Source organism: Protopterus annectens, chromosome 8.part0 (genome assembly GCF_019279795.1).
Source record: "Protopterus annectens isolate FY-2018-M chromosome 8.part0, PAN1.0, whole genome shotgun sequence".
Taxonomy (NCBI): domain Eukaryota; kingdom Metazoa; phylum Chordata; order Ceratodontiformes; family Protopteridae; genus Protopterus; species Protopterus annectens.
The window spans coordinates 1,038,169,092-1,038,241,180 of NC_056741.1; positions in this window are offsets into that span (position 1 = coordinate 1,038,169,092).

Here is a 72,089-nt window from a genome sequence, read left to right on the forward strand (position 1 = left end):
AAAATATGAATTTGTATATGGACTTGTTTTTATAGTGATAAAAGTTCACAAAAATTCATCTAGGAATAGTACCTTCTTACATGGCTAGCATGAAAAATCTGTTTTCTATGGATTAATTTTCAACCAAGAAGCAATGCTGTCCTCTAGCAATTGTGGAGACTTGTTGTTTTACAGTGCAAATTGCAAAATCTGACCATGTTCATTACCGTAAAGCTTCTGTGCACACTCAGATTTTTTTTTATTTCATTAAAAATCTCTGTATTGTAAATCAAGAACATAACTTTTTATTTAGTTGGAACTATATTTAGATTTCCATTCATTTCTTAGAACTGAACAAACCGCTCCAAATTAAGGTCAATATATCACTACAATAATGAATGTACCTCCCATCTGACTTGCACGAAGATAAACGCATTGGGCAGATCTGCATGGATCAACAAACACACCTAACTTTGTAAGCCTGGGGTGAGCAGCAGAACGCTGTTATTCTGGGGTCAGTCAGTAGACCCTGAATGTTGTGGTCTCCTCTGACTATTCTGAAAATGGTAAAAAGTTTATTTGGACTTTGGATATCATACAGTTCATTAAGTTGTTACTGGGTATTCATACAGTTCATTATGGCATTATTAACAAACATTTTTATTGATGTTCAGAACTAGCACTTAACCTTGAATGACAACATGTATAATATTTTTTTTTTCATGACTGAAACCAACCGTTTGTCACCTTCTTCAGTTACCCGAATAACAGAGAAATAAGTACCAAATATTATAGCGGAATACAAAAGGTCTTTGACTCCATGGAGAAGGAAAAACATGTTTTTTTTCAGAGACAATTTCTGCAGCCACTGATATCAGTCATGCTAATAGAAATATAACTGTCACTTGTCTTCACATACTGAGTGTATTTGCTACTGTGTCAGTGTAATAAAATGTGCTTCTTTATATCAATAATGAGATATTCAACCATGGACATAAGTATGGGCAATCCATATTATATTAGAAACAAATAAACGTGCTGACTCAAAAATATGCAAGCATAAAATATTGTAAGGTTTTCTTTTCTGTGCATAGCATGCAAAAGAATACAGTTTGGCAGTAATCATCATCAGCAAATGCAGTTGTATCCCTCATATTTTAACACTATAAAACTGTTTTAAATATTAATGATAGCTCACATAATAATTACAAGGGAAATTAAGATTTTAATGAGAGAATGAAAGATGATATGCAGTTGACAGATAATGTTGTTGTTGTTTGTCTTTTCGGCTTTTCCCAATTAGGGGTCACCACAGCGGAACTCCAGTCCGCTAATGATTGGCAGTAGATTTTTTATGGTGCCGAGTTGCCAGCCCGATGCCCAACCTTCAGCGAAGGCACACCCATTCACGCATGTCTTTCAGAGGCCACTCGACCACGGGGAGGACATGCAGACTCCACATAGAAGGCACTCCAGCCGTGAATCGAACAGGAGAACCTCTTGCTGTGAAGCAACAACGCTAGCCCTGTACCACCGCAGCTTATTCAGTCTATTTTCAAATCTTAGGACTTGTATTAAATAGGACTGTTTCTGAGAATAATTACTCACATTTTTTTATCTACTTAAATATATTTTGTGTAAAAAATGCATTAATTTTAAATATAAGCACTTCTAAATGTATTATAATACAGATAAAAGGCTTTGTCAATTAGATGTAAGATGAAAAATAAATGCAACAGCTTTTGATGGGAGTATTAACCAAAGGTGGTAAGCTAGTAGGTGACTTTGACCCTATCAGTAACATGCAGGTTTGTGTTTTGGTAATACATTATAGAAGTAATCAATAACTGTTCAGTAGAACATTCTGTGTCCTACCCTTTTTACCTTGCTTGTAGTGTACAGTGGATTCTGTTTACTGGAAAAGTGTTGAATTGAGATGCATGGCAAGAATGCAATGAGTCAATAAACAGACATAAACAATGTCACCATAAGGAAGAGAAAACACAGGCTGTTGGTTTACTTGAGGAGAGGCACTGACTAATATGCAGAAAAGTAACAAATGTAGACAGAAAAATTGTTATATGGCGAGTTTTGCAAAGTTTTGTGATAATACTCTTGACTTTAGTAGAGTAGTTATATGTGTCATTAACTGTACATGGACTTGAAATTTGAGTGTTTTTGAAACAGCAAGGAACATCACAGAATATAAACCTCTGTGTTGTAATCATCCTGTTCTATAACAGACAGGCTCTTGTTGTCGTATGTTTAAATGCATTTTCATGCACGCTAACAGTCCATTGGTGAAATTATATATTAACTTTGTTTTAACTTCTTTGGTATGTAGTTCTGAGACAAGTGTTTTTTTTTTCATTTTTTAGGGGTATTTAGCATTGGATTTCTCCTTTGCTTAGATATAAACCAGAGGGCTTGTTTTATTTCATTTTCAGTGAAGCAAAGTCAGAAAAGTTCGTGTGTACTCGCACACACAAACACCCTTTACACGCTTTTCTGCTGCATCCTTCTTTAGTTTTGAGATAGAAGAAAGATAAACTGCATATGGAGGCAGAGAGACTGTGTGTGCTTGTGTGTGTGTGCGAGTGCGCATCTGCGTGTGTGTGTGTGTGTGTGTGTGTGTGTGTGTGTGTGTGTGTGTGTGTGTGTGTGTGTGTGTGTGTGTGTACAGATTTTCACAGAATATCCAGATTTTTGCATCACATTTTTGGTCCATTTTTCATAAAATTGTGGTTTTCTGGCAAATTAATGGCAAATCATTAAAGATTGAAGTTGGAAAATAATGACAGACATTTGAGGTTCAGATTTCATACCCGTCAGAAGATTCATACTAATGCAAGACCTACTATGTTATTAACTTTCTAAGTTTGTAAGAGCAATATTTAAAAATTGTCCTTATTTTTGGGCCTTTGTCCCACTTTTATTTATGGCTTTGTCCTGATTTCTTGCTCTGAGGTTGAGAATATGACAAATGTGTCAGGGCCATCACCATCAGCCAGAGACATTTCAAATTGTGACTTGTACCCCACTCTCTCATATAGTGACTTTGGATGTGTCTAAGCAAGGCAAGGAGCAGTTATTCAGTGTAAGTGTGCAGAGTATCCCTCCATCCAAGGTAGACACAAGTACATTAGCTTTACATCTATCCTTGATTTTGCAGAATGTTCTGGTTTTCTATCATAGTTTTATACTGTTGATTTATGCCTCTTCTTATTCAGAAAATGCATGTTGTTGCAGTGCCTGTTGTTGCTCTGTTTAAGTAACAATGCTTTAATTTAAGTAAGCTTGTCTGAGATTGTAAGATGCAAGTAAGCTTTAATAAGCATACGGTTAAAGAATTACCAACATTGAAAGCATTTATGTTGTTGCCATGCAGAGAGTATTTACTTAACTAGATAACGTGTAAGCCTTAGGTATTGAAAATTTGAAATGAATATGACAGTATTTGTAATAAAGGACGTGACAGTCGTTTTTAGAATTAGTGTATATACATTTAACAATGTGTTGTGTATAGTATTCAGCATGTGCCATAGTGACTGAGCATTTATTTCATGTAAATTGGTAAGCATGGCCAACATTGATCCCACTGTACCATAGCCCCACCCATTTCTAGTTGGTCACACCCCTTCTCATTGGCCCCACCCATTCAGCTGTCTCCTGCAGCCCCCCTTTGATTTGAAGTCACCAGCCGCCATTGAAAATACATTTGGGGTGGACAGAGGTATATAGTCCAGTCCCAGGAAAATAGAGTGTATTCCTGTTGTGTTCTTAGGGGAAAATTGTTTAATATTACTTCAGTTTAAGTGACAGTCACATATTGGAGTCAGTAGTGAGGACTGAAGCTTCTTAGTTACTGACCCAGGAGAGTAAGGGACGTCATTTAATTGCTGGCAGTCAGGTGGGTTATAGACGGATGTCACAACCCCATATGAATTTCAGGAGGCAATTCTGGGCACATTGTGAATGCTGAAAAGAGCAAACCTGGCTAACATCAAAGGCTGAAAAAATACTAATTACTTGAACTTTAACCATATCTTGAGTTAGAACCTGTGACCATTCCTGTCATATATTAGAAACTCAAAAGAATTGAAGAAATTATATTTCATACACAGATGTGAAAAGACAATAATACATATGTGATAGAGTAATGTGCCTAATCATCAAATCCTGGGTATTACTAACATTTAACAATAAGTAAAAAACTCTCTATGTCCTCCTCTCATCCCAGTAACCTTGGGCATCCCACAAGGATCTGTCCTTGGACCTCTTCTCTTCACAATATTTACCAATGACCTTCACAAAGCCACAATCCATGCTGATCTGGTCCAGTATGCTGACGACTCCACATTAATCTGCTCTGCCCCCTCTCTTCAACTTCGGCAGAAAATTACTCTAAAATCCTTTACCACCATAGAAACCTAGTTATCTGACTCACAGCTAAAACTTAACCCAAAAAAGCACAGCTAATGCTATTTCATCCCTCAAAAGCCACAGACTCCATTCCTCTATTTAAAATAATCTCAACAGATAATACTTCCATCTCACCAATCTCTCAAGCTAAGCTATTAGGAGTTACCATAGATAACAACATGAAATTCGACAAACATAGCACAAACTATAACTAGAATCCATACAAAAATCAGCACCCTCTATAGATGCAAGAACTACCTCACCAATAACAATAGACCCATCATTGCAAAAGCCCACCTACTCTCTACACTTTGGTATGCTTCTCCTATACTAACTAACCTAAACAAAGGAGATTTAAATAAATTAACCAACTGTTACAATAAAATATCAAAGGTCTGGTACTAACTCAGCTTTCAGGTCCCACTACTGTTTAGCCCTGAAACAACTATCCTGGCTAGAACTACCAAACTTACTCACCTATAACTAGCTCATAATTGCTCATCAGATCCTATACCATCCCAAAAGACTCCAGCCCTGCAAGGCCTACTAAATCTCTATGCTAACAACGGTCTCCTAAGATCCACCAACAAAGCATTAGTTGAAAAGTCCAAAAGCAAGAATTGTTCAGGTGACTCTCTGTACTCTAGTGCCATTGCAAAAATATGGAATACCCTTCCCCTAGAAATTTGGATCCTAGATAATAAACATAACTTTAAAATCATTCTTTGATCCTATTTAACCAGCTCATGGAAGTGCACCTGTTTAGTCACATTATAACCTCTCACCAGATCTTACTGTATCCTATATACCTCATAAAGGCTTTTGCACGTATTCCTTAGGGTTTATTTGCCCTCCTAACTACCTTATTCCTTAAAGAAGTTAAGGATTTATTTTCCTATCTATTACTTTCTAATCACATTTCTAGGAAAAGTTTCTCTCATGCCCATTTTACATGTATTGTTTAAGTATGTCCGTATGTGTATATTTTGTTTTGATAATCTTGTGCTGTATGATACTTTTCTGTGTTGATTATTCCTATGTATGATTTTGATTTTTGCATATACACACACACACACACACACACACACACATATATATATATATGTGTGTGTGTGTGTGCGTGCGCGCGCGTGTGTGTGAGTGTGTGTTTATTTCAGTATTGTTACTCTTGTAATATCTGGAGCTTTTCTCACAGGGCCTCTGCTGAAAATAGACAAACAGCTCAGACAGACTCTCCCAGTAAACAAATGTAAAATAAAATAAAGAAAGAAATATAGAGAAAAGTAACACACGTTTTAGAATGGGAATTGCCACGTGGAATATGATTTGTGGACACCATGATATACTAAATGTATTATGAATTATTGTCCTTTGTTATGTTAGGACTTACAGACATTAACGCAGAGAAACATACATGGACACCCAGTATATGACTGAAGTGTGGATTTATATTTAATGAAGACAATATGTATATATCTGGTATACACAAGAGGTGTGCCAATATCTGTATGCAGGGCACAATTCCTCCAAAATAAGTATTGCCTCATATCATATATCACTGTGGATGTTATACTTAAAAACCTTGTCAGGTCATTATGGAGGCAAGCTGTATGCAGTATATACTGCAGTAATATGTGTATGTCTTGCAATAAAAGTAACATGACATTAGCATAAACTACAGAGGTGATACACAGTGGGAGTATGTGTTAACATGTCACATATGCAGGAAACATCAACAGCACTTGAGAATGTGCACATATTCCATGGTCATATGCATTCAGGTAGGACCTCAAACTATCACAGCTCCATCCTGATGTACCATGATATATGAAATAATGTACAACACTGAAACTCAGCTACAATCTTCCTCACCTCCATATAGAAAAATATCTGAATGACATACAAAACCCATGTGGAGCAGTGGGACATACCACAGTAAAATAGCAAAAACATTAAAACTGAAACAAACAGCAACACCAATGCTACACCCATGTGAAACATGTTACAGAATAATATACATGCCATGCTATTCTCTGTGGAAATAACACAAACACATCTGTATACATCATATGACAGCATATGCACAGCTAAAAGTGTCATTTTGACGGGCAGAAGCATCCATAGAATGCAAGAGTGTCAGCTATTCTTCCCATGATTATGTAATAGATGCTACTCACTTCCAAATAATGAACCTATCTAGCTCCGGTTTGGCGTACTCACACAAAAAATGCCAAATAGTTGCTGTCATGCCACAGAACAAAAATTATGTAATCATAGGTAATCATCATGGAAGACAATGGTCTATGTTGTATGTACACCAAGTCAGGGCTGTAGAAACCACCAGATAGTTACTTCAAAGATGCAATGTCTTACATACACTGTGGTGTCACAACTACATTTGCATGTGGTAATGTCAGTGTGAGGTGTATCACCAAGAAGTAACCAGCTACTTGACTGTAAAGGAACTAAGACAGTATAACAGATGCATTCATAATGGTAAATCAGCAGTTTATATTGAAATGTATCTGCTAATGCATTGTGATTGTAGTATTTTATGCCAACATACCAAGGACTGTCACCACAAAAAAATTCATTGGTGTGACATCATTATCAAAAAGTTTAAATGAGCACAAGACACAATTATGACATCAAAATAGCTGCAGAAAATGTTAAGATATGCGAGTAAGCACAGAAGGGGTACAAGTATTTGCCATAAAGTTGCACAGCATACCATACGCATCTCATTGACAAACATAGTGCCAATAAACAGTCCACACACAGGTATACAACTGAGGCATAGTACATATGTTAGTACATACAAACCCATGAATGAATATGCTGTTGCTGTGGTACACTTTTTCAGACTTTACTGATCCCTTGGCATGTACAAACACCAGTGGAAGCCATAGACCACCTGACAAATAAGTAGACTTAACACACCTCTACAGGTAGGAATGAACAACTGCAAAATACTCTGCTTAGGTATCACTTTTATACATAATGCTGCACAGCTAATGATGCAGGTACCTAAATAAATGATGACAACACTGTAAGGCTAGAACCCTCTATACTCAGTAAGAAGCTGCGATCCCTCATAAAATCCTCCAAAGGTAGTTACAAAAACAAAATCGCCACTGATTCTAAAGACAACCACAAAGTATTCTATAGCTATGTCAAGAATCTCAATGGCAACACTCAGATCTGCTCTGAGTTACAGCACAATGGCACTAAATATACAGACCCAACTGATATTGCCAACATCCTGGCAGATAGGCTCAGTGCTAACTTTACCCCCCTTTCACCCCTAAAGGGCCCATCTCTATACCGGAAGAATGCAAAGTTCCTGTAATCATGGCTGCACAGGTAAAAACTACACACTCCAAAGCCAAGAACACAGCATCCATAGGACCAGACAACATCCCAGGCTGCATTCTACACAAACTACAGAACGAACCGGCACCCCACCTAAGTATCATGTTCTGTCATAGCCTCACCTCAGGCTTTGTGCCCACTGAATGGTGCACAGTGATGGTTATCCCACTCCACAAAGGGGGCCCCACCACGGACCCCAGGAACTATTGCCCCATTAGCCTGACGAGCTTGGTCTGCAAGGCCATGGAACATAGCCTCATGGAACTTATAAACAAAGACAGTCTTAATCTCCAAACTCTGGACCCCACCCAGTTCAGGTTTGTAAAAGGCAGATCATGTCTTCTAAACCTGACAGACTTCTCTGAAGCAGTCACCAAAGCTGTAGACGAGGGTAAGGTGGTTCACACAGCCTATCTAGATCTTGCCAAGGCTTTCGACACCATCCCCCACTCTGGAATTATAGATAAACTAACTAAACTAGGTATAAATCCCTATGTCACAAAATGGGTTGCCAACTGGCTCACTGACAGAACCCACACTGTGAAAGTAGCAGACTCCAAATCCGACTTCAGACCAGTGACAAGTGGAGTACCACAGGGTTCAGTCCTGGGTCCTCTCCTGTTTGGTATCTACTTCTCTGAAGTACAGGCTAACACAGAAGGTCTTTGGCTGATGAAGTTCACAGATGACTGCAAACTGGGAGCCATAATCGAAACTCCTAACGATGTGGGCATCCTACAAAAGGGCCTCACTGAGACAGATGCCTGGTGTCAAAGCCATGGCCTCAAGCTCAATGCCAAAAAGTGCATTTTTATCCCCTTTGGTAAAATCTCTGTACCCATGAACTACAACATAGGCGGTACTATACTTAACACCAAAAGTGTGATAAGAGACCTTGGGACACAAATGGACAGTAGTCACATCACCACAGTTGTCAGGAAATCCTTCTACATGACACACCTCATCACAAAAGGTTTCTCATCCAGAAAAAAAGAGGTCATTGTTCCCCTCTACTCATCACTCATTAGACCCATTATAGAGTACAATGCCCCTTTTGGTATGTACCTCACAAGACATCTACAACAACTGGAAAGGCCGCAGAAATACCTCACAAAAAGGATTACTGGCCTCAAACATATGCCCTATGCATACCATCTCAAAAAACTCCAGCTTTACTCAGTCGCATATCACCTTCTCAGAGGTGATCTCTGCCTAACATACAAAGCTATGACAAACCCAGAGCTGCTGGACATGCTCCACTTAAAGAAATCCCAATCTCTCCGAGCTACACACACTAGAGACCTAAACCTTGTCATCACAATAAACAGAACATGCCGGAGGGATAGATTCCTGTCCCAGAGACTTCCCATACTCTGGAATAAACTACCTATCTATATCAAACAAAGCTCCTTATTAGCACTCTTCAAGAAAGATCTTGATGATTGTATCAGAGGAGTTGACTTCAGTTGTGGAACACCGGTCACTCATGTTGGTAATGACTAGGTCTAGGATATTGTTGCCCCTGGTGGAGGTGTGGATAAGTTGATCCAGGGCATTGTAGTTTATGAATTCCAGAAAGCATTGAGCTAATGAAATTCACCCCGGGGATTACTTCTGTGGCTCTGCTCAACAGTGGCACAGGAAAATAATTTTCTTGGGTGGCAAAAGTCAGGGTACCTTTTTTGTCTGGGCTTGTATAGGCCCTAGGACCAATATCCTAGTACCTACCTATGAACCTATACAACTCCAAGAATCATGTAGGCCATACAAACATCATACAACAGCAAATATGCAATACACACAACATGTAAAATTTCTTTGTACTACTAAATGGCAGGTGATCATAATTTGGGTTATGTTACCAAACCAGAATTGTACATATGGTCAACACTACAAACACATCTAACATATGTTTGCTTGCAGTAAAGGATATGTGTCACGTGTGCATGGCTGCTATGATTTACATAAGAAAATAGGGGAATAGATGACACTATTGATGTGGCATGATGGGAGAATATACATATTCATTTGCATATGGGTATATGCTGAAGCTATACTGTGCATGCTTTGAGGAAAGTAAGGTTCCATCTCAATGATGCAAAACTAACTTTAACAAAAGACAAACATAAATCCTATACATCTCCCCAGTGTTGTTGTTGCTCTCGGCTAGCAAGAAGCAATTATGAGCAATGCCTTCCTTACCTTTTAGGAGACATAAAAAAATAATAATATATGCTACACAAATGTGAGATCTGCAACACTTAATCTATTTTAACTATGCATTTCAGAAATGTTTAACTTCATTGGCTTTTTATATGCACTTGTTGTCATTATATAATACAAAATTAAAAAGGTCTACCTCAGTAAAGCAGTCAGTAATGATGTCATTTGCAACACACAGCAGTACATTGCATGTTTTTACTTCCTGAAACCATCAATTATATGTAATTCTGAATCGACTCAGACTGTCTTTGTGCATCTTGTGAACATATTTCACTATGCCGTTGCTCCAGCATGCAAGCATATAACACACCTGTCTAGAATTTGCTAAGGTACTGAGCTACATTTCAGGCTGCACGTCAATCACAATTTTATAGTAAAGTCAAGAATGCTGCCTGTTATGGTACACATACAGGTCTAGTGCCATAAGTAGAACCTATACATACTTAGGTTATTGGCATAAGTCAGAACATCCTATGTGGATTACAAGCAATATGTACACACATCAAGGTATCAGACTCATACATCACATACAGAATGTATTACCACTAATCATGCAAGTGTATGTCACAATGAAAATATAGAACAGTAGTGTCTACATGTTTTTAGGAAGTATGTCTACATATAAAAACATATATAAATGTGTGTGTGTGTGTGTGTGTGTGTGTGTGTGTGTGTGTGTATGTGTGTGTGTGTGTGTGTGTGTGTGTGTGTGTATTTTCAGTATGTGTTTTATAGATATGACCTCTTTTCACCTAAAATCAAACACTTTTGTCTGTGTCTACGTAATGCTTAAGTGTTTCTACAGATGTGCATTTAAAAAATATATGTCAAATATCTAAACTCTCTCTCTCTCTCTCTCTATATATATATATATATATATATATATATATATATATATATATATATATATATATATATATATATATATATATATATATATATATATGTAGGTCTACCGGAAAATGCCAAAAGTCCACAACGCCGACAACGAGAACACCGACACCGGAAGATCGACAGCGGAGAAGACTGAAAGTTGAGAATCCTGACGCTGAGAACACCGACATGTTAAGGTAAGTGTGCGATAGGGACGGATGTTAGGGTCAGGGTGTGAGTAAGGTAAGTGTGTGATAGTGACGGACGTTAGGGTAGGGTGCGGGTCAGTTAAATGTGCAATAGTGACAGACTTAAGGGTTAGGGGCGGATTAAGTGAGTTAGGGTTATTTTGTGCGGGTAAGGTGAGTGTGCAATAGTGATGGACCTTAGGGTTAGGGTTTGGGTTAAGGTTAGTGCATAGATAAGTGTATTTAAGGTTTAGTGTAGGTTTGTAAGGTTTTTGATGTGCTTGTGTTGTGTGTGTGTTTTTCAGGAAAGGTATGTGTTTTGTTGATTGCCGGGATTGTGGTTTGTCGGGCATGTGAAGTTTCGTGTTTTTGAACTTTCGGTTTTGTCGTGTCAGTTATTTCGTTGTCGGTGTTTTGGCGTGTCTGTGTTATCAGGTAGACCCAGATATATATATATATATATATATATATATATATATATATATATATATATATATATATATATATATATATATATATATATATATAGTAGAGATATTTACTGTTTTTCTAATAACATTTATGTATGGATACATATAAATAAACACATAAACACACACACTCTGCATCTCCTGCTCAGAGAGCTACACTGTGAATAATATTCGCAGAATTACATGAATTATGGTGGAATGTTCAGTCACCTGTGGCCTATACAGGCAAGAACAATCAGTACTGTTCTCGTGCACAAAATCTCATACATTTAACTGACAGTATGCATAGTATTACGTCACTATTTGCAAAGCTGACTTACTTATAATGTAAATGTAAAATAGAATCAGAACTGGGTATTGAACCTACAATATTATTGAGATTTAAGGGTACAAGTCTTACTTGTTGAGCTGCCATTGTATTGTGGCACACATAATCCTTTTTCATTGTTGCATAATGTTGGAGTTGGTATATATAAGTTGTAAGGGCAGCTGGGTGCATAAATTTGGTTTTCTTTTCTGATATTTTGAGTTTAGATATTTTGAGTGTTTGATGTTTGACATACACTATATATATATATATATATATACATATATATATATATATATATATATATATATATATTATATTCACACACACACACACACACACACACACACACACACACACACACACACACACACACATACATACACATATACAAGTAGGTTATGTGTGCATATGTGTGTATCCCAGGATGCCCCATCAAATGCAAACCTTGTTGTTAGTACCAGTTTTTACATTAGTTCAGATTAGTGTAATTATTAGTTTTGACAAGGTCACAGGCATTCAGTGGTAAAATCATTTTTGTCCAGAGCATTCCAAGTAGTAAGTCTTCCATTAATAATAGTGTTTCAATTAAATGATCATTAAATCTGGATACGGCTTCAGTTAGCGGTGTTTGAACTTTGCTAGTTTGCTAGTTCTGATATATATATATATATATATATATATATATATATATATATATATATATATATATATATATACATACATGTGTGTGTGTGTCTGTGTGTACTTGCATTCAGGCCCCAGAATGTTTTGTTAGCAATAAAACTTTTCATCCATGGCTATACCGTGTAGTTAGTTGATATGGAATGCTAATGTAATTGAACTTTTTGCAAGAATAACCACTCACCCTTTTTTTGATAATTTACTTTGCCTTTTTTGACAATTTTGTACACTTAACAAAGCATACTGAATTATTGAATCCCTTATGTGAGGCTTCATTCACAGTTCAGACACTGTTGGTAGGTGTGGCTCCATTCACGATTCAGACACTGCTGGTTAGTGTGGCTTCATTCATGGTTCAGACACTGTTGGTAAGTGTGGCTTCATTCACGGTTCAGACACTGTTGGTAGGTGTGGCTTCATTCATGGTTCAGACACTGTTGGTAGGTGTGGCTTCATTCACGGTTCAGACACTGTTGGTAGGTGTGGCTTCACATTATGATGCTCAAGCTTGGGAATTTGGAATTTTGGTGCAAATACATCTGGCAAACAAAGAGAATGAGTCCCTCTAGTGCTGTAGTATAGTTATTGGATCATAATGGTATTACTGGGACCAAGATTAGTTTCTGTATCTTCTGTGCACAGAAGGAGTAGTGAGAAATTATGAAAATATTTTGGTATGAACTTAAATGTCAATAATAATATTGTTAACTAGACCTCTGATTTTATCAACAATCAAACTTGGTAGGCAAGACAGTGTTACAACATTAAAGCTATGTGTGGAAACATTGATTGCTTTTATGTGATTGTATTTACAATGCTTGATATGATAGTAATGACAATTTATATTATGATATGTCTTATAACACATATAGTAGCTAGGTAATTTTATTTTTTTTCTTTATTGTCTCTGTGGTGCTGACCATCACAGTGCATCCCTGTTTCACTCTTCCATCATCAGGTCCATATACCCCTCTTTTAAGACCCCAGACTCTCTCTCTCTCTCTCTCTCTCTCTCTGATCAGGTCTGGGCTGATATGAAACAAAGATTGTCCTGTGACATTGCATCATGCTGCAACCATGGGAGATTTTTCTTGTTTCTGACCTTCAAGGTTTCCTCTGGCATGTGCATGTAACAGCCTGAAGGGAACATGCAATGAGCAAACAGCTCTGCACTACTCCATGCTTCCTCACGGAGCTGATGTCAGCAAGTCGCCCTGACCTGCCTACAGAAAACACTCCATAACTGGTTTGCCCGACTCTGCCAGGAAGCTCCAATCACTTTGAGCGGTGGTGCACACATGGTCTCCCCCCAGGATGGGCACCCCTCAGATGCCTGAGCCACTAAACAATCCCAGGGCACATGGGCTATAGTAAGGGCTTTATCTCAATACATTACAATGCTGGCTAATGGTTATATTTGCTTTATGTCAAAAATAATGGCTAAGGATTACCTTGTGATAATAGAAAACATGGTGTAATCCACTGAGTAACTGCACTTGTTATGATAGGATTCCATTTGACTGCATTCATTTAGTTCAGCTATGATAAGTCAGAAGTTCAGGTTGTGATTAAGTAGAGTATTTGGAGCAGCCCACCTACTCAGTTATCAGATAGCAGATACATAAATAAATAATTCTGCTGTGTTCTACTCAGGATAAGCAGTGTTTGCAGCTTGTTGCTAATTCAACGTTTATATGCAGTATAACTTGCATTAGAAAAGAGCTTGTGAGCACTGGACAGCAAGAAAATTAACCCGTGAAGGATTGCATTGCTCTACATTAGCGAATTTTTGGCTGCATGACAAAACATCTCCATGTTTGATACGCAGCAGTGTAAATACAAATGTGTATCTTTTAATTAAAGCAGCAAAACGTGAAATTTGCTGCAGCATTAGGAAAGAGTTTTCTATAGGAGCTTCATCATCCTATAACCCCACCCCTTCTATTTATATATGTTAACTCTGTGATTGCTGTTCATTGTACAATGGATATTAAATACTCACAATTTCTTCAAATCTTCCTCTGCTCTACAGGAATTTTACAAGTCTATCCAAAAAGAGTGCTGGTTGTCCAGTAGAAGTAGAGTCCACCAAAAAAGTGGTATAGTGTTATACTGAATACATACTACAACAGGTTGTAGGTACACAAAAGATATACATTATGTAATATCCACTTAGGACATATGGCTGTATAGCAGTATGCCTCAAGCTCGTTTTAAATCTGTATGAGCATCTGCAGATTCTGCTGAGATGTGCAGGCAGATGCAGGTTTGTGACAAGAAATTGTCTGGGGCTTTAATGCCTACTTTGGAGGCAATTTTAGGAACAGGTAGTAACTGTTGATTAGTTAAACTTAGCTACCTGATGGGTTTACAACAGGTAATTAATTCAGAGCTATCTTGGCATATGTTTTTCCAGTGACAGTTTATGCACTAGCATGTGTTTGGGTATGTATGTGTGCAACTGTATGTGTGTGTGTGTAGTTTATGAGTGATGGAACTGATGAAAAATATGTCTGAAATAAACCTACAGGTTATTTTACACTGTTTCCTTCCAACTGACTTCTTGGAGCTAGATAACCCTAAATCTAACTTTAACATGACAGGCTGCTGCTATCACCTTTTACTTTTAAACATGAACTTCCTGTTATTAAGTCAAAGACTGGTCCTGTAAACACAGAAAAGATTATATGGAAGGAGAATGATGGATAACACAAGATAAATAGTCCTAGAAAGGCTATATAAACAGGTCAAAAAACTCATCTGAAACCAAATTTATATGGCAATGCTGAAACAGGAAACACAAAATTATGCAGTTTTGTCCTTGCATCATGTATGCATGCTTGGCTTTCTTCTAAGAAATAATTACACTTTCTGTTCATTTTGCTAACTAATTAATAAAAGGTAAAAGACCTGTTTCCTGGGGTAACTTGGGTGCACTGGTTTGGTTAGTGGCTTGCTAAGTTTCCTTGTGTTCTAGTCGAAGCTGTGGGGAGTCAAACCACGCCTACAGGGTAAAGTCTCAACCCACACCTACAGGGTAAAGTCTCAACCCACACCTACAGGGTAAAGTCTAAACCTGTGCCTACAGGGTGAAGTCTTAACACATGCCTGTGGGGTATGCCTACAGGTTGAAGTCTCAAGCCATAACTACCGGGTGAAGTCTCAACCCATAACTATAGGGTGAAGTCTCAACCCATAACTATAAGGTAAAGTCTCAACCCGTGCCTACAGGGTAAAGTCATTTAGCAGCTTGTAGCTTTAGACTTCCTCATTATACTTTACAGGTATGTAGATGTCAATTACATGGGCGTACAAGCCTAACACAGGGAGGTAATATAAATAACATCTACTGTGTAACTAATGAAATATACTATGTTTGAAAACTAGATTGCAGATTATTAGTATGAAAAATGTGAGCTCAGGGACAGTAAAAACCAGTAAATTGCATATTATCACTCTGAAAGAATATTAAATCGGGGATAGTAATTTAAGATTAGCAATATTTTTATGACAGACATTAAAAACAATGTATACAAAATGTCTTTCCTTTATTGCTGGAATTCATTTTTTATTCTTTTGTAGAATACGATAGAGTGGTTGCATCAATGGAGTCTGGGATGCCACTTTTTGCTGTTGCTATAAACTGGATTATATAATGTGGTAGGTGAATGGAGTATAGCCAAAGGAATGGGGACATGGAATATCTGGTGTAAGATAAACTGAAGACATTACTTGCAAAAAATTACAGAAGTTTTACAGTTAAATTGGATTGACATGAAGCAGTCGGTTGGGTGTCGTTGCTTAAAGACACCTGAAAATCATATTATTTTGTGCATTTTTCAATTTAAATTCAGTACTGCTGCTACATACAGGCCTCTTCTGCTTGTTCATAGTATACTGTTATGCACCTAAGCTGCATCTACTGTGGTAGCTTTATATTATAAACAAAGTGTGATAAGGAAACCCATCATTTGCTGTTGTTTCACATTTCAATAATAATACCTAACATTTGTTTTTGTTTCTCATTTCAGTAATAATGATAAATATAAGAAAGGAAAACTGTGTAGTCAGACATGTTTAAATTTAATGAATAAAGCTTTAAGTAAGAGAATTCAGAAATACCCTGTATTCAACCATATTTAAATATCACTAATGAAGTTTTAAATAAGATATTCTATTACATGATCTTATAGAAGTACAGATAACCATCACAAATATAATTTCTCAGATGTCCAGTTTCTTTCACAAAGAACTGTAACTGAGTAATAGCAACTAAGGATCTCCTAATATTTTTGCATACTGTGCAGGCAAGAAACAAAAACATATTCATGGGAACAATATAGTTCTACAGTAGATCTGGTCCTGCAAGTAAATAAAGCAGGTAGTCTTTTGCAATAGCCTAGCATATAATGCAAGTTTACAGTACATGCTCTCAAGCCTAACAGTTTGGCTGGGATAGATAGCAGCTGTATGCCTCTTACTTAAAGATCATGTTATGTGGCATGCCCTGTTGAAATGGGATACATCAGTCCAGACCTTAACAGTCCTACTGAGAGCTCACGCTTGTAATGAAGTTTTGTCAGGTGAAGCTGAAATCATGAAGTCTCAACAGGCATCACGTCTTCAAACAGGAAATGGCATGACCTCGGCACAGTCCTCAGAGCTCTCTCTAAATGTTGCTATCATTCAAAAAACACTCATAGTCTTTGTGTAAGAAAGGGTTCATTCCCGCTTCATAACATTCATATAGTAAGAAAATGGAAGAGGTGTGATAAAGCATACATTACAGATAGGTCAAAAGGTGGAGGAGCTGTAGCATTTCCACTGGCTTTGAACAGCCCTCTCTGTAGAAAGATGCATCCATTTCCAGTGTGCTCTTCTCCTGAAAACAGGTGACATGACATTGTCATATATGAAAGTTGCTATCATCAAGGCACATAAATATATATAGCTCTTAGCTTATGTAAATAATAAAGTAGATACCTTACTATTCAGTACTTTTAGTGAAGCTATACCAGTACCTGAAAATGAGAAATTCAGAAGTTTTGGATATGTAATATATGATTGCACTAAGTAATTGTATAGCTAAAATGTACGCTTTGTTTTCATTTTCTTTAAGGGCACTGCTCTGTAATTTCATCTTGCTGCTCTGCCAGGTCACATAGAGCACGTCCTATCCCTCCACTAGTACAGAACATTTGTATTTGCATGTTGCCGGTTAGCATATCCCCAGTCTAGTTATTTTCTTACAGAATGAGTCAGTAGTGAGTATATGACTGGACCAATTTTTGGAACTGGTCTCCCAAAAATATTAAACGTGCTGCACTAAATTCATAATCTATGAATTTAAGATTGCAAATGAGCTTTTGTGTAACTCTAAAATCAGATTTTTATGTGAGGCAATTTCCCCTCGTACTGCACATCTGGGGGATTTACTCTATACATATCACATCCATCCATCCACAACCCCTTTTTCCCATTTTGCACATGGGCTCGGGGTGTTACTTCAACAGTGACAGTCATTTAGAGCCAAGGTTTTTACTACCGGTTGGATAGCCCTGTCATGGTAGTTCATCCACAAGACACATCCGCATGCACACCTATGGCCAATTTTAGAGTGTCCAATCCACCAAACTGCATGTCTTTGGAATGTCGGAGGAAACCAAAGCAGCCAGAGGAAACCCACATAAACAAAGGGAGGACATATATCACATGATTTTTAATATAATTAAGTCAGCAGTACTCAATAAAGAGGCAGATACTATATATATAAAATATGTATACACACACACACACACACACACACACACACACACACACACACACACACACAAGTTTAGCCTTTCTTCCTTCACTGGCATTGACAAATGCAGAGAAATGAACCACATCTGAAATATAGGGACTGAAATAAAAGTTTTGAGTATATGTACATGTATTTTTTTTATTTTATTTTGTATTTATTTTACAGCGTGGATCTCATTGTCTCATTAGGCCATAACTAATCTTAAAGACAGATTTGAGGAAGCAACTAAACTAATGTGCAAATAAATAAGATAGTACATAAAACAGAAACAATAATGGAAAGAAGTCTATGGGGTTACTACATAGATTCACAGTCAGACCTTGGTCATAAAGAAGCCTGACTGATATCAATCCATGGTTGTTTTTCTATCTCCTGTATGCAAGTTTAGCAGTTTTCATATTTTATTCCACTTGAGCATTTCAAGCCTGTTAAAATCAATTTGTTTTACAGTCTTTTGAGGCACAGAGTTTAAAAAATCTTTGTTTTAACTGCTGTGGATATCCATTTTATATTTTATTGTATGATCCCCCAAATAGGTGTATGAGTGGTTTAACTTTCTTCTATAGCCCTTATATTTATTGAAACTCTGCTTTACTGGTGGAACTTGCATGTCTCTCAACTGTACATAATTTTGCAGAATGTGCAGATTTTGGCCTCATATTTTTGCTCTGTTTTTCATAAAATGGTGGTTTTCTGGCAAATTAGTAGCAAATCATTAAGGACTGAAGTTAAAAAATAATGACAGACAATTTATTTTTTAGACTTCATATCCTTCAGAAAAAAATTCTTGCTAATACAAAACCTGTTTGACTATCAATGTTCTAAGTTTGTAAGAGCAATATTTAAAAATTGTGCCTATTTTTGGGCCTTTGTACCACTTTTATTTATGGCTTTGTCCAGATGCCTTGCTCTAAGAGGTTGTGAGGTATGGTTGGAAGATGCAGGAAGTAAGCCTTTCAAACATTGCCCTGTCCATATTAGTATTATCTCAACATGTACTATTACTTTATTTCTGTTAATAGCATTGCATACTATGACATTAACATAGTATTGCCCTCTTCTTTCATAAGCTATCATCTCTCACTCTCTCTTAACTGGTATTTGAGACATAAATTGCACAAGCTATGTACTTCATGGCAGTTGACTCCAACAGATCGTTATTGTTTAGCAGAGTTTAGGCTGTGGTCATCCTACTCACTTTGGCTCACTGCTCTCACTTCAGCTTCACTTCCCTACCCTCCCCATCTCTCTCATCCCCTACCTCATTTCCTTTATTCACCCCCTGCTGTACCCTCATCTTGTACCAGCCAATAACAGTTTCTTGATCTTTATGATGTGGCATGTGTCCTACTTAAGTAATCAGCCCATTTGTGATCCCCCCACTACCCTATTTCCTATTTCCTCCACCCCTCTTCCACCAATCACTGACATTCTGTCATAGTTGTTCTCTTCCTAATGCACTTGTAGTGCTGCCCACTACTTGACCTACAGTAATCAAATTCTCTCTTCTTATATCTGAATAAAACTACCCCATCATTTTTCAGCCATACCTCCGATACTCCCAAGGCATACCTAAAAATTTACTTCTGTCGAATTCATATAATGTCTCCCTCAAATTTTGTGTTTACAACACTATTACCTTTATAAGTACCGATAGTAAATTCAATATAAATAAAAATATTAGCTGACTGGCTTTCAGCCTACAAGACACCAATATCACCCTTCAAAATTACACTGAAAAACAAGCATCATTCTACTCTACTACAGTGAGAAAGGCAACTACAACCTAACCACAAACATTTCATCAAAAGTCACGAATCCTTGATGCTCCACGCTAGATATTGAAACAAGGCACTCAGAAACATAAAGTGCTTTAATTTTCTTTTTAAGTGTACAAAAATAAAATCCACTTTTCGTCAAGGCAAATCGCTTAACTTCTTCAGAAACCTTACAATAAAATAATAAAATATTAAAACAGGTGACTTATATACACCATTATACCTGTCACATGGTGATCAAATTAAAGTTTAAAGGCAAACAGTATCTTACAAACAGTTATGCCTAAACTCCAATTAAAAGGTCACTTCAATTAAAGCTAAAATATATATAACCACTCCAAGAAAAATTACGAATAATATATGTATATATGTGTATCTGTGTCGAACGATCCAAATGTGTGGATATATCTATAAAAATGAAAATAAAAATAACAATGGTGTAAAGAATAAATAAAACTAATTATATAAACATCCATACATTGACACAGTGTAAATATATATGTTATTAAATCAATAAATATGATGAATATATAACTAAATGTATATGGAAATATATGTATGTATTATGTTTGTATTCATTAGTTAATTAACTTTCTGTCAGTCATAGTGTAGTTAAGACACAATTCTATATATAACTACTAAATATAATAAAATATATATAATGAAATATATATAATAAAATGATGTATATGAAATATGTACAATAAAGTATGTTCAACTGGATAGATCCAAAAATATAAACAAATATATATATGAAAAATGTATGCATAGAAAAGTATAAACAGGCAAAAAACCTGTGTCCATTTACACAACTCACAACTCAAGTTAAAATTAATATTAATGTCTATCTAACTAGGTTTTTCAATCTTAAAATACACATAATAGTACTCATTTCATTTATCCCTGGGTATTGGCATGCATTTACTCTCAATTGCCAGAGAAGTTTGTTTCTTTCTAATTTCAATGACTCTGGTCCACCCCTTCCATCATTCCTCAGTTGGTCGATAACCCTGAATTTGAATTGATGACCCACATTCTCGCTAATATGTTTAGCCAATGAATTTTCTAGTTTGTTTTTCCTAATACTATATATATGTTCATAAATTCTCTCGCCCAGCTTCCTATTGGTCTTACCTATATAGAAAGCTGGGCATAATGTACATTTGGCTAAGTAAACAACTTGTCTACTGCAACAATTGTATCGCCCATTGGAGGTAAATTTGTCATCAGCTATTGTAAAACTACTTCCTGTATCAATATATTTACAGTACTGACACATATTGCACCTATACATACCTTCTCTACTAGTGTGTGGCTTCCTATTAGATTCTAAGATGGCTTTCAGGTTGTTCCCTTGCCTAAAAACTACTTTTGGTGTTGGAGGGAAAATTCCTCTAAATTTGCTTTCTCTCATCAAGATGTCCCAGTTTTTCAAAATAATATTAACAACCTTATATGAATCCATGTTAAAGGTACAAATCTGATCACCATGTGACAGGTATAATGGTGTATATAAGTCACCTGTTTTAATATTTTAATATTTTATTGTAAGGTTTCTGAAGAAGTTAAGCTATTTGCCTTGACGAAAAGTGGATTTTATTTTTGTACACTTAAAAAGAAAATTAAAGCACTTTATGTTTCTGAGTGCCTTGTTTCAATATCTAGCGTGGAGCATCAAGGATTCGTGACTTTTGGTGTTTTGGGTTACTCGTGTTTTAATTAGTTTGTTTTCACAAACATTTCATGGTAGGAAATAGTACAACTTACAGTTTTAGTTTTCTTCTTTTTCCATCACTTTTGCCAACTATCACAGCCCACTTCCTACATTATTTTCTATTAATTTTGTACTCACAAACACTCACCTAAAAAAGGTAGTAGTACAAACATGTAGATGTAAACAAGCCAGATATAGTCAAACATTACTTCAGAAATCTAAACGCCTGTATAAACTTAAACATGGATTTCTTCAAAAATGTAGGGGCACTCATCCTACCTAACCTAGGACCTACCTTACATATGTGGAGTGCTGGGTTGAACAATCCTAATGCATCTTTCTGGATCAGCCTTTCCGGGTTAAAATGCCATTCTATAAAGCAATAATTCATGACTGTGCATGGCTATATCAGGATTTACCCACAGTTGGTGTGGTTTGATTGTGAGGACGAATCCAAGTGATTGAATAAAGCCAACTATGAGTAAATCCATATGTAACCATGGATAGTCGTGGATTATTGTTACTATACAATGACATTATAAGAAATTGCTTACCTTTCTTAAATAATGAGATTGTATAACAGCACTTCAGTCTTTTCCTATGTTGTCTTCTTTATACTGAAGTATTGTGCATGCATATAGGACTTTAGGTTTTTTAACTGTTGAAAAATAGACATTTATAGGAACAGCACAAAAACATGAGGAAAATCGGGTATGTTTCTGTTTTAGTTTTGTAGAACATACTTGATTTTTCTCATATTTTGGTGTCCTCCGGTATCAATTACTTCAGCAGCCAGACGTTTTTTTCTATTGGTATTCTGTTGGTATATGCTCAGTTTACAATGGGCACACTGGTTGGGCTGTCCAATCACAACAGAGCCTGTCTTAAATAAACACAAAAGTTGAGTAAATACTGCCTCCTGGTTACAATGTCATCTGTAATGATCATACTAGTTAAAAGAACTGGTGGGGGAGCCATTTTATTTTCAAAAGCTTTTGACCTGGCCATGCACCCCATACAAACAGCAAACACTGATAATGTTGAACTCCTAGTAACTACTTTAAGATTAACTCAAAAAATCATTATGTATAGCAACTCTGTACATACCTCCTAGTGCAGACAAATCAGCCTCTGAGGATATATCATCTTGACTAACTACAAATAAATCATTTGAAACAATAATCCTAGGTGACCTTATTGTTGATATGCCTAAGTGTACTCATAAACTATTTGCCACACTGTCGGTCTAAATGGCCTAATATGGCTAATGCATCTAACCATAAGAATAGATAAAGTTACAAGAAAAGAAAATATCTTGGACTGGATACTAACATCAGATCTCACCAAAATTATCCATGCAGAAAGCATGCTTGGCACAGTTAGTGGTAATAATTCAGTCTTCACCATTTGGAAACACTAAAATTCATTTAAATATCGAACATAAAACAATCAGAAACCATATTTGATAAGGAAACGTTTATTTTTATGCATAGCAACTGGTAGCCACTAAAAACATTGCCTTTATATGATGCAGCAGCTCTGTTCAACAAAAAATATTTTCCATATTAAAATTCCTTGCACCTCAATGCAGAAAAAGAAACAAATAAAAACCTGTACTATGGCTTACACCAGGTATAAAAGCTGATGCACAGCAGAGATAAAGCATGGAAAAAACATCATTAAGAAAAAAACAACAAACAGTATAGCAACACAGTCAGCACCTGTGAAACCTAACTAAGAATACCATTCTAAAGGCTGCGAAATATTACTTTATTAATCTGGAAAAAAGACACAGTAAAGCTCCAAAACAAATTTAGGCAACAATCAATACACTTATTCAGCCTGGTAAAAAAAATCACCACATTGCCCTTTCACAGATGAAACAAACTATATAACATAGCATGCAGATTTAATTCATTACAAACAAGTGCCATCTCAGTATTCCCAGTAAAGCAGAAAGCAATGTAAATAGTTGCACTGCTACCTATCTACTTATCACAACTCCTGCCAGCATGATAAAAACACTTATTCAAAGACTTAAACATGCATCTCTTGAAGCAGGTGGCCTCTCAGTAAAATATCTTAAAATAGCTACAGATGCCATTCCATATCCAGTATCTATACTTATCAATCACTCTCTCCAAGAAGCTATAATCCCAAAACTCTGGAAACAGTGCTGTATTAATCCAATATGCAGGATTCAACACTAATATGTGTAACCTCTTCAAACAACTCCAGGATGACCTATAGCTTTCCTTAACAAAACTTGAAAAATGGCCTCAGAAATCTAAACATGTAAATCCAAGTAAAACCAAGCTAGTGGTATTTTCACCAACCCAGGACTAAAACTACTGAGACTTAAAACTATTATCAGTTGATAATACTAGAAGTGAGCTAATAAAAAGTACAAAACTACTGGCTATAATAATTGATCACAGCATAAGATTTGATCATAGTGATCAATATGTTGTCCAAAATAAAAACAACAATAAATTAGGACTTCTTAAGTCAAACATTTTTTTAATGAACTATTCATGTAAGACCATTACTCAAATATATTTACTATTTAGTTTTGACTAACCTATAGCCCCCTCAGCTAGCCAGACTGTCTTAATCTTCTGTCCCTTAACTTATTGGAGCTACCTAATCTATTAGCCAAGACTTATATTAAGACTGGCCACAACATCCTCTATGGCCCAGACAGATGGTCTGCCACCAGATAGTTATTAAACTGGTAATGTTTAGTGTATTATCACTTAGTGCAGTCATAATAGTGACTGCCTGTACTCTGTATATGTTATTAAACTGTGGAACTGTCCCCAACAAGCATCAGAAATATCTCATCCCATCTACTATTTAAAACCTCCTTAAAAGCATACCCGTCAAAAAAAATCCTGCATTTATAACAACCCATTAATAAGCCATTTTCTTAGTCAAACAATGTTCCATATGTATTGTAAAATCCTAAAGAAATCATACCTACAAACAAAACAATCCTATTCTTGTACCAGCATCATTACTAAGTCACCTCCTTTGTAACCAAATCAAGTTAGTGTCATAAAGTCCTCACACTTTCTCACATTTATATGTCTCAAGTGAGTAATGGATGCAAATTATAAAGTTTCAATCTACATCCAGACTCACATCAAGGTTGGTTAAAGCAGCATGATGCACTAGAGCTTCCTCATGTCCAAATAACCATCAGAAAGGTCCCATGTCACACATTACCTAGTTATAGAACTCCATTTATTACACAAGAAGGCCACAGCTCTCATCTACAGGAACTAGAATCACTCAGTTTTAAACCCAATACCATTTTCCTAGGTTATCTAAACTATTCAAAGTCAAAGTGAACTTTATTACCATTTAGACTCCACAAGGTAACCTAAACAAAATTGTGTGCATCAGGCTCTATACTGAGATGACAACAACACACATACACATTACATATAGCACATGCAACATACGTAACATTGTTAGACTGTTATTTTACTACATACTACTATAAATTACTATGTCTACAGTTTTTAGCAGCTGAGTGATTGATTATTGCACATTTATTTATTGCATACTTATGTTAGAATAGCTAACAGATAAATATTGCACTTGAGTGACATTGTAAACAGATAACTATGATCATCTCATAATTCCTAGTGCACCATAATGATTTGGCCGGACACAAGACCTTGTCAATGACTAACATTCCTGAGATTGCTTCCAGAGTTCAAAAACCTAATTGCCTGTGGGAAGAAACTGTTCCTGAACCTGGTTGTTTTACAGCACACGCGGTATCGTCTGTCAGATGACAAGCTTGTAAACAGATCATAGGCAGGGTATGTAGAATCACTAGCTATTTTCATGGCCTTGTTGTAGCAACATGACGTATATAGATCATGTATTGCTGGGAAGTTGTCCTTACTAATATGAGAGCATCTGGCACCATTCCCTGGTATCCTCATCACTTGTTAGGTCTGATCACAAAGCAGTCTCCTTCAAAATAAAGCTGAAACCTGAGGTCCCTTCTACCCAAGGTATCTTTAGAAATTTATTTAAGATAAACTGCCTACTCTTACGTGATACATTGACAAGCTTCAAATCTCTACCAAACCCAGTAAGCTGCACTGAATACACAGAAACATACACCACCACACTATACCAACATGTAAACAACTGCACAGATGCAGCTGTACCCTGTAGGAGAAAGAGCAGGGCAAACCCCAGAAACAAACCCACATGGTGGAACCATGATATCAACAAGCTTTATAATAAAAGGAAAATAATTTTGACCAAACGTAAGAAGAGTAATTCATAGAATGTTAGAGCCCTTGTCACTGACATAAATAAACAACTCAAATGCACCAAAGCCAAGTTTGAGACTAAAATAGCTACCTAAGCCAAAGATAATCACAAGGCATTTTAGTTATGTTTGCAGTCTCACAAGACAATGCATCAATGCACTGAGCTGATTGTGAAAGATGTTACCTACACTGCAGCTGAAGATATTGTGAACCTACTGGCTGATAAACTTACCTCTAGCTTTACCACACTCTTCCTCCATCTGTCCCTTAAGGTATACTTGAAACTGGCTCACCTCCAAGATATCACACAAGACCAATTCCTAAGAATGCTAACAAAAACTAGAAATGCTGCATTGATGAGTCCAGACAATATCCCAGAATGCATCTTAAATAGCAGGAAGCACAATTTTGCCACACCCCCAACAACACTGTTCAGTCTTAACCTCCATACAGGTTTTGTACCAAGCAAATGGAGAACATCTGTAGTCATTCCCCTACATAAGGGAGGACCTTCAACAGACCAAGGCAATAAGAGACCCATAAGTATGACCAGCCTCATATACAAACACTTGTCATGAAACTAATCAATCAGGACATAGGGAACCTCCAAACATAGGTCCCATCTCAGTTTGGAATCATCAAGGGCAGGTCATGCTTACTCAACCTGGTGGATTTTTTTTTAAAGGTCACTAAAGCAATGAATGAAGGCAAAATTGTGCATACTACATACTTTGACCTGGCCAAAACTTTTGACATAATTGCCCACTCAGACATAGTAGAAAAGCTAAATAAAATGGAAATAAACCCCTATGTCACTTGCTGAATTAACAACCAGCTCACAAATAGGACACAGGAAATTGCAAAGAGACAGTCACCAGTGGAGTTCCCCCAAAGTTTTGTGCTGAAACCTCTCCTGTTTGACAACTACTTTTCTGAAGAAAAAAAAATTACCAAAGGGTTCTAAGTTTGCAGATGAATGCAAGCTAAGACCAGTCATTGAATCCCCAAATTACTTTGCCATCCTGCAGAAAGTTTTGTCCCAAATAAATAACTGATGCCAAAATCATGGACTGAAACTAAGTGCCAAAAAATGTATCTTTTGGGAAGTCATTTTTCCCAGGGATCTACCACATTAACATTACGCCCTTGAGAGTTGACCTAGTTGTTTGGGATTTGTGAACTTATGTGGGTAGTAACCTAACTTCTGACCAACATGTGTCCATTGTTGTAAGAAAGTCCTTCTATACTGCACAGCTTATAAAAAAAGAGGACTGTGTCTAAATCTAAGGATGTCATTGTCCCCCTTTACTCAGCCCTCATTAGGCCAATATTTGAATATAATGCCCCTTTTGGCACGTACCTGTCCAGACATCAGCTGGAACACCCACAGAGATATCTTACTAAAAGGGTACAAGGCCTAAACAACATGTCCTACTTGGCCTGGCTTCAAACCATGTGACTATACTCAGTATCCTATAGACTGTTAAGAGGTGAGCTGTGTCTGTCACACAAGGCATCCTACAACCCAGTACTGATGGATTTACTGAATATCAGCAAACGGCATCAGAAATACTCAGTCTAGGGATATAAACCTCTTTTGCAACATCAACAGAATGGTTTGGATAGACAGATATATTTTGCAGATGACACCGCTGCTCTGTAACAGACTCTCCATCCACATAAAACAAATTTCACTCCTGTCCATATTCAAATGCAGCTTGAATCTATAGATGAGAAACAGAAAATTTACCCAAGAGTGCCTTCTGTACTACTAATGGAATGAGGTATCTTCTAAATGCTTTATCACATGCATGTGTCTACTCAAATTATCTATGGTACGATCCCAGTTATTCTTATTAGAGGTAATATATAATTATCGACCATGGAATGGATAAGGCCAATCTATAATCAAATAGGATAGGTTAATTTGAACACAAAAAGGAAATTGGCTAGGCATAAAATGGTCCTCTAGAGCAGCTAGCCTAGTACTTACCTATGAACCAAGGAACTGGTTGGATGAAACATACATATGCCGCATCTGATGTCTGTTTACTAAGCTTTCAATGTGTTTCTAGATATAAACTGTGAAGTAATGCCGAATGTTCTTCGGATGTGTGTTATTTTAGCATACTGTAAACATACCTCTCAACCTGGAAACATCAAAAATCTGGACAAGACCCATGAAAAATAGGTACAAATCTGTATGCTGATTAACATATAATTTGCATACATAATTATGTAACCCCACCCATTCCAGTGGAATTGTGGGATAAACATTCAAACGCAAACTGAACAGAACCAAAATATGGCACCAGAGCCTCGCTGCAGCCATTTCAATGTCCCATGACCTGGTTATTTTGCCCTATTTACCATAAACACTATAAGTTGCATACTGCTTTACTTCTACAATGTTTATTTGGATTCATTTACAATTTTTATTTTATATTTTATAGCATAAACACTACTAGACCTCTGCTAAACAAAGCAGTACAGTCTCACAATGAAAATAGACTCAGCATTATAACTTCTCTGCCCTTGAAACTCACATTCATTGAAACAGCATTAATACCTACATTCAAAGAAAATGCATCTGGCCAGTGGTGGTTAAAGACTAGCTTTGGGCTATTTTCAAATCACAGGCCCCCTTGCACACAAAACATACATGTGTTCTTTGATACACCTTCCTGACAGTATTAAATTATATTCCTTGTATAATACAGCACACTCGTTACAGCACATTTTAAATTTGTTTTGAACATTTTTACAGTACGCAATGAAACAAAATGCATGAACCAATAATTGACTAAACTGCCCAATTCAGAACATTTCCAACATAAAAGTCTGTAACATCTACAATCCACCAGTATCAGTAAATATGCACAACCTCTGGAGAAGTAAAAGTCATATAATTCCATATTAAGGAGATATATAACTAATGAAGAGGTTGCTGCTAGCAAACAACTTAATATTTCATTGTTCCATCTACAAATAAAGTGCCTGTTGCCCTTGAGATATAAATTGCCTATGTTGCATAAAAAAAGAAAATGATAAGCTAGGAATATTACAACAGGGAATGGATGGTAAACTGATAACAGGTTCATAATTACTAGGTATCTCTGCCAAAGAGGACATTCTCAGGGCTGCAAACTACAACAGAGTACAGTGTCAGCAATCTATCTACATGCTGTGGGAGTATAACCCATAGCCTTCTAAAAGCAAGTATTCTACCCGTCTTACTACTGATAACACAAACACACTTACCATAACCAGCATTACACGTCTCTCCCCCTGAAGACCTATGCAGCATATGAAATCTGTAAATAGCCAACATTTATTGAGAAGGGGACAAAAGCCCAAAACCAGGGACACATTTTAAACATTGATTGTATGATCTTAGAAAAGTTGCTAGTATAAAATGTTTTGTGTTACCAACCATGCATTTCCTGAAAGACAGAAAGACTGAAACTTAAATGGATATGATTTAGTGAATTCAGTTCTCATTGGATTTGTCAGAAAACAATAATTTTAAGAGGAACAGACCAAAAGTATGTATGAGCCAAACATTCCAGAGAGAGAGACTTACACACACACACACACACACACACACACACACACACACACACACACACACACACACACACACACACACACACACACACTACCTAAAAGTCGTTTCTTTCCAGCAGATCTATTCAAAAGCAACAGTCATGAATGAGACTGATACAGCATTCTGGCACTTGGCCTATAATTTTCCTTTACATGCAGTTAAATCGTTAAATTGTCACAGTTACAAGGACTGCACCTCTTGTTATTTAGCTTTCAACAGGAACATCACCCTGATAGTTTCACATCAAGTCACACTGCTACTTGTGACAGCTATAGTTAAAGAAACAAATTAAATAAAGCATGCTTCTCAAAACTAACATAATGAATAAATTAAAAGTAAACAGATAAAATACTTGCTGTAATCAAAATAAAATGGTTAGCTATAAATTAAAATGTTTTTATTAAATATATTTACAACATGTGGCTTTGTACATTGAACACCATTCGACTAGCCTGTTTATACTGAAGGTGATTACATAAGAAGCTTAGCCATATAAACATGCTAGTCTAATGAAGGGATCACTAAGAAAGTGCGGGTTGCAATGTGCTTTATACGCTTTTGCAGTAACAGAAGTGTAACATGCATTGGCTAGTTTAACATTTATATTTTCTTGTCACATTCACAGCCTGTTTATTCCCTTTTTAAGGCAATCCCCACCCAAAAATTCAGGAACATTTTAGAGGAATTTCTCAACAAAATGTATGCAATAGTCAACAGAAAAATTAAAGCATGGATGAATAGAAAGTCAAGATAAAAAAGCGTTAGCCATTGGTGGCATCATGACAGAATAGCCAGCTTGTGCTTCTGTTCAACCACTAAGTTTTTATCTCCATGTTATAACTCAGACACACACACAGGTAAATACTAGTCCACCTAAACCCAAACAGTGATTACTACTTGTGCAAATATGTGTCAGTGTTCAGCTACTTGGTATTAAAAAAATAAAAAGTTATAATATTATTTAAAAATGGTCACATTCACACTTACATAAAACATGCTGAAACTCTAATATACACAAGTTGAAGAGTGTATATTTTGAGAGGTTATAGAATAAGAAGAAACTGCTCTTTAAGAACCGTAGCTGCTGTTATATCCAGTAACAGAAGAGTGAGAGAAATGTTCTTCCTTGCAAGTCATTTCAGACGTAAGAGACTTTAAGAGCTCATCTAACTTACCTTATCATCTTTTTGGGAGTTTCCTGCTGCAGACATCATTTCTTTCCCACAGCAGCAGACCAGCAGTCATGAAGGAAATGTCATTTCTTTCCCGCAGCAGCAGATCCATTCCAAGCAGCAGTAGTGTACCTGAAAGTCAGTCGCGTTTCCTCCCACTCACATTCAAAACATTTCCTTCCCGCTAGCGTTCAACACCTGAAATGCATGCACGACGCATGCAAGGCGCTCAATTCAGACAGGCTGACGGAGCTGATGTCATTGCGCAAGTGATGACGCCAGCTCAAAACCCGGAAAATAAAAAATTTGAAAAAAGAAGCCAGAAAAATTGGAAATGAAGGGTTGCCACTCGGGAATCATGGCACCCCATTATTTGACCTCAAAACTCGGTAATAACCGAGTAATTCGGTACAGTTGGGAGGTATGACTGCAAATACAGTATAGTATAGTTAACATGCTGATCATCTGTTAAACTATATATAGCTCAGTGTTATTTAGTATTTTTTTACCATTAGCTCATATTAATTGCCTGTGAAAAAAATATGAAATGCAGAGCTTTTCTCACCAGGCTTCTACTATAAATGGGCTTTGTCCAATCAGACTTTCATGGCAACCAAAGGCTAATAAATAAATGCATAAATAATGCATAAATAAATATTTCCTCTAATTACCAGACTTTGTTTAAGCACTCCAGGGATTCTGGTTTAGATAAATAAATTCTGATGCTTCAGTTTTGGCAGACCAAAAATCATTTCTCAAAACAGAGGTACACTAAATGGCTCCTTACTGAAGTGCCAGCACTCACACCAAAAATAAAAGACTGAAAATGCAGAAGAGAGAACATTGCTCTTCTCCTTTAACCTTGTTTTTTCCAGGGGGAACAAATCCACCTGCACCCCCAAACTTATATACACCAACTCAGAGCAACACGCGCGCATACACACACACACACACACACACACACACACACACACACACACACACAGGTGTAAACAAGGCAGAGAGGTGCAAAACTGTTTTCCATTGTCCTTATTGCATACAAGAAGAGAACTTATACTGATTCACAGCTGGTTACAATGTAGCCATGCGTTTTATAGCAAAACAGACCAATTAGATCAGTCATTGGGTCAAAGGCAGTTGTCAGCTCTTTTGACAAATTTACATAAGCAGCATCACAGTACTGAAATCCTAAGCTTTAAACTTTAAATGTTTGTTGTTTATACTACTTTATGTTTTAAGATGAGTACTATCAAAGATGTCTACAACATTTAGAGAAAAGTTAGAAAATATTTTCTTGTAATTCTTGTAAAGTATCTCAACATTTACCAAAGTGTAGGGGGAGGGGCTGTCAATTCATCTTGGACTACAAAAAAGATACTTTGAACAAAGGCCTGCAATTTAGTAACTATTTTGGTTGCAGCTGTATAATTCCTTAGTATACTATGAAACAAGCCCTGAGGCACACACAGGTGAGGGCCATTCAAGAAATAAAAGAAGCAGTCCTATTACAGAAGGTATATCAGATAATCCCATTACATGTCAATAGGTCTAGGGCTACCTGTCCTAGGGCATTTATAGTGTGTTTGCAGAATGCTTTTGCCACCCATTTTTTTTTTTTTTTTTTTTTATCTTTTTTTTCGGGTTTATATACTCCTCTATCTAACACTGACACAGAGTGAGTGATACAAAAAAAAACGATCTCCATCCACTCATCAAGATTCCTCCTCTGAGTCAAAGAGTCAATGAGGACTCCCTGACCTGGATGATTTATATCCAGAGTGAAGGAGCCTCTGGGGAATCTATGAATCTGTCAGCATGTCATTTATATCAGTGCTGAGAGGTTCAAGTCTCTCGAGCGCGAGCTGCTCGATGGGGATTTTTCTGAGGTGCAGCATGTCCATTAATTGCGGGTTGGACATGGCTTGGGAATTCATCACTACTTCCTTATGTGCAGCATGACTCATATAAAGCAGACTTGAAATGGAGTATGGGAAAGAGAAAAGCCTGAAGAAAAATAAGATCACATTGATATGTCAAGCCCCACTGACAGCCATTTTGCAGAAAACATATTAGAATTATGTATAAATAAGTCAGAGTGATATTGAGGTGTTAAAAAAATCTCAGAAAAAAGAGATAGAGTGAAAAAATAATGTTTTTAGTTCTAAGGTGGAGTTTTCCTTTAAAGAAAAACTGTTTAAAGACCATAAACTAGTGGATTAATATTTCCATCCACTAGATACTCAACATGAAATATTAAATCATAATGTTAACATTCTTTTCTTACTTTGGATTATATATTTGGATTGGGTGGGTTTACTCCGGGTACTCCAAAGTCATGCATCTGGAGCTTTTCTCCCCGGGCCTCCACTGAAAATAGGTTCAGTCCTAGTTGGACTTTCCCAGTCAACAAATGTTAAATTAATTAATTAAATAAACAAAGTTTAAGTCAATGTGAAATGGATCAAGAACTAATGGAAACTCAGATGAGAATGTTATGCAAAACTCCAGCAGAAAGTCATGACAAAAATAATTAGACTTAAGAGAACAAACATTTTTGGAAATATTTGCTATAAAATGATCAAAGACTACTAAAGCAAATGTTTGCATTCCAATGACTACTGAGGAATTAAAAGATGCATTTACACCTTTGCAAGATACAATATCAAACATTTTATATTATTCTGTTGAGATAAAACTTGTTATTTCTGACATAACTAAAGATCTTAACTTTAGAATGCAGGATTTTTGATTTGGATGCCCATGTTTCAAAATATGACATCCTCTTAAAAGAACAATATGTTGATATGTAGCTTTTGCATGATAAAACTACTGAGTCTGAAATAAGAAAATTAAATAATGTTTTGTGTGGTATCCCAAACATTTTGGATAGAATATATTAATGGAACCATTCATTTTTTTCTTCATACATGGTAGACATTTCTACTACCAAACTAGCTATCATAATCAAAAGCTCATAGTGCCTTGAGACTGCCTACCACTTGACAAGTCCCTCAAGCAGTCTATGTTAAACTTTTTAACTTTCCAGGATATTTATCTACTCCTTAGAGTTGGTAGTGCTCAGAAAGATAATTTATTATTTATTTATTTATTTTACATTTGTTGACCAGGATAGTCCGACTGGATACATGTCCATTTTCAGCAGAGGCCCGTGGAGAAAATCTCCCCACAGTAATCTGTTATATACAATACAATAGACAGGCAATTTAAACACTATATGAGTCAAACTGTTGTAAATATTCAAACAATCATAAATCTAACTGTTAATACAAATATATAAATCAGAAATTAGCACTAAATAAGTGTAAATAAATAAGTAAATACATAAATAAGTGTAGCAAATAAATAATAGTTTTACAATGTCTGCCTCATGATCTTCCAGTGGAAAGTAAAACTAAAGGCAACCACTTTCGAATTATGGCCAGCATTTGAAATCTGAAGAATATCAGATTCCAAGTGCACTATCTTGTGACCTGAACTTTTACCCTGGATAGAATTAAGTACTATTTGGACTCGTTTCAAGAAGTATCAACAGTTTAACAAAGTGAAAAATAAACTTGTTTCTGATTTATTTGTTTGACTTATTAATTTCAGACATAACTATCTGGTTTTGCTGTATTCAAATAAGTATTATCACAATCCTATGAAACTTTGAACATCAAGACACCAAGGAAACAAGACACTGAACAGAAGTGCCAGAAGAATCAAAAGGACAAAATGTCCAACTAACGTGACCCCCAAACCTCTGAACTTATATACATTAACTCTGTGATCATACAATCATAAAAAGGGAGCAATCTCCCAAAACAAAGGGATCGTTGTCATTACACACACTCAGAAATCACTCCATCTTTGATTTTACATGGAAAGAAAGGCAACTGTAATTCCGTTCCATGGCATCTTCAGCTCTGTGCACTTGATTCTTGAAAAAAAAACGTTGTTGATAAAGTTGCTTCTTATACATCAGGTAATAAAATACAGTATCTTTTTATTTACTTGTAATTTCTTAAAAGTGTATTCTTGCACTCAATGACTTTCCTTTTAGCACCATCCTATATAGAGCATAAAGTGCCGATTAGCATTTTTGCCTGATTTTGAACATTTTTCTCTGCCATTCACCAAAAGCAGCACTTGTTAAATTAGTTTTCACCATGCTGGTGCTACAGACAATTAAATACAATCTATAACCTCAGTAACATCAACTCAGGGAAGAAGAGAAATGTGTCCATAGACTTCAATAGATGAAGGTAGAGAAGAGGTACAATACCCTTGTACAAAAAAGACAGAGTGGTTGTGAAGGGTTTTCTGCATTAATTAAGCAACTATAGGATACATGATATAGCAGAGTTGGGAATGGATAGCAATGATAACTACGTAGGGACAGCTAAGAGTGAAAGGATGAAGGATGTGACACTACATTTTTTAACTGTTCAGCAATTACTGATCTAACAAAGTCTGTTAATTGACAATCCTAGTAAATGTGGATCAATGAAACCTTTTAATGTCTGATCATTTGGTGTTTACTGTTGGCTGTTTTTTGGACTTTGGATTTTTATCTCTTACCTCTTACGCTGGATTATGTTATGCCACCTGTGGCTAATCCTGTTTTGTTTTGTTTTTTTCATTTAGTCCTGGGTAGGAAGCCTCAATCCCTAACAAGTCTGGATAATCACTGGGGTTTGGTCCACTACAGGTAACACCTTGCACAACAAAGAGACTTTGAAAGAAATGTACCATAAATAGCAGTTCTTGAAGATGACTTCTCATAATGTTTTGCTGAGTCTAAATTCACAGAATTCAACATGATGAATACATTTGTCAAAGCTTCAACTTAAAAAATGTGTATCAAAAGAGTTTTTTTTTTTTTTTTTTTACAGAGAAGCAAGCTCCCTGCATCCCCACATGGGGAGTTTAATCCCCAGCCTCCCTTGCTTATATGCTAACTCTATTGTCACAAAGCTGCAAAGAACAGATAAAATCCCAAAGACAGTAAATCATAGCTATAATGCAAATAGAAACTGCATTGTCTGTAATTATCAATATAAAAAAGTGATGATGGAGTTTAGAGTTAGGTCAGTCTGAGTGTAATTATGTATTTCACTCTCTGCTAATGTAAGACAGTGGTGAAGATAATGGTGTCTATATCAGGGAAGTTGTTATACCATCTCCTATGAGGAGATAAGCAATAGTCTATCATTTGTATATGCCAACAGACTTGACACCATCCTTATATGTGTACATTTACCTGAACATGAAACAAAGCAAACAAGTATGAATGATTTATGTTCCTGTTTTGCATTTATATAACTGAATTCTGGATGTACATTGGTGCAAGGAGTGAAGACTTTATGTAGTACTATGACCATTCTACAATGTTGGTTTTCCTGAAGGACATTATACTGAATTACTAGAGAAACTTATTGTGATGGTATAATTAGTATACAGTAAAATAAATGGGTAGAACATACACCATTACAGTAGAAATTCTGGAAAAGGGTATGTAATTTATTAAGGTTAAAAAGTTCATCTGATCACATATGAACTAATTATGACAGACTCTGAAAACCTTAATTTAATTATTTACATTAGTGACATAGACAGATACTTTATGGGGTATTAAAGATCACTTTCTATAATATAGGACTGTAACATTTTAACAAAGTTGGAGAAATGTTTACAGATGTTAACACAATGGACTGGAAGTCTTAAGAAGGTGATGGTTGTGATGTGAGGTATTTGGAGCCACTACAGTGGACCTTAATGCCTTAATGAGACCAATAAATGTAATCTGCATGTTGATTAACATTCTAAGAAGAATAATTGGATCCTTAGAAAGGATATTGAGCCTTTAGTGAACATATGGCTGTGCTATAAGGTTTTGCTTCCTAAATTTGCCTGCAGTTTTGTAACAAATATCTGCTGTCAATTTATACTTTGCACTTGGATTTGCAATGGCATTTTTCATAATTTCAAATTGGCACAAAGGTCAAGCCCCTTGTGAGTAAATCACAATCCAATGCGTCAGTTAGCATAGTGGAAAAGTTAAAAACTTTAAAGTCCCCTCTGGTATTTTTATGTATGGCCAAACAGTCCAAAATAACGTTGGCAGAAGTCATCTCCGACCTCAAGGGGGAATCCGCGGGGGAGTTTTTGATGTCGGAGATGACTGCTAATTGATGCATTGGATTGTGATTTACTCGCAAGGGCTTGACCTTTGTGCCTGAGAAAGGCTTCGACACAGGAGTGACTTTGATGGATTTAAAGCACTTTGTTAGGAAATTGAATTTGAATATTCTTTTTCAAGGTGTTGAATTTACTAGAAATCCACTACATGTGTCAAGTACTTTTAACCCCCCCCCATGCATCCTTCACTTCAGATTTTTGAAAGATTATGTGAAATTAATATTCGTGATGTAGGTCATGACAAGCTGGTTTCGAATCTCACTAAGGGTGAACATGATAGGCTAATAAAATTAAGGTCTAATAGTAATATTAGAATTATTAAACCTGATAAGGGGGAGGTGAAGATAAGAAAGATTTTGGAAGGCAAAACTTATAGAAAAGCATCAAAAAATGAATTCTAATGGGGCATATAGGAAAGTAAAAAAATGATTTAAATGACTTTTTCATAAAAGGGAGTATTTCAAGTAACGAATTTAACTTTTTGAATGTATCCCACCCCAGGACACCCATTAGTTTTGGCTTCTGAAAATTCATAAAGACCTCTTAAAACCCCCATGAGACCTATAGTGGATGTGAGGGCTCTATAACACACCCTTTGACCAAATTTCTGGATGTCAGGTTAAAAGCCCTGGTTTCTGATGAATTGAATTTATGTAAAGATTCATGGGATTTCCTCAATAAGATCAGTAGAATGGAATATATTGACTCAGGTGTATTTGTCACAGTGGCTGTGAAAGATTTATATACAGTTATAACCCACACTTTAGGAACAGAATGGTTTTGTGACTGTCTAGTGGAGAAATGGATCCCACGATGTACAATTAATATCTATGAGCATTTACTGGAGCTTGTTTTAACCAATAATTATATATTTTTTGAGAATGACATTTTCCTTCAAATGTGTCGCTGTGGGATCTACTTGCAGGGGACTGTATGCGAACATTGTTATGCTACAGTGGGAGAAAAATATTTATGCAACTCCCCTTTTTACACTAACTGTAGGATGTACATCCATTTTGTGGATGACATTTTTATTTTTTGGGATGGACCTGAAGATTCAATCAATGAATTTTTGGAGTATATTAATCAGTCCACAGCCTTTTTGAAGGTTACACCCAGTATCAGCAAAAAGGAGATTTCATATTTAGATGTGAAATTGATTAAGGATACCTCCATGAAGGCTTTTATATCTCAAATTTATAGGAAGGAAACATATTCAAATAGTTTCTTACACTTTGACAGTTCACATCCTTATAAACAGAAAAGGGCTGTTGTCAAGGCACAATTTGTAAGAGCTGCCCGTATGGTTAGTGTATTTGACTCTTTCCTGGATGAATGTGACACACTCAAGAGTATGTTTTTGGAAAGAGGGTATCCCTTAAAATTAATTAAATATTATGGTTGAGGTGATTATTAAAGGAGAGAGGGGTCATTTTAGCCCACTGTTGTTAGGTTCCCGGTCTCATACATTGGAGGCTGGGGGTCCCACCCAGAGTCATTCTTGTCTGAATGACAGTATGGGGTTGACTAATAAATTGTTTCAATGTGCCTTTATCACATCATTCAACAAGAATAGTAAACAAATAGCTAATGTTTTGTTCAAAAATTGGGTTATTTTATCCAGTGATAAAGATATCAGACACTGTGTTGGTAAAAAATCTAATATTGTTTACCGTAGGGGTAGTTGTCTAAAAAATATATTGAAGAAAAGGTATAATGGGCCTTTAGGGATAATGAAAAATGTGGTGCCTGTAACTATTGTTCCTTCGTTTTAGAAGTTTCCTCTTTCAGCATTAATAATGTTGTTAAATTAGCAAAGAAATGCTTCTGTTATACAAAAAGAGTGACATATTGTGCCTTTTGTACGGTTTGTCCCTGTTTGTATATAGGTAAGACCAAGAGGAAATTTAAAAGTCGTATTTATGAACATCTTGAGGGAAATTAAAATGAAAAAAGATACAAATGCATTGGCAAAGCATTGACTGGAGTGTGAAGGACATTCTTTTAAATTTACTATTGTGGAAGACCTTGATGTTGATGTCAGGGAGGACCATGGACTTTGTATTTGGAGAGACAGGAGGGTCTATTGCAGCTCAGATTCAATGCCACCCAATGGTCTGGTCTTAATGTTTTTTGAAGCTTAAAGCTCTGGAGAGGTAGTTTCATTTATAAGTTATATGGTGGGGTGTGCATACTTACCCATTTTTTACTTTGTATCATTGTATATTTTTGTGTGCGTGTATATATATATATATATATATATATATATATATATATATATATATATATATATATATATATATATATATATATATATATACATTTTATTATAGATATATATATATATATATATATATATATATATATATATATATATATATATATATATATATATATATATTTATTTATTTATTTATTTATTAGATGATGTATTAATATTAGTGACATTTATTCAAGGTAATAGTTTGTTGTTTTACTGTTTATTAATATCCATTTACTTGGTATCACTAGTTTGAATATTGCTTTAGGTTACAAGTTTTAATTAATTTGTTTTGCAGCCTACTGGTCTTTTTAAAAAAGGTGTATGTGTGTTAAACATTTTTAAAGGAGTGGATTGCAGTGTTTTTACATTCTGAGGGAGTCTCTGAATTATCAGAGACGAAAGCGCTTAATTTCTTGATTTTGTGTTCAAATAAATTGTGTGTCATTGAAGACATAGTAGTCTCTTTGCTTCCTGTGGCCAGTTCTGGTTATTGGTTTATGTGTTTGTGGATTTTATCATTACTCTGAAATGTAGGCAATGGGCTGTGACTGATGCCAGATATTTTGGCAATGTTTCCTTACTGATATCATCTTTATTAATATGAACAAGGCTTTCAGCTTTGCAGCTCGTATCATACCACTTCATACTGTCCAAGCTTGTATAATTTTACAGAGCTTTTAACTGATTTGCAGCTTTTTGACTGATAGACGATAAATGCAGAAGTCATAGATACTCTCCACAGATGTACAGACCGGAGAAGGTAGTATGACAATACATGAATGTAGAATAATATAAAATCTAGACAGGACAAGTAGGATACAATTAATGTAACATGATGTACCAACATAAACCAGTCCTGATAAAATCAGTGTGTGAACAACGGACCTGTACTATAATGTTATTTTCATTAAAAAAGGAAAACATGATACCCTCAGGTTAGTTAACTAATAGGTTAGTTAACCCATTAGTTCAGTCCACATGCCAGTGTATCCATATTTTCCTAGCAAGGGTTGCCACTCCATCAGTCAGAGTAAATGTGATCACAATACACATAACATGGAAATGTAGCACATGCGCAAAATGATGTCAAGAAAAGAGTGATATGCCTCAAGGGTACTAAATCCCATGACTTTTCTACTGAAATTCTCCATACCAGTGAGATAGCAAGGGAGCCACTGAAGCTATCAAAATAAACATACTCAGAGCACACATATCAATGAAATGTAGCATGTGTGTAGTCTGCAACCTAAACATTGCAAAACAACGAGCAACCAAGGGGATTTGGAAACCCCACCCAGGGCACTAATACAATAAAATCAATTGTATGAGTACACGGAGCCATCAAAGAAGTTAGAATAAAGGCATGACCATACTTTATTAAAGATTGGTATGCACAACAATTAGTGCATGCCAAGGATTTTTCTTCATTTTTACCATAGGATGTGGAGTGCCATTTTTCTCTGGTTATATACATGGCCATCAACACTGCTCCCTGCCAACTGTCACACAATGTATGACCAGAGAAAAATTATTTTTCATTTTTATAAGCCCTTTGTGGGCATGTGTGTGTGTTGTGTTTACTTATTGTTGACCATGTTATAGACTGAAAAGGGGACTACAAGACAGAAATGAAAAGGGAAAGCAAGCACAGGGTAGAACACAAAGTAAGGAAAATTAGGAATGAGAGTGATGGAGGTGATGCAAGGGCATATTTCTCAAAGTCTTAGCTGAACAGTTGTGGAAGAATCCATACATACATTTAGTTAAAAAGTGCCAAAATTCCCTGACATAATTTATAACCTGATGATATATTTCTTTTCAGGGAAATGGAACATATGATAGGAAGAAAAAGAGAACTACACGATAAAGTATTTGAACCCATGTCTTTGTCAGTCATATTCTCTGTACTAGAGCATTAGCCAGCAACACAGCAGAAATATTCACAGTGAAGGTGTCTGTATAACACATTTCAGGGGAATGGAACACATGGTAGCAACAAAAGAAAAATGCACCTGAATGCATTTAAACCCCTGCCTTAATCACTGATATGTTGCACACTAGTGTATGCCACATAAACACTCATAGGAAAGGTTACTGAAAGATACATTTAAGGGGAATATTAGAATAATGATGACTGAAACTGAACATTGTTAAACATGCAACCATTAGGGGATTAAAATCCTCCATCCTGTGTATTGGCAATGTACACATCACTGCATGACCACAGGAAGGCATGGAATGAGCTAGACTATACACAGTCATTGATGTTGTTATTTGTCTTTCTGCTTTTCCCGGTTAGGGGTCGCCACAGTGGAACTCCGGTCCGCTAATGATTGGCAGTTGGTTTTTATGGTGTCGAGTTGCCAGCCCAATGCCCAACCTTCAACGAAGGCACACCCATTCAACGCATGTTTTTTGAACGCCCACTCGACCGCAGGGAGGACATGCAGACTCCACACAGAAGGCACTCCCAACCCAAGCCGAGAATCAAACAGGAGAACCTCTTGCTGTGAGACAACAATGCTACCGCTGCACCACCATGGAATAGTCTTGTTATTTCATATTTGCATGGTTATGGTTATCAATGATCAGGTCATATGCATGAGCAATGGCAAGTTATTAGTGCATGATGTTTATTAATTTGTAGACTGATATAAGGTAAACTTCAACTGATTTTAGCCTCTGTCTTTCTAAATGATATTAAATAGACCAGTGCATTAGGAAGGGAAGCCACCAAAGAAATTATAGTGATGTTGTCAGAAAACCCACATTTCAAGGAAATGTTAGAACAGTACTGAAGACTGAAAACCGAAGTGAACTGACAATGTACACATCACTGCATGAGTACATTGAGCCATGGAAGCTGTTACAAAGATGTACTATGTTTACATTCTTTAATATTTGCATGATAAGTGATTAGTGTATGATATGGATCTTTCTTCATTTTGCCATTAGATGAGAAAAGCCATTTCTCTTTGTTTATGTACAGACATCGCTACTGCTCAGTGACCTGTTACACAATGCACAACTACAGAAAGATGATTTTATTCTTTTATAAGCTCTTTTTGAGTATGTATGTGGTGTGCTAATGTATTTTTGACAAGATTAATAGCTTGAAAGGGTGTATGAGAGAGATAAAAAAAGGGCAAAAAGTAGAGGGTATAATGCAATCTGAAGAAATAAGGATCGAGTAGGAGGGAGGTGGCTGAAGAAAATAAACATCAATGGCTTTGCCTGTCATATTGATATTACACATAGCAGTGCATTAGCAAGTTTTGCTACTAAAGCAGTCAGACTAAAAGGGGTCATAAAGCACACATATCACAGAAATGTATCACATTGGCAGAGTAATAAAAAAATGTAGGCTTCAAGGGATTGAAATCCAGGCCTTTTGCAGTCATATTCTCCATAGCAGTACATTAGCAAGAACAGCCACTGAAACTATCACACTGGATCAGGTCATTAAAAGATACCTATCAGAGATACATGTAGCACACTTTCAGACTGAATACCGATCCGTGTAAAACACCATGCAGCCCCCATGGCAATCAGTCACTCCCACACAGTACATTAGCAGAGTATAAATTGTTTCATGAGTACACAGAACCATCAAAACAGTTAGAATAAAGCCATTCATTTAACTGTATTGCACATTTGCCTGCTGACCCACAACCCTGCTTATCACTTTTATTTTTTGTTGAGAAGAGAAAGATGGGAAAGAAATCAGGAAGTAAGAGATGGGTAAGAGGGTAAGGGTGAATCACATGGAAAGACAGACATGACTGACAGGGTCTGGGGTAAGACAATGAGGGAGAGGGAACACAACGGTGAAGAAAAGCATCAGACAGAGGAAAAACAATGTTGACGTGATGACTCCATAATATGCTGGGTGGGCATAGACACAAAAGGAAGGGGAGCACCTGGTTTGGGGATAGGACTGGATTCAGCGATGCAGTCTCTGTCAACTTTGATCCTGTGGAAGACTACTCATCACTCAGGGAGCTATCACAACTCGGTCCTTCTTCAGAAGCTGGAGACTACTCTAGGCAGGGACATGACTCAACAATTTGGTCATGCATGGTCTCTATACAGCCAATGAGAGCATCCGATCTCCTGTGTATTATCTCCCCAAAAGTCTGACAGCTCCTGGTGGGTAAAAAAGTGCCACCTCCACTTGTACTTGCTCTACTACCAGTAGGTACCACTGTGTCACCATCCAATGAAGGCCTGCCGATGCACATAGTGCATGTAGGGCAGGAGGTGTGGAGGAAATTATGTCAGGCAAGCAGGACCAAAGGCACTGGGTGCATCTGGTGGTGGTGGTGGAGCTGCCTGTGGGGGGACAACAAGCTGTGCCACTGTGGTCAGTACAGGTTGCTGTGCTGCTGCATGTATCAGTAACAGAAATGGACAGAATGAATGAATAGATAAACAAATAAATAAATGTAGGAAAGAGAAAGGATAGCAAAAAAAAAACAGGGTGGTAGAAGAGACATACAAAAACAATTAAACTTTATCTGTAACTATGTTTATACTCATACAGTGAAGGCAATGAACCTTTAATATTAGGACTTAGACATCTCATTAACCTGCTTGTCTGAGTATTATATTTTGGTGCAGGGGGCTCAGCCAAAAGTCACCTGATGTGTGACCATACTGACAGCTGGAGCTATTTATTAGGATAGCATATCTTTCCTTGCGGCAGGTGATCTTATTTCAGTTTTGACGAGAATAATGTTGTTCATATATGTGGGAAATATGCTGACTAGACAATAAAAATGTCAGGAACAGGTAATAGACAAGGGAGAGGTTTGTGCACTGTATATATCCAAATTTCCAGGCTACGACTGCTATAACATATATGGGCCTTGTAGTGGTGCACTGACATTTCCAGGATGACACATATACTCTGGGGGGGGTTGAACCTATATACATTCTAACAGTCTCAATGCACATAGACTTAATATAATGACCCATCTGTACACCTTTATGGCGGGAGGGGTTCATGGAGAAACATACTACTAATTCCATTAAAGTATGTCAGCACTGATAGATGTGGTACTGCTGACCAAAATTTATACAGAATTATTTTCAGCGTCTACAATTGTTACTGTGGAAACAGACCCATCTTCCACAACAGCAGGTAAACTTACCCTGGTGCTCTCTTAGGTACTTTAGTTTACTCCTGTGCACCTCCCTGTTCCTTTCAATCTCTGCAGGGGCTAGAGACATAAACAGCTGATGATATAATACTGTATGGTGGCATGCAATAGCAGGTTATTTGTTTACCTAAAAGATGGTGCACTTACAGTACTTAGGTGGTGACTGTGTCCTAATGTCTGACTCCAACTGGCCAAGGACATCAGGCTTGCTTCTACTCAAGTTACTGTAACGGTGATGGCCCTGTTCCCCTGTGACTAGGATGCCAGTAGGAAGGGTAACAGCCTTGGCCAAATTAGTCAAGGCATCAGCCTTATACTGTGACCCAGTACAACCCTCCTGCAGGAGCCTCCTCCTATAGTGCTTAAGGAGGATGTCCAGAAAAAATCATGGATTCCTCATACCACCTCTGTGCTCTAAAATGAGCACTACCATCAGCTTTTACAGCAATAACTGTCTCACCTTCAAAGATCTCAAGAAAATGGCAGAGAATTGGCACTTAAAACAGTTCTCATCTGTCTCGGCCTTCATGCAAAGACAGGCACTGACAAGTGTCTCATTTGCATGATGGCAAAATAAAATACATGTAATACATTATTATTATTATGGTTCCACTGGCACTTTAAGGTGTGAAAATATGACAGCCCCCCCCCCATCCCTCTGTTTGCTGCTGAAAATAAATGCTCATCAGTTCAACAGCTCAGCTCACCAGTCCATGGGACATCAAAAGTAGATGGAAGGAGTACTTCCAGAAAATTCTGAATGGAGGAAAACTCAAAAAAAGCTGTAGTGCCCCGGAGACTTGCCTACAATGAAAGAAAAAGAAGACCCCCCCCCCCCCCCACTCAGAAGAAGTAAGAACAGCACTAAGGAAATAAAGTCAGGAAAAGCAGCCGGCTCAGATGAGATTATAGCAATTATGATCAAGATGTTAGATGAGTTAGGAGAGAAGTGGTTCAGGAGGTACTCATAACAGTATGGATAGAAATGTATATCACAGATAACTGGAGAATAAGCAATCTAGTGCCAAGGGGGCATTCACAACTGTGGGCAGTACAGAGTTATCCAACTCCTGCCACAATGCATGAACATGCTGGAGAGGGTAATTGACAAATGAATATATAGAGTAGCTGTAAGAAAGTTGGGAGATGAGCTGTTTGGATTTAGATTAGGATGTAGTACAGCTGGCTTGATGTTTATAGTAAGATAGACGGTAGAGAACAAGCTAGATATGAGGAAAGACTCCAACTGGGCATTCCTAAACCTGAGAAAGCATATGACAGGGTATCAATAAAGCTGATTTGGGCAGTCCTGTGACAATTCAAAGTCCCAGAAACCATGGTAGAATTAGTGCAAGCTGTGTACAGGGACCCAATGACACAAGTACGAACAGTGCTCAGATTCACAAAGAGATTCCCAGGGAATTGGGTGTGCACCAGGTTTCAGCTCTGTGCCCACTGCTATTCCTACTACTGATGAAAACTTGTTGGGTGGAATAGAGCAACACAGTTGCTCTATACAAGTACTGTAACATTACAAACAAACTGAACAAATGTTAGGGGGATGGAATGCAAAACTGAAGGCACATGGGATGAAACTGAATACAGACAAGACAGTTGTTATGGCAGCAAATGGGGGAAATCAGAAAAAGCTGAAAACAGATAGAAAGGGAATTCGTGGAACAGGTTAACAGCTTTAAGTATCTGGGAGGGGTGGTTGAGGAGAAGGGAAGTGTGAAAGAAAAATACTTCAAGGAGGGTTTGAATCCTGCAAGCTAATTCTGTTAAATGTTTTTCCAGTCTGAGTCAATATCCTGAATATATAAGGATCACAATTCTTTTTAGACAATTAATTCAGTTCTATAATGTTACCTTTGATTGCTCACAGGCCTTAATGCGAGGGTTGTAACTTTGTCAGTAGTTTAAGATGTGTTGGGCAAAGCATTTTGAGAGGTACATTGCGAGTGCACTACATGAGTAGACTGTAGACAGCTATTAAACCTGATGGTAGATACCTTCGACCATGCTCCTGAGGTCAATGCAGTAGACTGTAGACAGCTATTAAGCCTGATGGTAGATACCTTCGACCATACCCCTGGGGTCATATGCTGAGTAATGTTTATTGCTACCACCCACTGAGTAGAGGCTGTGTCATGAAAATAGAGGACAGCTGCCAGTAGGCCATTAACCAAGCCACTTCTTACAAACACAGAGGTGTTCTTGACTTCAGTGCAAGCTAGTATCGCCTTCACACAATTCCGCAGTGCAGTGCTGAATTTTGCAACTGAGATGGAGAAAACCCAGATAGTTTCAAATGCAAATGCTCCAGGTATATAGTCCTACTTCCTATTATCAACAGTATCAATAGCTGTAAGCACTCATTAACAAGTAGTAAGTGTAGTATTCCTTAAATCTGTCTAATTTATGGTATGCAGGTACAGCAGGGATGCAAGTTCCATGTCCATCTGCATGCGGTATGGCCACAAGTATTAACTGCTAGCAGTTGCATACTGTTGTGGTGCTGGGTCATACTTACACTGTGTGTAGTTTTTGCTTTGGTATATTCACAGGTGAATCTTGATCTTGCATCAAAACTGTGGATCTGCCCTGTCTGATGTTGGAAGATCTATTGCCTGTGATAATGATAGCAGGGATGAGCTCGCTCAGTTAGATGATGTAGAGTGTATTGGGCACAGGGAGTGTGACACGCCATCTCCTACCTAGAGTATAGACACAGTCTGTATGCCTACTGTTATCCAAGAAACACAATCATCTGGAAGTCCACAGTTTGACTGGGGACACTATAGATGAGTGATATGTGGTTGTCCCCACATCAGAAATGTCTGCATTTGCCCCTAGCACTCATGGGTAGAGTGGTCCACACATATGGGAGGGATAATGGTGTTCACCAGAGGTAAGGTTACTGCCATCCCTTGAGGTTAATGTGTCAGTATCAGCCACCAAGTGTATGTACAGGGCCATCATGGAAAAGCAAGCTTGTTCCACAAGAACCATGAGCAAGACAGTAGGAGTTGATCCAGGCTGTGTATACTGACCTACTGGAGTGCATGACCCATATATGAGATTCATTGGACAGATTGAATCACACATTGGACCATGCATTATCTTCCCAGAGTCATCTGCCAGCAGTGAGGGGCTGTCCTCATGGCTGGTCATCTGTCACATGGACAGATGTTAGTCCACCTAGCCATGAATGAGAGAGATCCCACTCCCACAGTGCTAGCACTTCCAAAACAACAACCATTTTGGGCATGTCCACACTCTGGAGAGACCATGTCCATGGTCATGGTTGTCATCATGCTGGCACATCTGCTAGCAGATGTCAATCTAGGTCAGGCAGCATATCAGCATCAAGCCAAGATTGTGATACAGCTAGTACAACTCCTGCCAGAGCCAGCTCTTATGGGCAGGAGTGTGCACAGGAAGCTGATTCCCTCTGCAAGCCCTGGGCCTGCCCAATAAGCATAGTCACAGTGCTTCCCCATATACACTGAGCCTGTGTCATAGGTAGGTACTAGGCTATCGGCCCTGGGGCCTATACAAGCCCAGCCAAAAAGGTACCCTGGCTTTTGCAACCCAAGAAAATTATTTTCCTGTGCCACTGTTGAGCAGAGCCACAGAGGTGATCTCCGCGGTGAATTTCCTATTTCCCATTCAATCATCAAGATTTTTCTTGAGGAGTGCTCTACACACACACACACACACACACAAACACACACACACACACACACACACACACACACACACACACACACACACAAACACACTCCACCACCACCACCACCTACACAGCCCCCAGCACATCACACACACACCTACTTACCTTGGTGCTTTGACACATTAGCATCCCCTTACAAGCAAGTTTTCACAATACACATAAATGAGCTTTTTGTTTTACTGCACCTCACACTTACACACTTCCCTGTGAAAGACATGCACTCCTATACTAACTTCCACACCTGTGCAAATGATGATAACTGTAACCTGCCCTTTGTACAGTGTTACTTGGATAGCTTATGCCTGATGCATAGCGTGGCCAGTTTATGCATGGCAAAGCACAGTCTGGTGTTTTTGTATGAATCCTTTGTACTGTATGCATCTGTTTAGGCCTCATATAGTTATGTTATAAAGCTATGTGCAATCTGCTCTCCCTTTGCTAGTGCCACTGCATACCATGCGCACCTCCATCTGGTGTGGACATCCCCTGTTCCTGCCTCCCCCTTTGACACATCTTTCTCAGCTGTCACTACCTATGTTGCTGAAAAATGCATTCCCGGTAAGAGTTACCCTGCTGTAAGTGCTTGTTAAGTATTTTATCATATTATGTAAAACAGCACATATGGTCAGTAATTTGACACACATGGTGGACTCATACTGCAGAGCACCAGTAGATGTATCTAGAAAGTAAAAGCATGACTTCAGCTGCTGGAACACATCCTCTATGGTACTTCTTGTTTGCAATAGTGCATGGTTGTACCCCTGGTCAATCTGATTATGTGGCTTTCTGATGAGTATCATGAGCCAGAGTTATATGGCATATCCAGCAGCAGCCAAAGGATGGCCTTGTGGGAAGTCACCCTTTGCAAAACAGTTAAAAAATTCACAGATATGCCATAAGTGTGAGTCATGAAAATTGCCTGGGTGACCTGCACACACATTGTGGAAAATTCCTTGTGCATGAAAGATCATCTGGAAGTTGATGGAGTGATTTCATGGTTCACTTACCTCCTTCCCAGTTCATCAGCTGGGGCTTTTTTCAATGTGGGTACAGTCTATAGCCCCAAGAACCTCAGGGGAAATAGACTAAGTTATAGAACTCTTGTGCAATGTTTGCTGTCGCCTGTGGGTTATATGGAAAATCATGTACACTTCCCACATGTTGCAGCATGGCATCAAGGAAATGATGGAGTATTCTTGACGCAGATGTTTGATACCCATATTGTGTCCACAGTAGATCATTAAAAAGTCCCTGTAGCTAATATACATAAAGTCACTTATAGCTTCATATCCACTGGGATATGAACTGGTTGACTCCCAATGGGCTATAGATGAAGTCAACATATATTCATCATTTCCTGCATAGTGTCTTGTCCACATGTTACTGGTGCCAGTGTGATGGAGGGCATGAAATGTTAAGCGTGGTCAAATAACCTGGTGCTGCCAGGGTGACATCCACACCAATGGCTGTAGCAGGTGCTATTAGATCCTCTTGCAGATGCACATTTATAATACCTGCAGCTACCCCTAACATGGTACACTACTTTATTGTGCCTGAGAACAAGTATATCGCCATGCACAAACATAAAGTGGATGTAGAGTTGCTTTGTGTTATTTAAAAGTTTCTGAATCACTTTGCCATGTTTTTCACCTCATTAACATACGTGGCATTTCATTATACAGTCATTAGTATATTACACAGCTGGCCATGTTATTTTGGCTGCTCACATCATGTTGCTATTTTTTTTTTTTTTTGAACTGCATACACCCTGTGGGTGGCTGCTTGTCACATACATTTGTTTACCATGGTGTGGCAAAATTTGCTGAACTTGTCCCAAGTCTCTCTCTCTCTCTGTCACTTTATTAGAGAAGTTAGGAAAATAGTTGGATTCTTATTTATGACCTCTTGTTTCCTCTGGAATTTTTTATATTGGAATTTTTTTTTTGAAAAATTGAAATAATTGAATCAGAGGGAATATTGTTATCTTGTTACTTGTGATGTCAAGCCTCTTTACAGTAATGTTCAGCATATATTTGGAATGAAGGCTGTACCCTATTACTTACAAGAGGAATCTTTCAAAAATGTGATACTTATAATGTTGTTTGTTACGTAATTATTTTTATTTTGATGGTCAGTATTCCCTTCAAATGCAAAGAATAGCAATATGGGGTAAGTTTTGCCCATTGATATATTTTGTGAATTATTTTGACCAGCAGCATATTTATTCTGCTGATTTCTAAAAATACTTATTCCGATACATGATTGTCAGGAGTCCAAGTATTCAAAGCAATCCCTTTAAGTAAATTATTTTATTTATAAAAAAATAAATCCAGTTCCAAATCCTCCTCCTTTATCAAAAGAGAGGGTGACTATAGATCATTCCTCTTATAGTTTTTACTGGGGTAGGTACCTTCATCCTTGCAGACTTCTTCCAATTTGCTTCTTACATCTAAACTTTCTATGATCATGCTGCTACTATAAATACTGTTATAGAGGGGATATAATACACTGTGGGACAACCCATCTGATTGGCCTTTGACCTACTCAGAATGAAGACATCTGATAGGATGCTAGACTCATCCCTATTTGCATGGGGGGGGCTTTCCCCAGCTCAGAATGTAGACATTTGAATGGATGTTAGACCCATCCTTATTTGCATGGAGATATTCACAAGCAGTGCTTGGTAAACCCATGTGTCCTACCCTTGGAAATCTTATGATGTGAAGTTGTTCAATCTCGCCGTTTATTCTTACACATGGGTTCTGAGTCGGCCACTTTACTAGCTAAAGATCTCAGAGTAGCTGAAGGCCAGGCCCCTATCCCATGATGCTCTCTGTCCTACCTCAGATCTAGTTTGCCACTGCAACTGATTTCAAGGTCGTCAGAAAGCTCGGGACAGTTGATTTATATTTACTTGTTTTTTGGCAATTTTCTGCTGATAATTGTTTAGATATCTAAAGTTATACCGATTTTGGGCTAGTTAGCCTTTGAGTTCTTTATTTGAATTGACTAAGTGTCGTTTTTTTTTTTTCTACAGAGCGGTTGCTCTTAGGTCTTTGACCGTTCTTTAGTTCCCCTATCCATTTCTTACTATATATATATATATATATATATATATATATATATATATATATATATATATATATATATATATAGCGTGTTAGTGTGTTTAGATAGTTATATATATTTATATAATTAGATATATCCTTACAGTTGTTCAGGGATCTGGCAACTTAGGACTGTTAGAATATTTACAGTTTACAGTGGTTAGTTTTCAGTAACTGTGTTTCTGCTTAGTGTTATGGTATATTCTTTGGATTAGGTTGACAGTTGTTTAGGGATCTGACAACTAGAACAGCATGATTAATCATTTAGTGTTTTCTGTGGCACTATCTATAACAGTGTCTGACCATAAGAAGAAACAGAAATCTGGCTTCAAGAAGTGTCCAAAATGCGGGCAGAAGATGTCCATTACGGACGCCCATGTAAATTGTGTTTATTGTTTAGGGCCTGTTCACCTCCAGGAGGATTGCTCTATCTGCCATTCCTTCAGTAGTAGGGTTTTACTAGAGAGAAGAAAGAAGCTGGTAGAGAGAGGCTTGTTGGAGCCAGATTTTCAGGAGTCCTTGGACAAGGCTGACCAGACCTCCAAGTCATCGGAGGGGTTGAAGTCTTTGAAGGCATCTTTGGAACCCAAGTCATCAGCTCCAAGCCTTACCATGAAGGTGCGTTCGCCGGCTCCGCAGACTTCGGAGCTGTGCACCAAGCAAGTTTTTTAGAGCTGGTCCCCAGTCTTGGAGCCGGTCTCTGAAACTTTGAAGTCACCTATCCTTCAATCGGTGGCATCTTCAGTTCCTTCGACTCGTTCTTCAAGGACCCTTTCTGATGTGGATGTGGACCGGGTGGTGCAGAGGCTTCTGGAGAACCCGGCACAGGCTAAATTGTTATCGGCCTCGACCCAACAGTTCTCAGGGCCAAAGACCATTCCACCAGCTGTGACTACTCCTCCTCCAAGCCAAGTAGGGCTTTCAGAGCCAGAGAAGGAGGACCTGATGTTTGTGGAGCCTTTGGAGCCGAGGCCTGTTCTAGTGCCTTTGGCTCCGTCAACCCTGACTTCTTCAGTTCCATTGGAAGAGTCTGGGAGCTGACACTCTCTCATCAGGGGGGGGAGAATCGAACTGATGTGTCGGTTCCAACCCTTCCTCTCAGGGCTTCGGCGTGGATGAGCTCGGCTCCGTCCTCTGGTTCGGAGCCCACTGTCTCGGCACCAGGGAAGTTGCCTTCTTCTTCAGAACTGGCAGCTTCCTCGGGTCAGAGCAGTGGTGCCTTCGATGCCATGAGGAGGGTTATGTCATCGAAGACACACACATCATCAGATTCCTCCTCCTCCTCCCCTAAAGTGCCACTTTCTGCCTCTACATCACAGGTCCCTGTGAAGTGTCGAGACCCAGAGCCTCAGGTAACCCATTGGGTGAACCTTGCTATACTGAAACCTTACCAGAAGCCCCCACTGATGAGGTTCCCAGGAAGAGACAGTGTAAAAGGAGGCATTTAGATTTCCCACAGGAATCTTTGACCTCAGACACCGACTTAGAGGAATCAGAAGGGTCCCCATGGTCCCCCTCGGAGGATATCTCCTTTGGAAGTCCAGAAGTAGAGGGGTGACTGGTAGTCCATTAGCCCTACTGAGGATGAGCCGGTGCTCCTGAAGGCCTTTGGGTCTCAACCTTCCACCTCCTGGGTGACTCTGCCCTTTGACGAGTTGATGGAATTGGTTGCTCGAAGGAAGTGGGAGTCTCCAGATTCTATGGAACCTGTCCCTCAGAGGCCAAACAAGTTTATCACCTCTCCCCAAGACAAGATGTTCCTCACTAAGGGAGTCCCAGTTGATGCCATGGTGGTGGTGGCAGCCACTAAGAAAGAGATGTCAGAAACCTTTTCTACTGTCCATCCACCTAATAGGGATTCCAGGACGATGGAAGATACAGGAAACACATCTTTAGTTCTGCGACCTTTGCTATGCGATCGCTTAACTATTTGACTCATTTTACCTGTCTTTAAAGAGATCTCCTGAAAGATCTTGGAGATACTCTGCAGGGTAATACAGATGGATCTGTCTCTGAGAAAGTGACAGCACAACTTAATACCCTTAACTCCATTGTGAACTCATCCATGTGGCTCATTTCCTATGCATCCGATGGTTTGAGTCGGGCAGCGGGTTCAGCGATAGCTCTTCGGAGACAGTCCTGGATGCACTTATGCTCCTTTGCGGAGGCCTTCATGTCTTCCTTTGTCAACACCCCATGCGATGGCTCTTCTCTTTTTTGGCCCAAAGTCAAGGAGACTCTCACTAGGTGTGAGCAAGAGGGAAAGACTCTATCTGCCATAGGAGTCCGTTTTTCCACCCCTACCAGACCATACCCCAAAGGGCTGAAAGGTGGAAAAATGTGGTTCCGAAAGTCCCAAGGAGCTTTCCAGAACACGTGTAGTGAACCCCCCTCCAGGGGGAGAGGAGGGGGCAATAATGGAAGACACCACCCCAGTGACAGAGGGGGTCCCCAGAACCAGAGCAACAGGGATCAGTTCCTTGGTAAGCCATATCAGCGCTCCTGAAAGGAGGCCCGACTGTCCTGCTCTGGAGGCAGTTGGGGGTCACTTTGCTTTGTATCCAGATGCCTGGCTAGGAATTACAACAGATTCTTGGGTACAAAGCATCGTTACCAGAGGATACATCATTCCATTCTAAGAAAACCCACCTGTTGGCAAAAAGATCTCAGACATTCCACCCAGTCTCAGGGATCAAGCAGCCATAGAAATTCAGAGGCTGCAGGAAAAGACAGTCATCCAGCCAGTACCAGCAGACTAGATAGTTCCAAAGAAGACAGAGGACTGGAGGCCCATCTTGGATCTCAGCAGACTCAACACATTTGTAAAGAAGGAGAAGTTCCAGATGGTCACACTTCAGTCTATTCTCCCATTCCTCGGAGTGGGTGATTGGATGCGCTGTATAGATCTCAAGGATGCGTACTACCACATCAAGATGGCCAGGCCATCCAGAGATCATCTGTGTTTCTGGCTGGGAGCCAGTCACTACCAATTCTGAGCACTGCCCTTCGGACTCACAACAGCTCCCAGAGTGTTTACCAAATGCACGCCAGTGGTTATGGCTCACTTGAGGCATCTAGGATTCTGAGTGTTTCCATATCTGGATGACTGGCTCCTTACCGCCACCTCCAAGCATCAACTAATTCTGTCCAGGGATCACAGTCTCAATCTCTGCTCTCGTTTTGGCATCACTATCAATTTTGAAAAGGCTGCAGTGTCGCCATCACAGCATATCTCCTTTATCAGAGCAGAACTAGACACCACCACCACCACAGTAAGATTGCCCCTGGACAGAATAACCACTCTCCAGAACCAGGTCTTGGACATTTTGCAGAGAAGAAAAGTACCGGCCCATCAAGTACTGAAGCTACTAGGCACCATGGCAGCTACACTCATAACAGTTCTTCTCAGACGTGCGCACATGAGGATTCTTCAGTGGTTACTATTCACCCAGTAGTCTTACAAACAACTTTCCATGTCATTACAGACTCTTGCAAGAAGGATCTTCACTGGTGGTTGACCAGCCAACAAGTTACATTGGGTCGACCATTTGTTCTCCCCCCCACCATCAGCCACAGTGACCACAGATGCTTCTCTGATAGGGTGGGGAGACTTTTTCAGGGAAGAACAGCCCAAGGCACCTGGCTGGAGACAGAGTCACAGTTGTACATCAATGTTCTGGAGTTGAGAGCGGTGCTTTTGGCATTGCAGCACTTCCACAACTCTCTGCCTCTAGGGATGATTGTGATACAGACAGACAACATGTCAGTGGTCTGGGACATCAACAAGCAAGGGGGAACCAAGTCTTACCCCCTGTGTCAAGAGGCCTTGAGAATTTGGCAGTGGGCTGTGTCTACCAGGTGCTTTTTGTTAGCAACGCATATCCCGGGGAAATCCAATGTGATAGCGGACAAACTGAGCAGAGCCATTCTGCTACAGCATGAGTGATCTCTCAAAAATGAAGTTGTGGAGAAGATTTTCCACAGATGGAGCCAGCCTTGCTGCGACCTGTTTGCATCCCCTATGAATGTCAAATGCAGAAGCTACTTTGTCTTGAATCCCCCACCAGGGGACAGCCCAAGGGACCCGCTCATACACAATTGGCCCCCAGGACACCTGTATGCTTTTCCACCTATACCCCTGATTCAAAATTTCTTGCAGAAAGCCAAAACCCTGGGCAGGATTGTAATCTTAATAGCCCCTTTTGGCCTTGTCAGATGTGGTTCCCCTTACTCTGACTTTATCAACTGGAGGAACCTTGGATTCTGGACCCAGTTCCAGACATATTGACACATTCATCAGGAGCCTCCATCCCTCCCTTTGTTCCCTCAGACTGACAGCTTGGCTGCTCCAATTCCCTACCTAGCCAGGTCACACGATTTTTCTTCGGAGGTACGGCACATTCTTGTATCTTCGCATAAGGCTTCCACTAGAAAGGTGTATCCTAGTAAATAGAAGTGATTTGCTTTTTGGGCCTCCCAGAATAACTTTGACCCTTATGTTGCCCCAATTGCTAGTATCCTGGAATTCTTATCTAAGCTTTTTCATGAAGGTGCTGCAGCTGCCACTATTAGGGTTCAATTGGCTGCGATCTCAAATTTCCACCTCAGAGCTGAAGGTTCTAATTTGATGTCTCACAGATTATGTAGGGCCTTCCTTAAGGGCACCATTCATCTTAGGCCGCCTGTTAGGCAACCCTTTACTCCCTGAAATCTAAATTTTGTGCTGTCACATATTATTCTTTCCCCCTTTGAGCCTGCATCATCCTGTCAGTTGAGGTTTCTTTCTTGGAAGACTATTTTATTGGTGGCCATTAGCTCAGCACACAAGGTATCTGAGCTTCAAGCCCTTCCTATCAAACCCCCATATTTGGTGTTCCATCCAGACAGAGTATCACTGAGAACTAATCCCTCATTCCTGCCAAAGGTGTATTCTGAGACCAATCTGAACCAAACTATTGAACTTCCAACCTTTTTCAGTAATCATTCTAATCAGTTGGAATACATGTGCATAAACTTGATGTCCACAGACAATTGAGATTCTATTTGGACAGGACAAAGAAATTTAGAAGATCTGACCAACTCTTTGTATCTCATGCTGATGCTAAGAAAGGATTACCAGTTTCTAAAGTTGCGCTTTCCAAACGGTTAACTGACTGCATTAAGTTTATCTACTCTTCAGCGAACCAAACATTAGAGTATGGTGTGAAGGCCCATTCAACTAGAGCTATCTCCACTTCTTCAGCTTATATGGCTCATTTACCTTTGGACACTATATGTGAAGCTGCCACTTGGTCTAAGCCTCATACCTTTATCACTCATTACAGGACCTCCAGGGACAGGGCTTCCTTTGGTTCCACTGTCCTCAGGAATATACTTTCTTGAGCTACCTAGGATTAGGGTGCTTGGGACGCTACCCATGTGTAATAATAAATGGTGAGATTGAACAACTTCACATAAAGAAGTTATGTACTTACCATAACGTTCCATGTGAGTTTTTCATCTTGCCTTTATTCTTACATTCCCACCCACCTTCCATCTCCAGGGTCTCAAAGAGCGAGTAGACTTGGGGGTCTGGTAGTCGTGTTCTGGGACTTCTTACTCCAACTGGAGTATTTAGTGAGTTATACCTGTTCTTGCTGGGTTCAGCAAACTAGATCTGAGGTAGGACAGAAAACATCATGGGATAGGGGCCTGGCCTTGAGCTACTCTGAGATCTTTAGCTAGTAAAGCAGCCTACTCGGAGCCGATGGTTCGGCTCCTAATCCATGTGTAAGAATAAAGGCGAGATGAACAACTCACATGGAACATTATGGTAAGTACATAACTTCTTTTTTTGCTAAACATTGTTATTGACCAATCCTCTATTATCTTAAAATCAGTTCTTTAATACATAAACTCAAAATCAATCAATTTACATGTGTAGCTACCCAACTGAATTTTACAAAATGGTTTACAGACATTTTTTTGTAGTCAACAAACATCACTATGCTGTTTTAGCAAAACACTTACTTTTTGACCCCATAATCAGGTGTTAGTTTTAGGTTACTGCATCTTGATTATATTTTACAGCAATGAAAACATTCACAATAATTTTGATGTTATATAGATATGAGTTCACTATTATGGAGCTCACACTTGATTGTGGTCCTTTCTATCAAAGCTTTATGCGACCCATTTGTGGGGTCTATATTATAACATCGAAATCTACAAAGATCGAATGTTATAATATAGAACCCTAAGCATCGAAATCTGCAAACATCGAACAGTCAGAATAGCGATTATTTTCCCAGGGAAAAAAAATCGCTATTCCGAGAAACATACACACAACACAAACACACACAAAAAACAGCAATCCACACACATACACTTAAAATCCTACACCTAAACTAAACTTTACATACACTACTAGCTATCCACTTACCTTAACCTGACCCTAGCCCTAAGGTCCGCCACTATCGCACACTCACCTCACCCGCACCCTAACCCTAACTCACCTAACTCGTCCAAATCCCTAACCTACACACAACCGCACACTTACCTGACCCGCTCCCTAACCCTAACTCACCTAACCCGTCCCCTAACCTACAAACAATCGCACACTTACCTGAACCCGACCCGTAACGCTCCAACATATCGAATGCTGAAAACAGTGAAGCCACAGCAGCGGCCCACCAAATTCTTTCCCTGGGAAAGAATTCAGTGTCCTGCACCTTTGCTGTTTTCAGCGTTTGACAAAACTGGTTCGATATTATAACATTCAAACTTTATAAAATTCAGTGTTATAATATAGACCCCCATTTGTGCTTATTTTCATTTTCAATTTCAGTTTTTCTCTTTACTCATATTAAGACATATTCACTATCTAAAATACTATTAAACTGCCAGTACAACAAAACAACCTCCCTTATCATTTAACAGAGCCCGTTGTTTTGTTTTTTTTCTGTTAACCTAGTAGCACTTTCGCTTGCTTGTCACAAGCTTCCTCAGATTCCAAGTCAACCTAGGAATCATGCAGTGGTTGGACTGTGCAGAAGTATTAAATGTGCTGAAGAGAGTTCAGAATACTGCACTGAAGAGAGTAGCGTGATTATGTTATATCTGGCTGTAACAGGGAAGATAAAACAATACTGAAGTAAAACTTATGAGAATACACCATTAAGCCATAGCAAACTTGATTTCTAATCTGACCCTGTAGCAGAAATTTGAATTTGAGTGTGAATCTCTAGCAGAATTCTGGAGAAGTATCCCAAGAAGTTGTGTGTAGGATGAAACAATAATGCAGGAGTATAAATTATATGAATCCACATACAGTAAACTTTACTAGCATGAATCTACATACAGTAAACAGACCAGCAGAATTCCAGAGAGGTGACCCAAGCAGTTGTTGGGAAGATATAGGAGTAAAAAGGGATAACATAAATCCAAATATTGTAAACCTGACTCTGAATGTTATTCTCTAGTGGAAATTTGACTCAGAGTGTAGATCTCTAGTGGAAACCATGGAGTTTTTTTGGTAGAACATTTTGTAGTTCAGGCACCATTTGTACACTTTTAACATAGCAGCTGGTGTTTAGTCTGAGGGTGTTGTATGCACTGAGCCTTGCCATTCTTTGTAAATTGTAGGAGTACATTTGTTGCCATTCAGGAGCTCAAGTTCAACAGTCAATGATATGAGAATGCTTCCTTGTTCTCATTGCAAGGCTTGTGAACAATTTTCTTCACAAGTACGATGGAATTTACCAGTTCAAATGCTTTGTGTGAAACATCATTTTAATTGTTTGTTGTTAGTTGTTATTTACGGGTGGCCACGGTGGTGCAGCAGTTAGTATTGCCACCTCACAGCAAGAGATTCTCCGGTTCAATCCTTGGCTGGGGTACCTTCTGTGCAGAGTCTGCATGTCCTCTCTGTTGTCACGTGGGTTTCCTCCAGGTGCTCCGGTTTCCTCCCACATCCCAAAGACATGCTGTAGGTGGATTGGATACTCTAAATAGGCTCTAGGTGTGAGTGCGTGCGTGCATGTGTGTGCCTTCTGTGGAAGGCTGGGCACCGGAATGGCAACTCGACACTGTAAAACACCACTGCCAATCATGAGCAGACGGTGATCCGCTGTGGCAACCCCTAACTGGGAAAAGCCGAAAGAAGAAGAAGATTGCCAATTGTTATTTACATTATTATAATTAACTGTTTTCTTTTTTACATTGGCAAAACTATTTCATTTATAAATGCAAGAATTCTGAAACATTTAAAATATTGTAAAAACAGAAACATTTCTAGGTATGTGGCTCAGCAACTTTGGGAGTGTCATGATAGAAATGTTGATTCAATAATTAATTGTTATATTGATTCATTAATCAACAATCCAAAACTGTTCTGGGCCTCATTCCATCAACTGCTAATTCAAGACAAGCTACACAGCCAACACGAAATTCACAGAAATAAAATTATACAACAGACATCATATTCAAGACCCTGTTTATAATGGCAGTCCTATTATAAACCAACCAGGTGAATAATCAATCTCTTTTTGTCCCTACTCAATCAAATAACCTCCTTCAACATTTCTCCTTCCAACTAATTCCCATAGATACCATCAAAAATGCATAAAAAAGTAAAGCGTACTACTACTACCTCAGGCTTCTTCTTCTGGCTTTTCCTGGTTAGGGGTTGCAACAGCGGATCAGCAGTCTGCTCATGATTGGCAGTGGAGTTTTACAGTGTCAAGTTGGCAGCCCAGTGCCCAACCTTCCACAGAAGGCATACACACACTCACACCTAGGGCCAGTTTAGAGTGTCCAATCCACCTACAGCATGACTTTGGGATGTGGGAGGAAACCGGAGCACCTGGAGGAAACCCACGCGACCACAGGGAGGACATGCAGACTCCGCACAGAAGGCACTCCAGCTGAGAATCGAACCAGAGAACCTCTTGCTGTGAGGCAGCAATGCTAACCACTGCACCACCGTGGCCGCCCACTACTACTGCCTCTGGAAATCTACCTAAATGTCTTAAAGGAGTAGCTCAGGCTATTGCATATCCAGCTTCAATTTTGATAAAGTGCTCCATATCTGAAAATAAAGTCCCCTCACTATGAAAAAAAACGTTCATTATTCCACTACACAAGATCAGAATTAATAGAGATCTTTCAAACTATAAGTCAACTGTTATTTTATCTCCATTACCAAAAATATTAGAAATGCTGCAGTAGCATTGTCACCTCACAGTAAGACGTTGTCCTGTTCGATTCTCAGCTAGAGCGTCTTCTGTATGGAGACATGCGTGAATGGGCATACCTTCATTGAAGGTTGTGCGTCAGGGCTGGCAACTATGCACATAAACAACTATGCACATAAAAATCTACTGCCAATCATTAGCAGACCGGAGTTCCGCTGTGGCGACCCCTAACCAGGAAAAGCCGAAAGACACAACAACAACCAAAAATATTAGAAATATGCATGCAACTTCTCAATGGTCTAATACATAACGAGCATCTGTGTCATCACAGCACAACTACTGCTTTGTTAAATTTTATTAATACTGTCAACACCCATAGAAATGCTAGAATCCTAGTCTCCACCATCATCCTACACTTACCAAAAGCGCTTTTATACTGTCTCGCATCATAAACTCTTATCCTTAGGGCTCTCCAACTCTGCACTGTACTGGTTCCATAGCTACCTCAAACAGAGCACCAGCAGTGAAAAGGAGAAATGACTTCTCCGTCTTTTTATCAGTATGCATTGGTGTTCCACAACCATCTATAGTACACACCCCATATTTATAAATGATTTCTATATTGCTACAAAAAAATGCTACCACAGTTGAGTATGCTGCTGCCTCGACCATAATCTGCTCTACTAATACTCATCTCTAAACTAAGACCTTACACAACAATCCTTCTAATTAATTGAAACATCACTAAATAATTCACAACTAGTAAAAACCAGAGGCATCTCTAAAAATCTGGTTAGTTGAGAGAAATACTCTACATTCAAATAGTGTAGCTAAACTATGAAACCATGTGTCACTACCACTGGAATCCATTTAGAATTTGAGCTCACTTAAAACACAATTAAAACTTCACCTGTCAAATCAATGAACGAACCTGCTGTAGTATATGTCTAGGATAAATGCCATTGTAACGTACAGCCTACCATATCATGAAACTATTTCTCTTCACTCAGAATCCTATGCCCCAAAACCAGTCATCACCAGTACCTGAACAGTTTTATTAGCACCTCACAGCCATATACATAGTTTTCGACATTGCTTGTCATGCGACCACTATACTTCTCATGTAAACCTTATGATAACCATATATATAATTATCTCCAAACCTGCTTTATACCCCAGTACTTAACTTCAGTATTAACATTTTCTGCCACACCGAGAAACATCCCTCACTTGCATATATTTGACTTTCAAATCACAAATCACAGGCTCTATTTTCTATCTGGCAACCCACTAATAAAGCTTCAAATTCTCAATGTTCAACATCTACTAAAATGTGTAAGTATCTTTTATACTATAATGTTTTCCTTTATTTTATAAGAATGTATTCTAATTAGCAAATGTATGTGCAATAATTAATGTACATTTCTTAATGTCTGTTCATGTAAACTACTGAATGTCTATTTAAAAATGTTTGCAATATGTTGGATCTTTTCTCCCCAGACATCTGCTGAAAAGAGGTTTTTGACTAAAGCCAGTCAAACAAACACAGTAAACAAAAGCAAAATAAAATAAAATGAAGATTATTTTTGTTCTGAGACAAGTACTAAGTAGACTTAGCAATACTGACAAAAATAATTTATGGAGGCTCCATATATTTTTACACATCAGAGCCATTATACCTTATGAGTTAAATGCAGATATTCACGTAAAGCTTTCATAAGGTTAATTATTTTATAGGTTGAGATAGTATGTGTTTAAATACTGTTGGTTTTGCTAAGTTTGAAATTTTTGAGGAGATTTTTGAACTCAAGGCATTAGGTTAATAAAGCTGTTTCATGGACCTTCCATTTATAGGATATGTTGGTTATTTCCATATTACAGTCTCATTTGTAAACTAAACCTACATTCAAAAGCTTTTTTCACTGCAGACCTTTTTCATTGTAAAACAATCAGACTGGAGGTGTATGACTGTATGGCAATTAGCAGATAATTATTTGAAGTTTCTACTTTTTATTCCAGCAGAATAAATACTTAATTATTCTGAGCCTTCTGGTAGTAACATTAAAATGTAACAATGTTTGATCCTCCATGCTTATTTGTTGTTTCAACTAACAAATTATATAGAGGATTATGACTGGGATCTGATCATAACCAAACTGTTATGTTTAAGACATGAACATCAAGAAATTTGCCTTGACAGTGTAGTGATGGAAAGCTTGAGATGTTAATCCTTAGATATTTTTGAGAGCATATAACTACTTGATTATGATCTGGAAACTAAAATCATAATTCTTTGTAGAACAAGGGGCTTTACCAACTCCATACATTGGCAGTTATGAAGAGAGAAGCGGGTAAATTGTGTATAGGTGAATAAAGTGTTTTGCAGCTTTAACAGCTGAAACACACTTAGTGATGTCACACAATTTTTTGTTATACATGCAGCCTTAGCTGCTCCAATGTTCTACATGACAGAGAAAAAAGGAAATGCAAGAACATAGTGTTTACAACTTTAAAAGCTGCAACACACTTGCCCCTGCCTTACAGGCACTGATCAGAAGTGACCTGTAAATAATTTATGTTACAGCATTGAAAGTTGCAATGCACTTTGTTCTGCCTGACACAAAAATAAAATGTGGCTGACCAAATTCAATTAAAGACTTTAGATTTTTCTCTTAGTATCCTATTGCTGTTCTGTGGTGGCTGCTGTTTATACCCTAGCAGAAGGCTAGAGCTTAACAGCAATGAAAGGTGTGTAACAACCTTTGTTAAATACCTTTATTGTATAAAAAGTTTCTTAACAAAGATGTCTTCTTCCTGAATTTGGTGAACAATCACAGTGCTCTGTGTACCACATACTAATTTGTTACAACTCTCAAATCATATCATGTGTTTATACAGTGACTGGACTAAAAAATAAATAAAATTACACAATAAAGAAATAGAATATTAATGCTCTTTATTTTCATGTCCACCTAATAATGTAATATTTATTGTTTTTCCTCATATTGTTTTTCCGCATATCTACTTGACATAAGAAAGTCAGTAAATACATTTATTATGTAATAATAATGGTCTTCATGGTATAGATAGATGAAACTGTAACTATGACCCAAGTGACTGGGGTTTAATTACCAGGTCCAGCAATACAGGAGATAATAAGAGGAGAGAGGAATGAAGGGGCTTTGTCCACTCACCTTGGAGGTAAGGGAGAGGGAATGTGCCGGAAGGTATGGAACTACTGTGCTTCTGATGGTGAAACCAGAAGGAATTGGTGGGCTTATATTGGCTGGTGTTGATGATGGGAACCCATATTGGCAGTGCATGACAGGGTATATCCTTGTAGTGGTGCATTGCATGTTGCTATATGATGGGGCCCCCCCGACAGGCTTGTCACCATGGAAGGCAAGCATTCATCCCATAGGATCACATTAGATGCCCTCACACATAAGAGAAGGTAGCATGTCATGGGCTTAGAAATTCATACTGAAATACGTCAATGTTTGCATTATGATAGTCTTACTCCCAGTCAGCCTGCCTCTCCTGCCCTGATAATATGGGAACAAATAGACTGATTAAGTAGCTAGATTGGGCAAACTCACAGCCCAAAAAATGTAATAACAAAATAGATAATTTTGTGGTTATTAGTATAACATTGTAGCTTGCTACAGATCCCACACCATGCCCCAGGATTCCCACTCCTCTTTTCTTGATATACTGGAAAATATTAGGGTTCAACCAAACACCCTAATAATGGGCAATTTCAATTACCCCACCATTAACTGGGAAAACTACTCATGTACCAACTCCTTCGCTCAACGCTTTCTGGAATTCATAAATTCCAATGTCCTGGATCAATTTATCTACACCCCCACCAGGAGCAACAATATCCTAGACCTAGTCATTACCAACATGAGTGACTAGTGTTCCACACCTGAAGTCAACTCCTTGTTGGTCAGATCCGAACATAAGCTAATCACCCTAGATATCCACATCCCGCCCCTCCCCCCATTAAGGAAACCACAGTAAAAAATTTCTCCAAAGCCAACTTCATGCTTCTTAAGACAGAAGTGGCGAACTTCATGACACCCATGCAGATGGACAATACAGTTACAACTGCTGAATCCTACACAAATGCATTCTATAAACACTTAAACGAGTACATGGATCGTACTATCCCAAACAGAACCAAGATGCTATCCTCCAAAAAAATGAAGCCAGTCTGGTGGTCCCCTGCCATAAACAAACTCTACAACAGAAGGAAGAAACTGTTGCAAAAGCAAGTAAAATCCCATGAGTGGAAGAGCTCCATGGTCAGCATCAGTAAGAAGCTGAGATCCCTTATAAGATCCTACAAAGCTAGTTACGAAAACAAAATTGCCACTGATTCTAGGGACAACCACAAAGCATTCTGTAGCTATGTCAAGAATCTCAATGGCAACACCCAGATCTGCTTAGAGTTACAGCACAACGGCATGAAAATTACAGAACCTACTGATATTGCCAACATCCTGGCAGATAGGTTCAGTGCTAACTTTACCCCCTCTCACCCCCTAAGGGGCCCATATCTATACAGGAAGAATGCAGAGTCCCTGTAATCACAACTACGCAGGTAAAAGCTGCACTCTCTAAAGCCAAAAACACAGCATCCATGGGACCGGACAACATCCCAGGCTGCATTTTACATGAACTTCAGAACAAACTGGCTCCCCACCTAAGCACCATGTTCAATCATAGCATCACGTCAGGCTTTGTGCCCACCAAATGGTGCACAGCAACAGTTATCCCACTCCACAAAGGGGGAGTCACCACTGATCTCGGGAACTATCGCCCTATTAGCCTGACGAGCCTGGTCTGTAAGGCCATGGAATGTATCATCATGGAACTTAAGACATTGGTAAACTCCAAACTCTGGACCCCACCCAGTTCGGGTTTGTGAAAGGCAGATCATGCCTCCTTTACCTGATTGACTTCTTTGAGGCAGTCACCAATGCCGTAGACTTGGGTGAGATGGTTCACACAGCCTATCTTGACCTGCCAAAGCTTTCAACACCATTCCCCATTCTGGAATTATAGCTAAACTCACTAAACTAAGTATAAATCCCTATGTCATAAGATGGGTTGCCAACTGGCTCACTGACAGAACCCACATTGTAAAAGTTGCAGATTCCAAATCTGACTTCAAACCAGTGACAAGTGGAGTACCACAGGGTTGAATCCTGGGAACTGTCCTGTTTGGTATCTACTTCTCTGAAGTACAGGCTAACACAGAAGGCCTTTGGCTAATGAAGTTCACAGATGACTGCAAACTAGGAGCCATTGTTGAGCCCCCAAATGATGTGGACAGCCTACAGAAGGGCCTCACTGAGACAGATGCCTGGTGTTAGAGCCATTGCCTCAAGCTCAATGCTAAAAAGTGCATTATCATCCCCTTTGATAAAAACTCTGTACCCATGAACTACCACATAGGTGTCAGTCTACTTAACACTGAATGTGTGATAAGAGACCTTGGGACCCAGGTGGATAGTAGTCTCTCCTTTGATAATCACATCACCATAGTAGTCAGGAAATCCTTCTAAGTGGCACACCTTATCACAAAAGGGTTCTCATCCAGGAAATAAAGGTCATTGTTCCCCTGTACTCGACACTCATTAGACCCATTATAGAGTACAACGCCCCTTTTGCAATGTAGCTCACAAGACATCTGCATCAGCTAGAAAGGCCACAGAAGTACCTCACAAAGAGGATTACTGGCCTCAAACAGATGCCCTACACTGACTGTTTCAAAAAACTCCAGCTTTACTCTGTAGCATATCGCCTACTCCGAGGTGATCTCTGCCTAACATATAAAGCTGTGTCATACCCAGAGCTGTTGGACATGCTACACCTAAAGAAATCCCAATCCCTCCGTGCTACATGCTCTAGGGACCTAAACGTTGTCACCACAATAAACAGGACATGATGGAGGGATAGATTCCTGTCCCAGAGACTTCCCATACTCTGGAACAAGCTACCCATCTATGCTAAGCAAAGTTCCTCATTAACATTCTTCAAGAAAAGTCTTGATGAGTGGATGGGAAATAGGAAATACACCCTGGGGATCACTCCTGTGGCTCTGCTCGACAGGGGCACAGGAAAATAACTTTCTTGGGTGGCATAAGCCAAGAAGCCTTGTTGGCTAGGGTTACTTAGACCCTTGGGCCGATAGCCTAGTACCTACCTATGAACCTATGAACATGTAATAACAAACACAATAATTTTGTGGTTGGTAGTATAACATGTAATAACAGACACAATAATTTTGTAGTTGTGGTTGGTAGTATTACTCTTTGATTGTCGATAATATAGCCTTCTTAAATATTTATCAATGTGAAGACACCTCTGGTGAAAACAAATCTGCATTTATATATCAAAATGGTGAGTCATGCAGCACTGTGTTGCATGTCTTTGACTCTTCTGTGGCTTTTCAACCATTCATATGCTACAAACAGACAGGCCAGCTACAAAAATGACCAGACTATACTGTATACTTCTAGTTCATATGAATTCCAGCCCCAGAACTGTGAGATGTAAGATCTTGTCACCATGTTTTGTAATCACTGTACACTGTATGGTAATTGAACTGCAGGCTGTATTTGGTTTGCACCAACCTTATCAACATGGACTAGGACACTGATTTACAGTTGCTAAAAAAATGAAACTCCATTTTTCATTAGCTGAGATTCCAGGAGTTAAATTAGTGATTAGTACTCTAGTTTCTAGTCACCACAGAGATTCCGTTATAATTTTTTTGGGATGATACAATGAGATCACAACAAAGTTTTATTTATTTATATAAGCAAATTGAAAGCAAGTTTGAAATACCAAATGCTAAATAAAGGAAGCTGGCAGAAGAAATTCAAGTTTTATTCAATGAGTAACCTAATCTAAAATACCAATTTATGTAAATTGACTTGTACTAGTACTTACTATCTCTTTTGGAATTTTACATAATTTATTTAATGAAAATTAAAAAAACTGGCCTTGGGCACAAATTTTATCTATTTATTTATTGATGTTTGTTTGCTGAGAAAGTTCATCTAAGCGTGCAGATGCATTTTCAGCAGAATCCCAGGGAGAAAAGCTCTATATAACATATTTACATTGAAATTTGATGAATCCATGCATAAATACAAGAAAAATCATACAAGATTACAGAGTTTTACATAGTTTACAGTTAATAAATTACAATAATTTAGACTATTGTTAATAGACAGTTGTAGTATTTGTTAGTTGTTTTACCATTGGTAGTAGTGGGATGATATTGTGGGAAAGTTTAGTAAATTGGAGGTAGAGGCCTATATGTAGTACTGAGAGAATATACATTAAACAAGTCTTAGTTAAGGAAACCAAGAAACCACTTCTGAACTTAAACAAAAAGCCAAAGCTAGTGCATGTCACACAACCTTCTTAAGGATGCCAATTAATGCAATAACCAAACCTCTGACTCATATTTATAACTCTGCCTTATTATAGGTGTATTTCTCTTAGCCTTCAAGCACTCCTTCATACACCTATTGCCAAAAACACCCTAAACTCATGCAACGTAAAGACTGCAGACCTATCTCCAACCTATCCCATCCTTCCAAAATACTCCACTAAATTATAAGATGTAAACAGCTACAGCCTGCTCACTGACCAATAGCATGGCTTCTGGAACTCTTAGGGCAGTAACAGCCCTTTACTCAGCTACAGATACAAAATACTATAATACGAATAATGGTCTTGTCACTGGTCTTGCATTTGTTGACATGACAAGGGCATTAAAAGCAGATGGCCACAGACTTCTTCTGCACAAGCTTAATTTTGGTGATAATATCATAACCTGGTTTAGAAGTTACTTAAAGGTAAGACCCTATCAGGTTTACTGAGACTACACTCTATTGGACCCTGAAACCGTTAATGGTGGGTTATCATAGGTGTCAGCTTAGGCCCCTTACTATTCTCCCTATTTATAAATGATTTGCTCCTTGATATCTCATCACTAAAAGTGGTTTATGCATCAGCTTCTGCTGATGGAATCTGGAGACAGACCCTCAGTCATATAAGATGAACTTCAGAATAGCTTTACTCTGCTCTGCAACTGGACAGTGAGCAATAAGCTCATAGTTAACCCTACCGAATCCACCATTATGGTGTTTGCAACCCTAAATGAAATGTCAGACTTGCCCACTCTAATAATAAAACATCATCTGAATAATATAATTCCAAATATATCTGAGTAAAAGTACCTGGGTATGACTTTAGACCTCTTACTCACCTTTTTAGAACACACTAAAAATGGTGTAAGCAAAGCCATCTGCCGAATAAATTAATTATATAAAATATTCTATCTATGTGGCTCCATGTTCTAGGTTTCTTCCTGCCAAAAATAAACAAAACAAAACAAAAAAAAAAACACCCATTCAAAGAACTAAATTTCTCCTGCTTTAGAGAGTGTGACAATAGGAGGTACTGCCAGCCATGCCAGGGAGAAGTAGGGCAGTAGATGTAAGACTTGTGCCAGCTCAGCTAGCTGGAATTTTATAAATACTTGTATGTCATTGGTATATCAACCTGATCTGTACAGATGCTTGTGCTGAAAATGTATTTGTGAGCTTTGCTTGTGTTAGTTTTGTTAAAATGTATCAACAGTGCACCCTGTTGGAAGGAAGAGAAATGTACATGTATTATGGTAAATTAATTAAATGTATATATTTTGAAAGAGGATACTGGCACAGCAATGGTTAACCAGCTGACTTATTTTAAGAAAAATAAGGGAAATGTAAATGAGCCATTAAATCACTGAAAGGCACACCACAGTGCTGAGTAAGCCCAGAGACGCTAGATCTGGCAGCAGCCATTATCTATTAGCTTTTGTAAAGAAGGGGGGAAGTGTTTTAAATGTTTCTGGCTCCAGGCATTGCCATAAAAACTCTAAATGTGTATTCTAGCAGTCTGCTAAAGTCCTGTCTCAAACTTCAAAAGGAGATATTGTGGGAAACTAGAGTCACATAATCAGATGAGATCATTCTGCAAATCATCTTGGATATTATACCAGAGGGGAGTCTTATTGGGGAGCTGGAGGGAGACCGATATAGAGACATTCAGGCCCCAGGCTGAGTGTGTTCCCTTTCTGCTCTTAAAGGAAATTGTACTTGATGCAGAGAGGTCTGAATCTGGAAATACTGAGTCCCTGTCCAGTGTCATGGTCTCCTTGATTACTGGCCCAGCATGGAGATGACACATAGTAGTGTCCATCACCTAGTGGTAGTAGTGGTGGGTGTCACATTTTTCATAGGTTCATAGGTTCATAGGTTGGTACTAGGCTATCAGCCCTAGGGCCTATACAAGCCTAGCCATAACAATTCCCTGGCTATTTCTTCCCACATTATTTACTTTCCTGGACCCCTGTCTAGCAGGGCGACTGACATGATCCCTGGGGTGAATTTCCTTTCTCCCATCCAATCATCAAGGTTCCTCTTGAAAAGGTCCAAAGAGGCACACTGCTTGACATGTATGGGCAATCTATTCCAGAGTCTGGGGAGTCTCTGGGTCAGGAACCTATCCCTCCAGCATGTTTTGTTTATTGTGATGACAAGGTTTAGATCCCTGGAGCGTGTAGCTCTGAGGGATTGGGATTTCTTTAAGTGTAGCATGTCCAACAGCTCTGGGTTTGACATGGCCTTGTATGTTAAGCAGAGATTGCCTCTGAGTACATGATATGTGACAGAGTATAGCTGGAGTTTTTTAAGGCGGTCAGCATAGGGTATCTGCTTTAGGCCTGTGATTCTTTTAGTGAGGTATTTCTGAGGCCTTTCCAGTTGTTGCAGATGTCTTGAGAGGTACATACCAAATGGGGTGTTGTATTCTATAATGGGTCTAATGAGGGATGAGTACAGTGGGACAATGACCTCCTTTTTTCTGGATGAAAAGCCCTTCGTGATGAGGTGTGCCACATAGAAGGATTTCCTGACTGTTGTGGCGATGTGGTTATCAAGGTGAGACCACTGTCCACCTGTGTCCCTTAGTCTCTTATCACACTTTCTGTGTTTAGTGTACTGCCACCTATATGGTAATTCATGGATACATGTTTTTCCCAAAGGGATAACAATACATTTCTTGGCATTGAGCTTGAGCCCATGGCTCTGGCACCAAGCATCTGTTTCTGTAAGGCCCTTTGTAGAGTATCCACATCATTTGGGATTCAATAATGGCTCCCAGTTTGCAGTCATCTGCAAACTTTGTTAGCCAGAGTCCCTTAGTGTTGACCTGTACTTCAGAGAAGTAGATGCCAAACAAGAGCGCCCCAGGGCTGAACCCTGAGGTACTCCACTTGTCACTTGTCTGGAGCTGGATTTGGAGTCGGCTACTTTTACAGTGTGGGTTCTATCAGTAAGCCATTTAGCAACCCACTGGGTGACATAGGGATTAATGCCCAACTTAGTAAGTTTATCTATGATTCCAGAGTGGGGGATGGTGTCAAAGGCCTTGGCAAGGTCTAGATAGGCTGTGTGGACCACCTTACCCTTGTCCATGGCTCTGGAGACTGATTCAAAGAAGTCAATCAGGTTCAGGAGACAAGATCGGCCCTTCACAAACCCAAACTGCGTGGGGTCGAGTGTTTGAAGGTTGCCAATGTCTTTGTTTATAAGTTCCATGATAATACGCTCCATGGCCTTGCAGATAAGGCTTGTCAGACTGATGGGACGGTAGTTTCCAGGATCCAAGGTGGCAGTAGTGAGATTATCACATGCTCACATTTTGTTGAGCAGTGGTGTGGATATTGAATGCATGTAGCCTGTAAGCAGTGGTCACTAAAGAAAGTGGTTGCACTGTTAAGCAGCCACAAAGTAAACTTTTAGAGTTTGTTATCACAATAGTTTTATTTATTTACTTTTTGTTAGCTTCGATAGTCAGGGAGAGCAGGCAAACATATCAGCAGAAGATTATGGCAAGCTGACAAGGAACCAGTTGGTTGAGATGTGCTAAGTCAAAGGACTGGGGCAAGCCAAGTTGACTAGAAGGGGAAATAATTTCAGCCTTAATCACAGCTACAACACATATATTATATAATTTTTTGTAAACATAGTAATTAATTCAAATAATTGGACAGTGATGTATATGAATCATACAACTTTCATTTATTATGTTTACTGGTTTGTGTTTATATCATACGCTTTACCAGGAACATATGGTTGTAGACATTATTTGTATTGTCAGTGTTTTACACTGATATTCAACCTATATATTCCTTTAAGGTTGCCATGGAGTAATTCAGTTAAAATGCACTTTTATCGGATTGGTTATTTAACTATTAGTAATTATTTATAAATGTGTTTGTCATGAATTCCTCTTGTTTGTCTGAAGAAGGTGGAGTACTAACTTCGCTGAAAGCGCTAACTTCTATTAAATTTGTTTGTTCATTTTTAAAGTTGCCGGCTCTTATAGTGTCATTTTGCTCGCTTTTTTGTGGTTACAGCTACAACACAGACTAGAAACCAGGAGGACAACCAGTCTGCTGATGGGGACTTGCAGCCCT